Genomic DNA, 67,235 nt, shown 5'->3' on the forward strand with positions numbered 1-67,235 from the left:
TAAAATGAAAAGTGCTTGTCTGAAAGGACAAAATGTCCTTAACGACAAGAAAAGAAACGAAAACATGCGCCAATAATTAGAGCTGGAGGAGATTGAACATAAATTAGTCGGAACGTGTTTTGTGTAGCCCAAAACAGGTTCCGTCCTTGAGAGCAATGCAAATCTCAATAACACAAGTCAAAAGAGGGAGACGCCTATCAAACTTACATTGCTTGTTCTAGTTGCTTAAGATATTACAATAGATCTATTAATAAACCGAACAGGGTGGACAAAAAAAAATTCATATAGCCAACCTCAAATATAATGAAAACAATGTTTAATTTGCTGTGGATCAAGGTTGAAGGTCAAGTGTCTACCTAATTTTATGATGAGGAATTTTGTCCATTAAGAATATCTTCAAGAAACTCTTTAAACATTAGGCTCCATTAAATTTCATTTCATTTTTCTCTCTCCTATTTTCAACCACACAATCTTCCATAAAATAATATTATACGTAAATCGAAAATCTTCCCATCTTTTTCAATCACTCATTTTTAAAAAAAAAAAAAATACTATTTCACCAATTTTCATTTCAAAAAATAAGGACCAAACGAAAGCTAGATACTCTTTGTTTCAATGAGTCAACTCTTAAAATAATACTTTACGAAACTATTTAAATTAACATTTTAATTTAGAGAGTGAGTTTGGCTCACCAAAAGTCACTCTCTTTAATTAAATGATTTAAAGTTTTTCAATTTTTTATGTAGGAAAATAATAAAATAAACTAGAGAAAAGTTAGTTAAAACAAAAAATAATGGAAAGCAATAATCTTTTTTGGAAGTAGTAAAATTAAGTATTAAATATAAAGAGCTTGTTTGAGTACTTCAAAATTTTAACTCTAAATTTATATATATGCTTTTAAAAAATAAAGAGTCTCTTGAAAATATTTTAATAAATGGTATTCCTATTTCATCGTAAAGGACCAAGCGCAATAAATAAGAATGAACTTGGATATTGCATAAAACATGAATCATCAAACCCCACTGATTGGACACATAAGGATAAGAATTATAGAAACATCAGTGTGGGACCCCCTCAGTGAGGAGGTTGTACATTCAGAAAAATCCTTATAGAAAAACTAATGTACCCAAGAAAGGTCAGGAGACCAATCCTTTTTCCTTTTTCTTTTTTTCTTTTTTTCTTTTTTATTTTTTTGTGGCAAATATCAACGCAAAGGAATCATTGACTTACTTGAACTGTTGAGAGCCTTGATAATGCATAATTCCCAGAGCTTCCTCCTCCTTGGATATAGCAACCGGGGTAGTCCGCCAATTTCTAGCCGCATTCAGGAATACCAGACCGATTCTCACAAATGGGCTTCTTTTGTCACTTGGCATGCAGAATCGGTAAGTCCTCGTTCCGAGCAAAAAAATAATTAGAGCAAGGCACATGAGAATGCAGGGGATTCCGAAGCCAAGAGCCCAACTTAGGTTGTCTTGAATGTAGTTCAAAACAAAGAGAGACAAAATAATACTCAAATTCGTGGAAAAATACCACCAGTTGAAGAATGAGCTTTTATCTTTACATTCTTTTGGGTCCTTCTCGTCAAACTGGTCAGCTCCAAAAGCCTGAAGACAAGGTTTATGCCCTCCTTGTGCTAATGCAAACAAATACAAAGAGAAGAAGAAGAAAATACTTTGAAATTGCGACGGAGAGCACGTCTGGAGATTTGCAACGATTTGGCAGTCTGGAGATTTGTATGAATAGAGAGCAGCAAATAGGGACAAGAAGCCAAGTGCCTGGTTCCATAACAATTCAAATACAGAATTTAATCTTAGCATTTCCCAGAACAAAACAAAAACTATTTATCATTTTGGAGTGAGCTTTTAGGGCTGACCAGGATATAGATCCCAGAGGCAATGATTATAGTCCGGTATTGACCGAGGAAGGAGTCAGCCACAAAAGCACCTAATAGTGGCAGAAGTGACACCGTTCCAGACCAAGCATTCACGTTCTCCGCTGCTGTTGCAGTGGATTGGCCCAATGGACCCGTCAAATAGATAATCAAATTCGAAGATATTCCAAAGTAGGCAAATCTCTCAGCCATTTCAACCCCTGATTATTAGAAACAAAAAGTAAATAAGTACACCTTTTCTTGCCTAAATTGTATTGAATGGGAAATTGCCGAAAGTTGACACATGCACAGATGACCACAGGGGTATTAACATCTCATCTAAAACATTTAAGCAATTAGAGAGGGTGGCTGTATTAATTGAGGGTGTTTTTGAGACAGCTTTTACTTGGGCTTGGATTTTCAAAAACAGTTCATGCCAAACAGGCCCTTAAATCCTGTATTGAATGAAGAAAATTAGTACCTATTAGAAAGAAGGCCGATTTCCAACCACCGGAACCCCGTCGGGTGACAGGGCGGCCTTTGAAGTCCACGAAGCCATGGATGAAGTTGCCTAAGAGTGGAATTCCAGCAGCTGAAGAGATGGGCATAGCCATATCTATGGAGTTCACTTAACAACTATCTGTAAATTTCCTACTATAATTTATTTCTTCTTCTTTGAGTATACTGAGATATTTATCAGATGGATCAACCATCTTTCCACGCTCCAATAATTGCAAAGAGTCGGAATATTCTATCTCTCCTAAATTATTTGTGACCGCCATGAAAGATACACATTCAACCAACCAGAGAGGGGACAAGGACAGTTAACGTTCTTTATACAGAACAGAACAGAGTTGATGACACGATATTTTAGCATCCAAAAAAGAATTATTTTGAATAAAATATAAATTGGGTCACGAATTTCAATGATTTTATGTTGTGAATTCTATCCGCTTGATTTTATTAAAAATTGGATTTTTAGTAAATTTTAATAAAAATTGATGAAATATATGATAAAAAATTGATGAAAGTTGCAAATCATAAAATGGGTAATTAACACAAAAGGTAATTTGCACAAAACGTCCATACTTTTCATATCTATTGTGAAAGACGTCCCTACATTTCATTTTTGACATTTTTGCCCCTATTTCCACATTTCTTGGTGCTGAACGTCATTTTCACCAATTTTGGACAATTTTACCCTCCATTCAATTAAAACAAAAAAGAAAAGAAAGAAAACAATAAATAACTAATTGCAACTACAGCTCCCAATTTTTAAAAAATTACAAATCAATCACAAATATATAAAAAAAACTTTCAACATAGGTGCCAACAGCCATGGCACCCAATTTTCGGCACCAAGGCCATCGGATTTTAACACCACCACCATCTCATCATCAACCCTAACATCCTCACGCAAATTTCAGTCCCAAATTCCAGCAAAATCGAGCCAATTTTTGCTAAAAAATCACCTCTCGCGCACGGTATTATTGCAAATTTGACCAAATCCATGGATGCCCATGCTCCATACAACCCACAGGCTACTCATGCCCACCAAGACGCATTCATACATGTTCCAATTACATCAAACAACTTATAAAATCGAGATCTACAGCCAATTTTCAAGTCAACAAACTCGCGGCCGACAAAGCCATTTTCCAGCGACGGTGGTGGGACCGATGATCGTCGACCACCACCATAGGACACTCTCATCATGACGCATCTATTGAGCATGTGGGCTTTCCCAATTCGTCGTTGAAATGGCTATTCGTCCAGAAACAGTGAACACACATAGAAATCGGTCCTATCCCCTTCCAATTGCCATCCCTCTATGACTCCAATCTGCAATTTTCATCAATCAGCATGCAATTGAAGGTCAAACGACGTTAGATATGAATTTAATTACTTCAATTCATCAACCAAATGCAACAATTTTAGATTTGACCTCATTGAATGTGCTGCAGCGCGAAGAGGATAATTCTCCATCAATTCGTGAGTTTAATGTGTCCCAACATATGAATCAACCTGGGGAAACTCAAATTCCGGCCAAAAAACACTAGGTAATCGTTCAATTTTAGAAATTACAGTACTCGTTTGCCAAATTTTGGAGTCGGATGGTGTTCTTTACACACTTAAAAAAGAAGAAATAGAAACTGGATGCCATTTGTAATTTTTTTAAATTTGGGGGTTGTGGTTGCAATTAGTTATTTGTTGTTTCATTTCATTTCTTTTTCTTTTTCTTTTTATTTGAATGGAGGGCAAAATTGTCCAAAATTGGTGAAAATGACGTTCAACGCCAAGAAATGTGGAAATAGGGGCAAAAATGCCAAAAAATGAAAGGTATAGACGTTTTCCACAATAGACATGAAAAGTAGGGACATTTTGTACCAATTACCCTTAAAACAAAATGTTCTTACTTTTTAATGTTATTGTATAAAACGTCATTACCTTTCACTTTTTAGCATTTTCACATCCTATTTTCACCTTTAATTGCGGAAAATGTCATTTTCTCAATAAAAAAATGTAAAATATCAAATATACCCTTCTATTTAAATTTAAAAAAAATTTAAATTTACAATTATACTTCCAAACTTTTTAAAAAACTACAAATAAGTCCAAATAAATTATTAAAAATGTAATTAGCATAAAATGTCCCTTCTTTTCCATATTAGTGTGCAAAATATCCAAACCTTTCATTTTTTTTTGACACTTTCACCCTTATTTTTCATTACATTACGAAAATTATCATTTTCATCCATTTTTTCAATTGAAAGTTGTAAAATGACAAATATACCTTCTTATTTAAATAAAAAAAATAAAGAACAAATTGCAACTACACTCCCAAATTTTTCAAAAAATGTACAAATAAATTCCAAACAAATAATTAAAAAAAGAAAGTGATTTTTATTTCTTATTTATTTATTTAAAATTTATTTGTACTTTTTGAAAAATTTGTGAAAATAGTTTTAATTTGTTCTTTATTTTTGATTTCTTTATTTTTATTTTATTTAAATATGAGGGTATAATCATCATTTTCATCTTTTAATTGAGAAAATAGATGAAATGATGATTTTCGCAACAAAATGTGAAAATAATGGTGAAAATGTCAAAAAATGAAATGTACGGATCGTTTTGCACAATGATATTGAAAAGTGGGGATGTTTTGTGCTAATTACCCTTTTAATAATTTATTTAGACTTGTTTGCAGTTTTTTTAAAGTTTGGGAGTATAATTACAATTTGTTCTTTAATTTTTCATTTTTTTATTTAAATAGGATGGTATATTTGTCATTTTACATTTTTTTTAATTCAGAAAATGATCTTTCAACAATGAAATGTGAAAATATGGGTGAAAATGTCAATAATGAAATGTAAGGACATTTTGCAAAATATTATTGTAAGGTATGAACGTTTTGTGCTAATTACCCATATAAAAATGTACGATTAAAAATGAATTTAAAAGATAAAACTCAAAAGGCTTTAGTATTGACGACGGTAAAAGATGAAATGGTTAAACTTGAAGTAAAATAAACATGTTACAAGATCAACTTCATAAGAAGTTGTGTGATCGACATGAAATAAACTTGTATGGTGGCTGACCTTGAATGAAATTTCTCAGATAACTATGAAAAGTTATTCCAGTAGAGAATATCAGCGGGCATTTTAGGAGAAAATCTATTTTTATGAAAACTACAATTTTTCCAGATTTAAGTGTGTGTTGAGCCACATTATTTTAAAAATAGCCACGCTATATGTACACTGGAGTGTAAACTCTAGTGTACAGCCCCGTCACATGCGAGGGGGTCCACGAATTTTTTAATCAATGTGGGTCCCCTCTCATGTGAGAGGGGTGTACACTCTAGTGTACAAAAAGCATATTTCTTTTAAAAAATATATTTTTTGTAATGGTAGGTTGATGAAGAATGTGGGGTTAAAAAAATGAGGAAATATTTTGAATTTGCATGTAATATTATTTTATTTAAAAATATGTTATTGAAATGATGTCAAATTACTTTAAATATATATATATATATATATATATATATTTTTTTTTAAAGAATGCGGCTCAAACAGAATCTAAGCGTGAGAATTATTTTAGCAAAAATTGTTTATGAAAATACTTGAGAAAATTACTTTCGTCATAAATAATCTATACTCGACTATTTTTAAAAAGAATGAGGCCACTGCCCGAAACTTGGAGGGCCCTTTTGTGTTATTCTATACGACCACATGGAGTAATACCATGCGGTTGTATGTTAAGAAGGAAGTGACCGTTGGAGGCGGTTGCGGTTTAAAATTAGAGGCCTTTCACTTATATTTTGGCACCACTTCGCATAGCCTTGTTTCATGGCCATATATAGGTGACTTGTGGTCATTTCAAAGAAGCGAAAAACATTACAAATCATAAGAAAACCACTTGATAATATTGTGATCATAATCTTGATTCCACAAAGAATAAATCAAAATTTCTTCATACATATTCAATATTCCCTTTGTGTTCTTCAAATTTTGGAGAATTTATTCAAGTGCTTAAGTATTAATTCTCTACAAGACTTAATTATTCCTACAAGTCATTTGCCGCGAGACCCTTTATGTTATCGAGAGAGGGTAAATATCGTTTAAGGACAACGATATAATGTTGTATTTGAGCCTTTCATTTTTGGTTTGTTCTTTACGTTTATTTCATCTTCTTGATATCACTTCTATGTTGTTTCTTCTCCAATTTCCTCGATGACGATAATTTCCCAACACATGTTACATAAAAGCGAAATACGTAATAGAAAAATTAGAACAAGAACACACAAAATATATGTGAAAAACCCTAGATTAAAAAGAATCACGAAAAAAGGAGGAGATAATCTACTATATCAAAGATGAATACAAGAGGTAAGTGTTTTAGCGACTACTCCGAATAATATAAAGAAACCTTAAAACAAGTCAATAACGTAGGGACATCGATCCATCAGCTACCACAACAGATTCCAAAAAATTCTCATAATTTGGATTTCAATACATAAGTCACATTGTCAAACAGAATTCGGATGTCACCGAACTCTAACACAACCTAACCATGAAAAAAACATTTTTCCATACTCTTTCCTCTAGAGCAGGAAAAAAACATATGGCTCGTCGTCTGTTTTTCACCAAGTTGACACCTGTAAACAACAAATTTAATATAGTCGCCAAAGTTAAGTACAAACCTTTGACATAACCCTTAGCAAAGTCTGTAATACAGGGATCATGGAAAATTTGAATGTTTTCACCATTGCCAACTCCACGTCTGGAGACGTTCTGGATTAACCCACAGGAAACTTCTCAATAGGAAGATGAACCTGAATTATCTCTTGCCATAAAAAGATACTATTCGCGTGATATTTCTCAGCCAAAATTCTAGCCAACAAGGGTATTTTTGTTTATTAGTCGCCGAGCTTGTTTTGCCACTAGTTGCTGGTTAAAATTCAAGATATCTCGGAATCCCATTCTCCCTTCTGCTTTAGAAGTACACAAGTGGCACCAATTTTCCTAAGTATTTTCTCAGATCCATCAATCAAGTCAAACAAAAAATTCCGAATGTTGGCATGGATATCATAACATAAAGATTTTAGCATTCTAAGAGATTTTCTTAGCTTCTTGGTCCTGATAATTTCTCCGCAAGAACATAAAGAGATAGATATGGAGGAGAAATTAGGGCTGTACAAAACTCCGAACCGAGCTAATCAAACCGAACCCAAATCTAATCGAACCGAGCGATTCTTTTTAAGTTAAATACCCAAACGGGTATTTGAATTGAGAACCGACTGGTTCGGTTCGATTCTCGATTCTAGATCAAGAATCAAAGAATTGAATCTTCCTAATTTTTTTAATTAATTTTTTTTCTAAATAAATTTACTAACTAGTTAATTTAGCTAAAACCCAAAATATGATTTTCCTATTTCTAATTTTCAATTCGAAACCAACTTAATTAAATTAACATAAGTTTTATCCAAATATGTTACTCTACTATAATATCGTTTCTACCATTCGGGAGAAATCAAATTGAAACTCGACAACACTCCTCTAAATTATTTTGTAAGAGTTAAGATTGAACATATCATTAGTTGAATTAGTGTTACTCTATAAATATTAAAATAGATAATTATAATACGGAACCTGGGAATCAAATTCGAACGGTTCCATAATTAAATTTGAACCTGACGGTTCCACTTATTAAATACATGAAAATTTTGAGTCCGGTTCAGTACTCGTTAGAATGGAATCGAACCGGACTATATCTAGCTCTAAGAGAAACTGAAATTTTCATTAATTTTGGAATTCAAATTACAATTAGATAGATCTATGCAAGATGGTTGCTCGTTTGAGCATATTAATCTTGAAATTTGCATTCTCATTTTTTGAGTTTTAATAAGATCAAATTGCTCGTTCGAGTTTAATGTGTTCTGATAACATATTAAAACTTAGGGTGTGTTTGATTACATTTATTTTCCATGGAAAATATCAGTTTTCCACCCAAATTCTTATTTGAAGTGTTTGATTGCTATTTTTTTTTCTATGGAAAACATTTTTTAACTTTTGAAAATATGCCTAATTTTTCTTGTTTTAAGGAAAATATTTTCCTTGGGTAGAGGTGATTTTTATTTTCCACAAAAGATGGAAAATATTTTCTTTTCTAGGTGATATTTTTCATGTCAATCAAACACACTCTTAGAGTTTCATTTTAAAAAGTCAACTTCATTAAGAGGAGTAATCCAACTCTTATATATTGGTTTATATTTTAATATTTAATCGATATGAGCTTTATTAGTTAACAAATCTCAAGATAAGCAAAAAGAATTGGTAATCTTAGTATTGATCAATACGTAAAGAATTGGTATAAGAGAATGGTATTTATCCTTTGATATGCATTTACAGTAGTTACAAGAGTCCTATAATTTGTAAACAACTAGATTACAAGATATCAACTAAGTTGAATATAATGACAATATGAGATAATTAAAAGTCATCAACAAATGATCTTTCATATTATCTTGTTATTTGATTTATATCTAATGTCACTTCGAGATGGTGGTGGTTGTTGGGAATCTACTTATACATGCACAACGAAATTTAAAATAATTTTCGATTCCCACCAAGAATCGCCTTTGTGTTTAGATAGAATTGTGATAAGATTGTACCTTTTCCAGATCTGCAAACTTCTTTGCTATTCTTTTCGTTCTAGCAATCTTGATTCGCCACCACAGCTGTCCAATTGTCCAGCCTCCAACGGTGATCCACACAGAGAATAAGATTGCAGCTTCTAGGGTTTTCTCTTGTGTCAGCAAGAATAATGAAAATCATATGAATTGAAAACCCTAACCTTTTATTTATATAAGTCCAAACGGGCCTGACCCGGTCCGGTCCAATATTTAATTAAACCATTTAATTAAATCTGGTCCATGAATTAATTAATCCAATTAATTAATTCGGGCCTATAAATAACCAACCCAATTAATTAATTTATCCAACGATTGTTAAATTAATTAATTGATAAATTGCAATCTTTCAATTCTCTTTTGTGTGTGACCCATCAGGCTCCCGATCACGATATCTAACGACGTGAAATATTATTTTGATCTAATCAAAATTTGATAAATTAAAACTCCCTTTTAATTTATCGTCAATTCACACTCGTTGTCCCTGATTGACATCTAGCAATGTGTCAGGGCAATACATGTGACGGGAAATATCATGTGGTGTGACAAAACCAAACTCGTTCGTTTACCGTGAAACTATAATCCTTTCATCAATATGATCCGATCAACTACGAGATATGAAAGTGCGCCGATCTCAAATGTCGATCATATCTTTCACTCCACTATTAAGTCAATATAAGTCGAAAACTTCTTTTCGACTTATGAGTACACCTTGGCCAAGGATTTCATCATTGACTTAATTGAATGAAACACAGATCATAATCTCCTACTATCTAAGAGTGACGAATCCTTTATTGATCAATCACAACCTTCATACGATTCTTGACGTACCCGATCGATGTCGTATTAGCGGCCCTTTTCAGAGCAACATCCAATATCGCCAAAGTATGACCGTCCTCATATAAGGTACCATGACGACCTCAAGTCAAAGGACCAATTCCACTACCGAACATTAGAGATTAACCACTGACACTCAAATAGTTATCCATGTGAAATCTCTCGGCGGGTCTCCAATGTTTTGTTCTATAACAAAACATCCACGTGTTAATTTAAGTGTCACCACACTTTAACTTGTGAGATCAGCTACTTACTTCACAAATAAGAAATGCCACACGTGATGGTCTATCCGTAATAACGATATCCGTATCTCGTTATTACTTACGACCATGGATGATTTAAGATTTAATCAGATATAATTTGTATCTCACAATCACAACTCCTTGTGATTAATAAATTACGGATGTTTGAATTTTCGGACTCTATTATTTATTTAATTGTCTATTAATTAAATAATAGATCTGCCATTAAATTGCATTAATTATATATCAAAAGTATTTATGTCCAAAGTTGATTGGACCTAGGGCACAATACTTACAAACTCCCACTTGCACTAGTTCCAATCACTTATGTATCCAATATCATAAGTCTACATGACGATCATGTTTATGCTACGACAACTCTTTGTCTTTGGATCTGCAATATTGTTAAATGTGAAAATTTGTTTTTCTCTTTACGTCATTTCTATGTATTATCTCTCTGATGAGATTATACCGCCTTAATACATGTTTGGATCATTGATGAGACCTTAGTTCTTTTGCTTTCGCAATGGCTCTATTGTTATCACAATACTATGGTATGTGATCAACAATATCAGGAACTATTCCAAATTCATTTATGAACATCATGATCCATATTTCAACTCTTTGCTACTTCTGAAATAGCCATGTATTAGGTTTCTACTATTGAATCAATGGTTGCTTCATGTTTGGAACCTTTCCAACACACCGTTTAAGAGTAAACCAATTTCTCCATATAAAATCTTCTCAATATTTTATATAGATTGGGACGAGTTAAGCAACCTTCTAGATCTATCTCTATAGATCAAGTTGCTTCTTCAATATCGTTCAAGAATAAATCCTTTAACAACCATTATTTCAACGATTGAAATATAGGGATGTCGTTTTCTATAATATTAGGAATACGACAATGCTCCCACTATCTTCTTGTAAACACACAATTCGTCTTCAATTTGATAAAATCAAATGCTTTGACTTTTTCCATCGAAGATTTCAGCTCCATAGAGACTTATCTTAACCTTTAGTTACAATATGCAACTGTTTCAAATAAAACCCGAATGAATTTCAGCAAGGCCACAGGAGAAAAGGTTTCACCAAGGTCAACACTTAACCTTTGCTTCTAACCTTACTTTGTATATATTGATATTCACATCCACATTGACCTTTCCCTTGTAAACTATTTACAAAACCTTATAGGTTTTATTCCATCAAGAGACTCCACTAAGGCCCAAACCTTGTTCACATACGACGAGTTCATATCGAGTATCATGGTCTCTTGCTGTCTCTTTTAAGTCAACACTTGACTTTATTTTGTTGCATTTAGCAGGATCATTATCCTAGATCACTAATACCTGATTAATGATCATGGATTTGCACCTTCTTGAAGGTCGACTGATTCTACTAGATTCACATAGAGCTGTTATGTTCTTAGGAGTCTTTACTTCCTGATCCAAAGTATGTCCCATATCAGATATGGGATCAAACTCGGATTTATCTACTTGGTTAACTATATCTTGGACTCTTGAACTCTTTCAAATTCTATTTTACTCCCACTGTCCTCTTCTAGAGTAAATATTTTCTCTAAGAAGATGATATGTCGTGAGACGAAGACTTTCATCATGATAATAGAATTAATATTCAAATGTCTGCTTTGAATATCTCCACAAATACGTATTTATCAGATTTAGCGTCAAACTTATCCGATTCAAGGTGTTTCAAATAAGCGTCATGGCCCCAAGCTTTCACATAAGATAAATTGGGACTATTGTCTTTACATAACTCTTATGGAGTCCGTTAACCAATTTAGATGAGACATGATTTAGTGTGTTGCACATTGCAATCAATGCATGACTCCAAAACAATTTTGCGAGATTTGTATGGCTTGTTATTAATCGTATTATATGTAATAATTAACGATTCCTCCTTTTAGATACACCACCTTGTTGCAGTGTATATGAAGGAGTCCATTGCACGAGAATCTCATTCTTTCTTAGATAATCTAGATTTTATCTTTAAGATACTCTCACTTGATCGAATCTTAATGTGAGGGTATTTTTACCTATTTGTTTCTCTAATTCTAGTGTGAATCCCTTGAACTTTTCAAAAATTTCATGTTTGAGCTTTCATCAAGTATACATGATCATTGATGAAATAAGAGAAACATTACCTGACATTAATTGACATGAGTCCATGTGCAGCACCATGCATTAGACCAGTAATTATGCTTACCTTTCTTCTTTTCAAGTAAAAGAAGATTTGGTCACATGCATAATTTGTATTTGTCAAAATCAATTAATCCCAAGTGTACATCTTTATGTAACTTTGGAATTATATTTCATCTAAATGACAAAGTCTGTCATGCCAGATTTTTGGTAATAATTAGATTATCGCATTTATGTCTTTTAATTTCTATACTCATTATAGAATCCTTAGTATTAAAGAATATAAACGTCGTTTTGTAATTTATCATAGCCATTAGGATCTTTAACAAGATAAACAAGAACAATAATTGTCCTTAACATTAAAATAGTTCATGTCCGAACATGAAATTCATTTTAATGTTCCAGCTATGGTTGGCATAAAACGACATTTCTCTAATTCTAATACTAAACCAAAAAGCAATGGCAAGAAGTATATTCATTCAGGTAATGTAGCAACCTTTGCTCATCTGCAACGTGTATGTCAACTTCTCCCTTTCGCAGTGGTCTACTCCTTTTTAGTTTCTCCATATTTGTATAAATATGGTATTTACACCTGGTATCATATACCTAAGAAACTCGTGAAGTAGACAAAAGCCACACAATATTCCTTCGAATGACCTTTCATTCTATAATGGAACCAAGGGTCATTAAATTTAGTATTGTCCTTCGCTTAGACTGTCTTAACCATATTGGACGCTTTCACAAAGCCCCTTTAGACTTTCTCTTAATATCTTTAGAGGAATCAATGGCTTGCTCACTACTAACTTTGATGTTGGGCTTAACAGTATTAAGCATGTTAAGCAACTCAATAATTGTGCATTCGAGTTTATTCACGTTAAATTCACAATTAGTTGTGAATAGCTTTCTCTGACAGGGATTGCAGAACCAAGTCACTACTTAGTTCATGGTTTATAATTGAACTCAATTGAGACATTTCTCAACATCAATCATTTTATGTGTCTAAGCATCGATTGAAGATTACTATGTCATTTTGCACCGGTATAGTTGTTTGGAAGTCTCATATCCTTCCACACATGATTATTATCATACAACTCTTTCTAATGAAGAATTATGAGTTAACATCTATACTCTCAAGTTGTTTTTATAACTCAGTGACATAGTTGCAAGCAGCACATGCGTGCAATACTGTCTCATCACTGTGTTTATTACAGTAGCCACATTTTCCTTAGTTGAGTCATCATCAGGTGTTTTTGAAAAATGGCTACTTAAGGACACCCAACTTTCTTATACTTGAGAACAATTCTCAAATTGCAGTGTCAATCATAAGATTTAATTTGGTTGTTGGCATCCAGTATGCCATTCAAAACATATGGTTACTCAGATTCAATAACTATAAATGACAAAAAAGAAAGAATAATATATAAAATGCATCAATTAATTTAATATGGTCTTTTATTAAATTAATTATGCTCCAACTGTTTAAATAAAATTTATGACCCTCTTATATAAATTTATGGAGTCCATACTTGACTCCCAGTGGGCTGGGATCCCATCTATTATATTAAGACCTTGAGTGTACTCAACAAACCTTAATATAACATTTGGGTAGATACTATTATCAATTGTATCTCCATACAACTCCCAGATCATTAAGCTAACAATTCTTTGTTTTCACACATCTTATGTATTAGCTTAACATGCCTCTAAAATTTATTTCCTTGAGTGTACTCAACAAAAAATAAATTTTAGTTAAGTCAAACCCATCATTCAGAAATATCTAATATTTCATAGTGTCAAACATATTCCTAATGGATCAGCCTTGAGTGTACTTAACAAGTTGAGACAATTTGAGACTCTAATTTTTCACTATAATGATGGAAGGCAATTGTAAATGTGACTTAATATTTCATGGAGGGATTTTGCATTGAAATGTCTCATCGTAACAATAATATATACATTATTATATATCTACCATGCAAATAAATATATATAACATATAATATAATAGCGTGGACAATTATGGACTTTACTATCTAGTCTTCCCGAGCCATAAGGAAGACTAGTTGGTCAATTCTTATGGGGTATTACACTGATCAGTATCAATGTACCATCTCCATGGTCTCCTCCTCTTCTTGTTTCTTCAATTACTCCAGCTGTAACATATATCCTATACTAGTTGGCATGCAGACCTAGATGAAATTGGACTCGCAGGTCCATAGTAATAATAGCAATAACGGACTCGCAGGTCCAAAATGACTAAGAGCTCGCAGGCCCAGAATAATAACAATAATAACGGGCTCGCAGGCCAAAAACAATTAAGAGCTCGCAGGCCCATAAAACGACAAGAATAAAAATTAACCATTCAATACATCCATATGGTCGAGTCCATAATCGTCCACTAATAATACATTCATCACATAAATGTATACCTATATAATATCTAATATTATATGCAAATTAATTTCAAATTTCTAGCAATTAAGTCGTCTAAACTCTTTTAGACAAATGGATCGGAACGATTAAATAATTAATTAATCATATTAATCGATTATTTAATTAGCGGGAATATTTAATTAAAATCAAATTTTAATTAAATAAAAAATTAGAGTCCAACTCTAATTCAACAATTATATGGCGGAATTATTTAATTAAAATCAAATTTTAATTAAATAAAAAATTAGAGTCCAACTCTAATTCAACAATTATATGGCGGAATTATTTAATTAAAATCAAATTTTAATTAAAAATCAAATTAGAGTCAAACTCTAATTTCACAATTTAAGGCGGTTGAATTTAATTGAAATCAAAGTTTAATTAAATAGCAAAATTAGAGTCTAACTCTAATTCCAATATTTAGGGCGAATTAATTTAATTAAAATCAAAATTTTAATTAAATACCAAATTAGAGTCCAACTCTAATTCCAAGAAGAAATTTAGGGCGGGATAATTTAATTAAAATCAAATTTTAATTAAATGTCAAATTAGAATCGAATTCTAATTTCTAGAATATATTCGGGGTGAATAATTAATTAAAATCAAATTTTAATTAAGTATTAAATTAGAGTCAAAGTCTAATTTCAATTGAATCAATATTTTAATTAAGGGTAACACTCCTAAATAAAATAAAATTCAATTGGGGTCAAAGTTTAATATTTAAGTTAAAATCATATTTTAACGAGAATATAAAAATCGTCAATTTTAAATAACATTTTAATTTGGGTCAAAATTAAAACATGGGTCAAACCTAATTAAAAACATAATTTTAAAACCCATTTAAAATTTAAATTCAAAACCCATTTTGAAGTTGAAATTTGACCCAAGTTAAAATTTATAGTCAAAGCCTCACAATTTCGAAATTTTCAGAACGGGCCCTTCCAAATTCACAAATTAGAGAAACAGGTCTTTATTTGAAAATTACAACTTAACCCTAAAATTAAATTGCAGGCAGGCCCTTCAATTTAAAATTATAAATAAGGCCTCACAATTTCAGAAATTACAAGCAGACCCGTTACAATCAAAATTGCAATATTGCCCCGAATTGAAATTACATTCAGGGGCCTGAAATTTCTAAAATTTCAACCCAAGCCCCTGCCTCCAGCAATTCTAAAAACCCTAGAACCAAATTTTTTTTTCTTTGTGCGCCGTCGGAACTTATCAACAAGGGGCAGCGTCTGCGGCGGAGGTCGTCGCTGTCCAACAGCGGCGACTTCAGTTGCTCGCTGCGGCTGATCTGCTCACTGCTGCTGGAAAAATCAGTAGCAGCAAGCAGCTGCTCGAAGACCACCAGCAGCGGCGCTTGCCGCTGCCACGCCATAGTCCTGCCGGCGGCAACGATTGTCGCCGGATCCTCCAAAATTTTTTTTATTTTCATATTCCAACCCAAAAAATAATTTCTATTCAAAATCTAATTCTGAATATGAAAAATTATTTATTTCGTTAATTGCTAAAGCAAGCAAAACAATTAACATTTAATTGCTCCAACATATAAAACAATTTCTAACAAACACAAAGTAGGCTCTGATTCCACTGTTGGGAATCTACTTATACATGCACAGCGGAATTTAAAATAATTTTCGATTCCCACCAAGAATCGCCTTTGTATTTAGATAGAAATTGTGATAAGATTGTACCTTTTCTAGATCTGCAAACTTCTTTGCTATTCTTTTCGTTCCAACAATCTTGATTCGCCACCACAGCTGTCCAATTGTCCAGCCTCCAACAGTGATCCACACAGAGAATAAGATTGCAGCTTCTAGGTTTTTCTCTTGTTCCAGCAAAAATAATGAAAACCATATGAATTGAAAACCCTAACCTTTTATTTATATAAGCCCAAATGGGTCTGGCCTAAACCATTTAATTAAATCAGATCCATGAATTAATTAATCCAATTAATTAATTCGGGCCTATAAATAACCAACCCAATTAATTAATCTATCCAACGATTGTTAAATTAATTAATTGATAAATTGCAATCTTTCAATTCTCTTTTGTGTGTGACCCATCAGGCTCTCAATCAACACGTCTAACGACGTGAAATATTATTTTGATCTAATCAAAATTTGATAAATTAAAACTCCCTTTTAATTTATCGTCAATTCACACTCGTTGTCCCTGATTGACATCTAGCAATGTGTCAGGGCAATACATGTGACGGGAAATATCATGTGGTGTGACAAAACCAAACTCGTTCATTTACCGTGAAATTATAATCCCTTCATTAATATGATCCGATCAACTACGATGTATGAAAGTGTGTCAATCTCGAATGTCGATCATATCTTTCACTCCACTATTAAGTCATTATAAGTCGAAAACTTCTTTTCGACTTATGAGTACACCTTGACCAAGGATTTCATCATTGACTTAATTGAATGAAACGCAGATCATAATCTCCTACTATCTAAGAGTGACGAATCCTTTATTGATCAATTACAACCTTCATATGATTCTTGACGTACTCGAACGATGTCGTATTAACGGCCATTTTCAGAGCAACATCCAACATCGCCAAAGTATGACCGTCCTCATATAAGGTACCATGACGACCTCAAGTCAAAGGACCAATTCCACTACCGAACATTAGAGATTAACCACTGACACTCAGATAGTTATCCATGTGGAATCTCTCGACGGGTTTCCAATGTTTTGTTCTATAGCAAAACATCCACGTGTTAATTTAAGTGTCACCACACTTTAACTTGTGAGATCAGCTACTTACTTCACAAGTAAGAAATGTCACACGTGATGATCTATCCGTAATAACGATATCCGTATCTCGTTATTATTTATGACCGTGGATGATTTAAGATTCAATCAGATGTAATTTGTATCTCACAATCACAACTCCTTGTGATTAATAAATTACGGAGGTTTGAATCTTCGGACTCTATTATTTATTTAATTGTATATTAATTAAATAATAGATCTGCCATTAAATTGCATTAATTATATATCAAAGGTATTTATATCCAAAGTTGATTGGACTTAGGGCATAATACTTACAGTGGTACCACCAGAAACACCAATATTTGATCGAAGTTGAAGTCGAGCGCAAGATAGTAGTTTGGTTAGAGCTTCAGTGGTTGATATGAAGTGGAGACGTGGGAAACACGGAGGGTGCCACTGCGCCAGATCGGACATGGATGGAAATGAAGTGGATGCCGACCTCTCTGTGTTTCATTTTTTAGTGAAAAACAGGATTTCTTTTTTGAGTGGAAGCACATAAGTAGTTGGCTCCAACACTATCACAATAAAAAAAAACTCAAGTGAATTAAGAACAATGGCAAGTTCACTAAGCACAAATTTGATCCAAATAATTTTCAAGGTGCTGCTGGCAACAAATCGATATTCGACTTCAGTGGATGAGTGGGTGGGTTACTGTCTTTTGCTTACAGGAACTCCAAGCAACCGAGTTGTGCCTTGATGTTACTTGCCCAGTCAACATCAGAGATGGTATAAATTAACCCAAACAGAACCAAACAAAAACAGTTCTGATTTCATATGGTTAGTTCAGGTTCTTTTGTCCACCCTTAACCAGAGTACAAGATATCGACTGAATACAAAATATCAAGTACAAATTAATGAAAATGTAAGATAATTACAAACTAGTTATAAATGTTCTTCATATTGGTTTGTTATTTGATTAATCTCTAATACTATACACGTGGCAAGGAGGTAACAACTTACAACAATAGAATTTACCAAGAGGTAGCGCTAATTACTGCTATCCTGACCTACGAGTGGCTTTCTCCACCCAAGTTGCAAATTCAAAGACTATTTCTTCTGTTATAGATACAAGATTTTGCAAAGTACAAGTAGGCAGTGAATGCAACAGCGCTAATCCCATCCAGTAGACAATAGAAGTAGTCAATATGAGCCTGATTAAGATTGTTCGAAAACCGTCTCGAGCAGGGCCACTGGTAGCTTTTTCCACCACAAAGATAAGAAAACTGCTCAAGAAATTCCCTATGCCAAATATAGTGAGGTATGGAGCAAGGCCGATACGTTTCAGATCACTAGGAACCTGATCATAGTAGAATTCTAGGAGTCTGAACCATCAGGTGCAACCAATGGTTTATTAAGAAGTCTGTTACAACAAAAATTGTAATAACGAAAGGAAACGAAGTGAGATTGATTCCATTAAATCAATCATTTATATATTAACAAAATTTTTGAGTAAAAGGATATAAACGTGTTTCAATCATATAAAGCAAAGTCAAGAGGTATTTTTTTCCCTTCCAAATGACAAGATACGCACTATTACACCAGAATCAGAAAAAATACACTAAGTATAATTCAGTATTAATTTCTGTCAAAACATCACAGACTCCATTCGACTTCAGGACTCAAGGTATCATCGATTTTGGGCTCAGAGAGACATTGTACCATTCTTACAACAGGAAACCCCAAATATCCCAAGCCAACACAGACTCGACTTGGCTACTTCAACGGACCGATTGAAAATCCCCAAAACCAGAATCAACTCCTTTCCTTTCTCTAGAATCACATAGACTCTTTAGATCACAAAGAATACCGCCCAAGATCACAGAAGATTCAAGGGAAAACCACAAAGTAGACAAAGAGAGATCGAAGGAAGAAGAGACCACTCAGAAAAACCCTAGTCTAGAGAGTTCTAAAACTGTTAGAGAGAAAACGCGTAAAATGAGATTAGAGTTAGGAAAAAATATCAGACGATATATATATAAGGGCTCATCACGGTAGATCTAGGTTAGGGGGATCCAACGGTCCGGAGTATCACATGTGGCAGTGTATATGGGCTCAGCTTTTGGGCCTCCTCATTGTGTTATTGGGCAATGTGTGTAGTATCCAATCAATTGGGCCTCAACCCGGTTTCATCATAGCCCAAGAGTTTGAGATGTAATTCCAAAATTGGCATCATAATTCAAACAATCTCCATCTTGATGCCAATGACTCAAACTGAACCAGAAATCAACAAATAATAAAAACAGCAATTCCATCCACTTGTTTTATTTGATTTCATAGTCTACATCATCAAGATGGATACACAGGTACCTGCAAATCACAAAGAATTACCCAGCATCAATTTTCAGCATTTTTAAGCAAGACTTAAACTTATTAAGGGGAAGAACCTTGGTTCCCATATCTGCTGGATTAAATTCAGTAGGTATTTTTTCAAGTACTATTGAATTCTTAAGGATAATGTCACGAATAAAATGCATCCTAACATCTATATGCTTCGTTCTTTCATGAAAGACATGATTCTTGCATAAATGAATAGCACTCTGACTATCTGAGTATACTACTACTAGATGAGACAAAACATTTAATTCACATAATAATCCTTTAAGCCATACTGCCTCTTTTATGGCTTCAGTAGCAACCACATATTCTGCTTCAGTAGTAGACAATGCAACAATAGACTGTAATTGTGATTTCCAACTTACACAAGTGTCACACAAAGTAAAAATATAAGATGTGGTTGATTTTCTATTGTCCCTGTCCCCCACATAATCAGAATCAACAAAACCCTTTAACACAATACCTTCTTTACATGGATTAAAACATAAACCCAAGTTAGAGGACCCTTTTAACTATCTAAGTAACCATTTCAAAGCAGTCCAATGTTCAGGGCCAGGATTGGCCATGAATCTACTTAAGGTACTGATTGCATGAGCAACATCAGGTCTAGTACATACCATAGTATACATAACAGACCCCACAACATTAGAATAAGGGACTTTTTGCATATATTTCACATCAGATTCATCAACGGGAGACTGATCTTTACTTAATTGAAAATAACTTGCAAGTAGTAAAGTAACAGACTTAGATTCATGCATAGCAAATTTAGATAACACATTTTCCACATAGGAAGATTGTGTGAGAAAGAGAGTCTGTTTAGACCTATTTCTCTTAATATCCATACCTAGGATTCTTCTAGCATGGCCCAAGTCTTTCATTTCAAATTCAGAAGATAAAGATCTTTTAATGTCATTAATATCACTCATATGTTGACCTATTAACAACATATCATCCACATACAGAAGCAGGTAAACAGTTACAGAATCATTTTTATCCTTTTTAAAGTATAAACAATGATCAAATGAGCTCCTAAGGAAACCAACTGATGACACAAAGTTATCAAAACGTTTATACCATTGTCTTGGTGATTGTTTAAGCCCATACAAAGATCTTTTTAATAAGCACACAAAATCAGAATTCTTAGACTCAATGAAACCTGGTGGCTGACACATATAAATGGTTTCATCCAAATCCCCATGCAAAAAGGTAATTTTTACATCCATTTGTTCAAGTTCTAAGTCAAAATGAAAGCAAGCATGACCCTAATGGTTGTATACTTAACCACAGGTGAGAAGATCTCATTATAATCAATCCCAGGTTTTTGTGTAAAACCCTTTGCCACTAAACTGGCTTTAAACCTAATGGGCTGTTTCAAATTATTACCTTCTTTTATGTTATAATTCCACTTACAGTCAACTATGGATTTGTCTTTTGGCTTGGGGACTAAAGTCCAGGTGTTATTCTTTAACAAAGAGTTCATCTCTTCTTCCATAGCTAGCTGCCACTCTTTTGACAGCTCACAGCTCACAGCCTCCTCATATGATTTAGGTTCTTTAAAAGTAAGATCTTGAAATGACAATAAGGCAAGAGATAGATAGTCTCTCAATCTAAGAGGTTTCCTAATTTCTCTCCTATCTCTATCCCTAGCTAACTGATAGTCTTCTAAGGGATTTTCTTCTCCACCTTCTTCTTGAACAGTTATATTCTCTTCCATTTCAGCTTCTGAAACTTCTTCATTTTCAGTCTCAATTTCATCAGTGTGTTTTGTAGGTGTTTTAAGCTCCACCTGCAGCCTGGTTTCCTCATTTTTATCAGTCATAGATTCAGGTTTTTGATGTTTTTCAGACATGCAGGGCATATCCAACTCATTAAATGTCACATTTCTACTTGTGATCATCCTAAACCCCTTAACACTCTTATCCCACAGTCTATATCCTTTCACACCCTCAGGATATCCCATAAAAACACATTTTATGGATCTTGGTTCAAGTTTACCAATACTTTGATGGGAGAATGCAGCACAACCAAAAATTTTAAGGTGACTGTAATCTGGAGTTTTTCCAGACCACACCTCCTCAGGGGTTTTACCATCTAAGGCACTAGAAGGAGTTCTATTAATGATATACACAGCTGTCATTGCTGCCTCACCCCATAGTATTTTAGGGACAGCAGAACTGATCATCATACATCTAACCTTGTCTAGAATGGTCCTATTCATCCTCTCAGCAACTCCATTTTATTGAGGGGTATAGGGTACAGTTTTATGCCTAAGGACCCCACTAACTTTGCATAATTGATCAAAATTAGCATTACAAAATTCTAGACCGTTATCAGTTCTTAAGATTTTCATTTTCTTCCCAGTCTGATTTTCAATCAAGGTTTTCCAAGCTTTAAATTTTTCAAATGTATCTGACTTCTGTTTTAACAGAAAAATCCAAACCTTTCTTGAAAAATCATCAATTAAAGACAGAAAATATTTATTTCCTCCTGGGGTAACTGTAGAAGAAGGCTCCCATAAATCAGCATGTACATACTCCAGAATTGAAGTAGTCTTATGCCTTCCAGTATTAAAATGAAGTCTATGTTGTTTACCAAGTGTGCAGTGCTGACAAAATAGAATTTTTGAAATATTATCTTTTCCAAAGACACCCTTTTTATTCAGAATATGTAGCCCTCTTTCACTTACATGGGCTAACCTATTGTGCCATTTTAAAGTGGCATCAACTTTAGCAGTTGAGGATTCAGCAATGAGACTTGAAATAACTTCAGCTCTAGTGACATATATTCCATTTCTTTTGGCACCCTTGAAAATTACAAGTGAGCCTTTAATTATTTTTAACAATCCATTACCTAGTTTGGCTTGCAGGCCAATGTCATCTAGATTTCCTATTGAAATTAAATTTCTGTTTAAATCAGGAACATATCTTACTCTTTCTAGAGTAAAGATATATCCATTTTCAAATTTCAAAGTCATACTACCAGTTCCTAAAACTCTACATGCTGCATTATTACCCATTACCACCTCACCACCATTTATTTCTTTAAAATCTTCTAACCATGACCTTTGAGAGGTCATAAAAAAGGTGCAACCAGAGTCAAGTATCCACTCTTGACTCTGGTCATTATTACCAGAAAAATTAACAGTATTCAAGTCAGTTATGGGTTCTGTAACAACATAGACATCCACAGTTTTATGTCCTTGGGGCTCAACTACATTACCCGCATCCACTCTCTTTTCTCTCTGTTCATTCTTTTTCTTGTAACAATCTTTAATAAAATGACCAGTTTTTCCACATCCATAACACTTTCTATTTCCAGTCCTAGACTTAGACCTAGGTCTTCCTTTCCATTTCTTCTTGTTATTGTTATTTCCTTGATGTCTCTGATTTTCATGAATACTACCTTGCCTAGTAAGTGATCTACCTCTAACAAATAAACTTTCAAATTCCCTTCCCTACCTTTCAGATTTAATTTCTAATTCTTTACTTCTTAAGGAATTAATAACAACTTCAGGGGTTAACTCATCCCTACCATACTTAATAACAGTTTTAACATCTTTATAGGCTTTAGGTAATGAGTTTAGAAGAATAACAGCTTTGTATTCTTCAGAAACTTTATCACCCGCATTAGTTATATCTTGAACAAGTTTATTAAAGATGTCAAGATTGTCTTCTAAATCTTTGGAAGGGTCTATTTTAAAACTGAAAAAACTTTCCAAAAGAAATATTTTATTTGGTAAAGACTTGTTAAATACAGTTTTTCAAGTTTATCCCATAAAACTTTAGCCTTATCAAGTTTTCCAACCTTTCTTAACACTTGGTCAGATAAATGCAGTATGATAGAGGTATAGGCAAGTTCATCAGATTCTATTTTTTGTTCTTCAGTCATAGTCTCAGGAAAATCAGCAGTTATAGCTTTTACAACTTTCTGTTGAACAAGGATCCCTCTCATTTTTTGTTGCCAAATGGGGAAGTCCCCTTTTTCCATTAAAAACCCCAAGTTCAAACTTAGCAGTTGACATTTGGAGTTCTTAATCAATCAAAAGAAAGAATTATTTGAGGTTCAGTGTTCAACAGAATAGATAGATACAGAATAAAATTTGAAAGGTAACAAGAATCAAATCAAATTATTCAGTATCTAGAAGACTTGAGAATCAAAGGAAAAATAACAACACATAGGGAATTCACAATATCCAGGAATGATAGAATGAATGATGCAATACACTTCAGACCCCAAATGCCCAAATTCACTAGGATTCCGTGAAGATCAAGTCCTCAGGTCAAGGCTCAATTTGGGACATCAGAATCCAAAGCAAGGATATTATGAATGTATCACAATGAAACAATAAACTAATGCAGTTTACCAAAATTTTAACTACAAACGTATATCACAGTTCACAAGAAGATCTATTTCAACTGTATAACAATTTACTTCATAATCAGCATGCATATAACATATTATTTTGGCATTGCAGATTGAGTAAAATGTTAAGTAGAGGATGCAAACCACAGTAGTAGTCAAGTTAAGACTACTAATCGACCAAGAAAGCCACAAGTACGCTACTGGTCACTCAAGAATCATACACGAACCAAGAGTTCGTCTTAAGATACGCCTGCAGGGGTCTAATGTGTCACACACAGTAACAATCGTCAATCCAATATACACTTAGAAATATTAATCAAGAATATATGAGATCATTTAACAAAAACAGATCTAGGGTTTTCAGAAAAAAATCGAAACCCTAGATAACCCCTTAAGATCTCACTGTAAGAATTGACTTCTTACAACTAGATCTTCTTCGAACGGAGATTAAACACCACACTAAGCTCTGATACCACTATTACACCAGAATCAGAAAAAATACACTAAGTATAATTCAGTAATAATTTCTGTCAAAACATCACAGACTCCATTCGACTACAGGACTTAAGGTATCATTGATTTTGGGCTCAGAGAGACATTGTACCCTTCTGTACAACAGGAAACCCCAAATATCCCAAGCCAACACAGACTCGACTTGGCTACTTCAACGGACGACTGAAAACCCCCAAAACCAGAATCAACTACTTTCCTTCTCTAGAATCACATAGACTCTTTAGATCACAAAGAATAACACCCGAGATCACAGAAGATTCAAGGGAAAACCACAAAGTAGACAAAGAGAGATCGAAGGAAGAAGAGATCACTCAGAAAAACCCTAGTCTAGAGAGTTCTAAAACTGATAGAGAGAAAACGCATAAAATGAGATTAGAGTTAGGAAAAAATATCAGACGATATATATATAAGGGTTCGTCACGGTAGATTTAGGTTAGGGAGATCCAACGGTCCGGAGTATCACATGTGGCAGTGTATATGGGCTCGGGTTTTGGGCCTCCTCATTGTGTTATTGGGCAATGTGTGTAGTATCCAATCAATTGGGCCTCAACCCGGTTTCATCTTAGCCCAAGAGTTTGAGTTGTAATTCCAAAATTGGCATCGCAATTCAAACACGCACAAAGGATAGTTGACTTACTTGAATTGTTGAGAGCCTACATTAGGCAGAATACACCAAGCGTCCTCTTCCTCAGATATCGTGACCGAGGTAGTCCGCCAGTTTCTAGCCGCATTCAGGAACACCTGACCAATTCTCATAGATGGGCTTTCTTTCATCACACTGTATGCTAAATCGGTAAGTCATAGTTCCAAGCAAAAATATTATTAGTGCAAGGCACATGACAATGCAGGGAATTCCAAAGCCAAGACCCCAACTTAGGTTGTCTTGAATGTAGTTCAAAACAAAGAGAGACAAAATAATACTCAAATTCTGTATGCTGTTTGCATCATGAACTCTTCATAAAAATTAGAGGTGCCTAATGAACAGAAAGGCAGAGTAATATTTTTCAGCTTGTTAATAAGTTGTCAAAAATGTTTAAACGTTGAGATCACTCTTCATCAAATGTGTAAAACTAATGCATACAGCCGTAAACAAGTCTTGTAATGCTTCAACGCATTTTAAATACTGATATGTAATGTATTCAAATATTGACACAAGCATCTAAATCACGGGCCTCTAAATATTTTCAGTCATGTACACCGCAGATAGCAATAATGCTGCAGAAATAGTCGGGATCCCACTTCGTCTTTGTATGATTATCATAAGTCATAACCATTATGTGAGCACAAGTTAATCTTCCCCTCCCCAACCCATTCTACATTAAAGCAACCCCAGAAAAATCCAAAATTCTTCTAACATACAGAAAACTCCAGTAGCTGAGGTTATCTCCAACCCTGCACCAAATTTTGCACCATTTTACACCAAATGTTGCACCAAACTAAAATTCATCTCCAACCATTACACTAAAAATTACACCAAATGAACAGTATTTAACCATTTTCTTCCCTTTTTTTATTCTTTATAATTTACTTATTTGAAATATTATTTATTTAATTATTTCATAAATACATAAATGACTAAATAAATAATTATGTTAAATTACGGAAAAGATTAAATTCATTAATAAATATAAAAAACATAGAACAATTAATAAAAATACTACAACAACGAAAATATGAAATCATGTCGTCAGAAAATAGTACAATGCATTTCGAATTTGAATAGATGATATTACGAAATCGCTAAATTTTTGCAATTTAATTCTCATAATTCATATGTTCATCCCACAAATGATCGATTAATGCATTTTGAAGTGCAATGTGAGTTTCTTTATCCTTAATTTATTTATGATGAGCAAGGGTATGTATGTATCCTTATGTATCCTTTTTTTAAAAATAAAATTAGATTATCGTATGTATGTCGCTATTTAATATATTTCGTGTTAACTTTAATAAATAATCCTGTTTGATGTATTTTAAATTGCTTTCGTCTTTTAATTAATTTATTAATTATTATATTTTACATTTAAAATTTATTTTAAATACAAATAATATTAATATTAATATTAATATTAATAAAAATAAAAATAATAATTTATTGTATTAAAAAATATATAGCACAAATGACATAAATACCATCAACAAATTTATTTGGAAAATGTTAAATAAGGGCAAAAGGGACATTTTACACTTGCACCATTTTGGTGAAAAATGGTGCAAAGTGAATAGTGTTGCACCATATTTGGTGCAACACTATTCATTTTGCACCATTTTGCACCAAAATGGTACAAAGTTTGGTGTTGGGTTGAAGCAACTTTGCACCAAAAAATGGTGCAATGGTGTCATGGTTGGAGATGCCCTGATAGACCCATTTACTGTTTGAACATATTTTAAAGTTTTAAACTTTCACAATAAATATTAATTTTCATTTTGATTTCAATGTTAACTTTTAATACAAAATTAAATCTCATAATTTAGGTTGTAACTTAAGAATAAAAGTTTCAACATTTCAAATTAAAGCCTTTTAATTTTAAATTTTAACATAAAATTAAAATACCATAATACATATTATAACTTATATTTTAATGATATAAATGTGGGGGGTTGAATTTTCTACTATAAAAGGGATGGGTCACACACCCCCTTAGCGGACTCACCTATGTAAGAGTTGCCATGAGGTTGTGGTTATGAGATTGTGCTATTCCCTAGAGACTCTTACAAGAATCAAGATTAGAGCGCATGGCCATTAATAGCTCTACCTGCTATGAACTGAGCCTAAATCGATACTGTGTGTGGAACAATTGAAGTTTGACTAAAAGGATCTAATTCAAGGCTTAGTCCATTATGGTTCCCTCAAATGAAAATTGTTATCACTAAGTGAGGTTCAAATCCAAAAGACACCTATACTTATTACATAGTATAACGTTGCCACTATTATATCTATTTATCTATTTTGAAAGTTTAAAACTTGTGGGGGATTGTTGGAACATATTTTAAAGTTTTAAACTTTCACAATAAATGTTAATTTTCATTTTGATTTCAATATTAACTTTTAATACAAAATTAAATCTCATAATTTACGTTGTAACTTAAGAATAAAAGTTTCAACATTTCAAATTAAAACCTTTTAATTTTAAGTTTTAACATAAAATTAAAATACGATAGTACTTATTATAACTTAGGTTTTAATGATATAAATGTAGGGAGTTGAATTTTCTACTGTAAAAAGTGGTGGATTTCACATTCTTTGATACAAAAACAAGTCAAACACAAAAAATACTCTCTATTGTTTTCATACTACTCTCTAATTATTTTATACTATATTTCTATGGTTTGTGGCAACTTGATGAAAGGCTCGTTTAATTATCTCCCTACGGTCGTGCCCATAGAAGGAGAGCCACTTGAGTTTTATCTTGGAGTGGTGTAGTGTCGAAAGAACCCGCATGAAGGGAAGGCGACACGACTTCAGTACAACGTTATCGACGTGACTCCCAAGACTTGCCATTTTTAACTCTCCTCTTATGTTTGTATTCTTATTGAATTATATTATTTATATGTTTATGTTTAAAATAGTTGTGTTAAATATTATTATATCTACACACAAATAATCAATTTTCCCTGCATTTACATTGTAGAAAACATGCTCAATTCAATCATTTGGAAAGTTTCTAAATATAGAAGTTTCAAAAGATCGATGAGCTTTTGTACTGACCAGGATATATAGCCCAGAGGCAACAATAATGGTCCAGTAGCGACCGAGAAACGAGCCGACCACAAAAGCACCCAAAAGCGACCCGTTCACATTCTTCACCGCAGTTGCAGTGGATTGGCCCAATGGTCCCGTCAAATAGCTTATGAAGTTCAAACTTATTCCATAGTATGCAAATCTCTCCACGACTTCAACACCTAATAAATTGAAGAAAATAAATAAGCAAGCTATTTTTCCATTACAACACACATTTTGATAAACGAGTTAGCGGCAAGAGCCGTTGTTTGAAACAGTTGAATGCAATGTTATCAACTATGAGTTGTTACCCAAAATTCTAAAATTAAATTGCACGTGTAACATGATTCTTGGCGTAACTTTACGGCAAAAAGATACATTTTTTATCACAAACTAGTCTATGCTACACGTGATGCATGAGCTTTGCATGAATTATGGTTTGGTTAGCGTATGTATTGAATATGTTTGAAAATATGTGGGAAGATGGAATTATTGACAAGGAACTAACCAGCAAATAATTGAGATAATAGTATACATATTGATGTGTTTGATTGTGATTTGTAAATTCATCGTAGTTAATTATGTGTTTGGATTACAGTCAATGATAGATAAGAGAGAATAAAAATTAATTTCATTATCATTGTTAATTATAAAGTATATCCAAGATAAACTAAATAATGACTGATTTTTGGCATGGACGATGTAGGGATTACATTTAATATACATCATTTGTCATTATTTTTTTGTTTGGCAGCTTCTGATTAGGAAACTACACGTACTTAACAAAATAGAATTCCAAGGCCAAATTTACAAAAAAGACAAATTTCACAAAATGAAACAGCATACTCTTGTCAAAAGGTTGGTTTCACAAAAAAGATTACAACCACCATTTATTCCAGTTTTTCTTTTTGAGCAAATAGATTTGTGTCTGAACTTATATTTTCATGACAAGCCACTTTCGAACTAGAACTATCATTGGAAGATTTGAAAAGGTTTTTTTTGCTAGATGTGACTAATCTTCTTGATAGTCTGTATTAATATTTTTTCCAACTGCTGTAACCACAACTTGACTGTCAACCTTTGTTTGGATTTTTGGTTCAAGACTTGTATGGTCAATATTTGTTTGGATTGCATGGTATAAGTCTGTTACAGAAATGATATTAAATCTGTAACTTGATGAATTAGGTTCATTTTGCGATGCTTTTAAGTAGAAAGCTTGTTCAGTATCCTGCATTTTTTTAATGATTGCTTTGAAGTTTGTCTTTGAACCCTGTGTGTTAATTTTAAATTGTATAAATATTATTCGAGTAAAATATGTATTGAATGGAAAAATGTTTGAGCTAGGTTGGATTTCTTACAAATTTGGTTTTCTCCATCAGAGACTGAAGTTGTAAATAATAGTTTCTCAGTTGGTTCACCAATTGCATTTGCACTGAGTGATCCTTTGACATATGAAAGCTGCACATATGCTCTAGCCCTAAAGTGAATAAGAAATCAGTATTAGTAGATGCAAGAGTAATAAAGGAAAGTAGAAAGGTCATGCATGAGTAAATATTTTATCTGCATCAAATGAAGTAAAAAGTAATTAATTGTTAGTATCCTTTACCGATGAATAGCTTTGGAATTGGGATTCTTACAAAAAATATAAATATATGTTTCTTCAAAATCAACATTCGACCATCTAAAACAGTTGTTGCAAGCCACGTACCAAGATTTGCTATCAATTTTATCTATCGTTGTTGTGTCGTTTACCCAATAAAACTTTCATTGTTACCAGTATGGATATACTTAGAGAAATTACGAGGAAAAATAAATAATATGATTGAGTATATCTTGTAATATATATCTCTATATTAGGAAATAAATATACGCCGGTTGAATAGCACACGTAACCTTAACATTACCGCTAGAAGGCGTCTTTGAAGATTTTGAATAGGAGTGATCCGAGTGAATTTACTTCGCACATGTGGAGAAAGATTCGTAGGGCTTTTGTCCATGTATAATTTTTTCAATACAAAATCGTCTATTTTAATGGAATTTGTTCTTACCCTAATCAAAAGATATGAAGATAATTAGTAAATCCAATAGTAATGTATGGAAAAATGACCGAGAGGAAAGAAAAAAAGAATGATAAAATATAGCACTTTGTACATACCATTCTGTCATTTGTTTTAGTGTGTTGAAAGGTGTATTTATGAAGAAAGTGGAACGGACTTTCGTGGATAATTTTAAACCTATATAATATCAATATGGAGAATGTGTAAAGAATGTAACATATGCCTTAAGAGGAGTTTAAATAATACAATAGAACATACCAAAGAATGATGTAACATTTAGACGGGTTGCAAAGATGACTGACTTTTTGTCAATAATGTCTTCTATGAGTAAGCATTATCTGTCAACAAATGAATCCCAAAGTGTAAGCATCATTTTTTTTGAAATTCATATCTAGAAGTATGATATCTTACAACCAAGTTTGGCTGCCATCTTTGTATTGAATCAATCGTTTGGGCGTCATATCAACTGCAACTACAAGTATATTTGAAAATTTGAAATGAGACATCAAATTTTCATTTTTCTGAACACAAGTAGTACAAATTTGAAAGAAACTATATTTCTGTAGAATCAGTAAATGATTATTTAAAGTCTATAAAATTTCATCTTACTTAAATCAGTATCTGTATCCATGTATTGTTTGATTTCATGAAACTGCGTCAGTTGATATATTGAGAATACAAACTCTAGATTATCTTCATTCAATTCTTCAATACGAGTTTCTTCAGATATTGTCTATTGTAGAGAGCCAGTCGAATATCTATAGTTTGTCGTATTGTTCTTCACATAAGCTTTCGAAATAGTATAAGTTTTTCCCAGAACAAGTTGATCCTCAAAAACAGTGATATTGGAATCATATAAGCAAGTCTGAATAGTATTATCCTGAAAAATGATGAGGAACCTTATAATTAACTGTAATATACGTGATCTTAGATTAAGAAAATAAACAAAACAAAAAGAAATGAAGAAAAAATGTATGAAGAAGAGTTACCTGAGTATCCATTAACATCAAATGCTGGTACCTTCCATTGCCTTGTCTCGAAGGCTTTGATGATTTTTTTCAACTACAATCATCTTAGCTTTCCACTTTTGATTGTTGGAAATAATTTCTGGTAGAAGCTGGTACTGTTCTTCTATTGTGACAATTTTGCAACAGAATAATAGAGGTAAAATACACACAAAAGGAAGATATCTATTGCAAACAATTTTGAGATATCCAATTGACAAATAAAAGAAGATATATATAGATATGTAAAATTATATCATATTCGGTTTCCCGTACTTTATCTTCTTTTCTTAATTTTATTTTATTTTTATAAAAAGTAGAACAACTATGTCCTGCTTAAAATCTTATCATTAGCCATATACTGTCATACCTTGTTGTCTGCATGAGATATGGGAATTACTTGTAATATTCATTTACTGATAGTACAGAAATGGGAATTACTTGTAATATTCATTTACTGATAGTACAGAAATAGCTTGAGTTCAAGGATTTATACTCAGAACAAAATATGTAAAACTATATTTTATTCGTTCTCCCTATTATAAATTTAATAAAATGACGTCAAATTTTAAAAAAGAAAAAAGATCAGGATGTACACGATAAAATCTTATCATACTCATACTCTATTGATTCATAATGACTGAACATGGATATGGGTTGACAAAGGTTTAAACATAGTACAAGAATGACTCTGAATTAAATGAAGTTGTATTCACCGGGGGGCTACAAACCTTCATTGTAATGGAAGGAAAATTTGATTTAGTTATTTATTTAACTTAAATAAATTGAATTGTAAATATCTAAATATACTTGAATATGTTGATGTATGATTTTGTGTATGATATTGAAGAATTCAAACAAAGATGTAGATTTGAGATTGTATAAAACGTGTGAATAGTTTATATTTCATAACACAACAAAATTACTTCATTGATTATTGACCAAATGCATAAAACAACAAAAATATACAACTCACGTGTAATACCTTTTTATCTTGTGGTTGGTCTATAACTCATTTATTATTTGTCTAAAAATTGAGTTCCAGAAGTCTATACATTTAGCAAGAGAAACTACCCATAGATTTAAACAGGAGAAGCTGTGAAAATGGCTAAAAAATGTAACAATTTTACCCAAAAATTTACAATGAAAGAAATATGCACAGATCTATGTGTATGGGTAACAATTTTACCCATAAGGCTTCCGTGATTATGGAAGCCATATGGAGGCTTGGGCCTCCGTAGCATGGAAGCCTTAGCTTCCCAAGCCTCCGTATTATGAATATAGTGGTTTCTATGCCTAATTTCATGTCACGAATTGTCTGGACTGTCTAGACACAGAAATAAGATATTTTATTATCAATTTTACAATATTTATGCATGTATAGACTATGAAGATATAATGTTTATTTAGAACTCTTAATAAAAGTTTCTCTATTTTTAATTCTTAGATTCATTCATATATACGTTATGATTTTTTGAATAATTTATGCAGATATCTCTAGAATATATAATTTCTTCAGACCAATGGTTTTCCGCTACAATTATCCAGTATCCAAATTTCGAATATCTTAAAGACTTTGTAGAATTTATAGATTCCAATAAACAATTTTCGTTGATGTGCAGTAATTTTTATGGGTTTCTTTATGGAGTTTTCTACAAAGGAAAAAATGTACAATTTAGTAGTAGGTTGGTGCATGAATTTATATTGAGGCTTGTGAATTGTGGGAAAATGATGAAATTTGGGTAAGGTTAGGCGACCGTGTAGCCAGGTTTGGTATGCAAGGATTTTGTCTTATTACTAGATTACCTTGCCATGAACCATCCATGGATATTGATGATACAAATGATCGTCTTAGAAATCAATACTTTAATGGCAAAAAATGAATCAGTATGAGAATGCTTTTTTAAGCATTCCATGCGTGCGAACATGAAGAAGATAAATTGAAGCTTGGTTTAGTCATGTTGGTCGAATGTGTGTTGACACCCACTGCAAGACAAATTGATTATAGAACTCTTGGCATGGTTGAGCATCTGGATGAGTTTCTTGCATATTCATGGGGTCACAAAGAAGCATCACAATCTGAAAGAATGCAAAGGATGCAATGGAATGAACAAACAGAATGCAAGTATACGTTACATGGGTATCCACTTGCATTCCAGGTAATTAGTCACTATTCTTGTATTGAATTATTATGTACAATTATTTTTAATTATCTTGCAATATTAGATATATAAAGCATTTCCAAAGATCGGAAAGAAATTTGGACGTCATAGGCATAAAACACCACAGAGTCCAAGAATGTACAAGTGGAAATCCAACCAATTTGTAATTGAAAAAGAGATAAAGGATATTTTTGTCTACTCGTAAAGTATGTTTTTATGAATGTACAATTACTCTCACATTCAATTATCTTAAAATTAAATTAAATTCAAAATAAACGATTTTGGTATTTCATTTTGATTACAGATCCAAGTGATTGCCAGAACTCTTTCATTGCCAGTAGATAATGGACACAGTAGATTAGATGTGATTTTAAATGGAGTATTGGATAATGCAATACAACAAATCCCAAACAATATATATGTGCAAGAAACGACGATTCCCGGTACTTCTACATCTTTACCTGTATTTGGGTTTAGCTCTGTTCCTAGTGGCTCCAACTCCCTAAGTAAAGATAAAATGGAAGAATTGTTGGGTATCTACAGGAAACACATAGCATCAGACATGTCTGGTGTATACAGCAACTTGAAGGCAAAATTTGCTGAATAATCAAGAGCTCACTACCATGTGGTTCTTGAAAACCAAAAACAGTTATTTGAGAAGCAAGAAAATGGCAAGAAGATTACATGCAACGTCATTATCAAATGATTCTTGACAACCAAAGGTAATTTTTTCAACAGCAACAGAAGTGGCAGGAAGATGTATACCAGGGTATGCAATCTTATATTGGCACCAGTTTAAGTTCAATGAGATCCTATGTCAATGAACAAAAACAGGAAACACTGAACTTCCATGCAACAAGATGTCCCTCTCGATACAACTGTTGTTTTTTGCGATAAACCAAAGGAGATATCAACAGCTGAACAAATTGAAAGCTCTGAAAGGTCGATAAAAGAGAAGAAAAACAAGGGGAAACAAATACAGTCATCATCATCATCAGGTCGTCCTTTGGAAGACTATCCTATGGAAATATACATAAAAATTAGAAATTTTATATTGGAGAATCAATCTGGGTAACAAATTTAATTGTACTTGTATTAGCTCAAATGTTCAAGTTCTCTTTTGATTTATTTGAAATTAATTAAAATTATGTCATACAGTGTATACTTGGACGATGACAGTAACAATGTCTTCGAAAGAGACATGTTGAAAACTCTAATGGATCAAACACATGACATAAATATGTTGTAAATAAAGTCTATGAATTACAATAGATTTTATTTCATATTCGATATATATAATCTAGTTTATATCTATTTATTTCATCAGAACATTAAGCTAGAGTTAAAACTATTGAGGCGGCTCATGAATGATAGTTGTCCACTTGTTTGAAAAGAATATGCAATTATGGATTTCAAATTTGAAATGCAATGTGCTCGTCACATGACGTGGCATATTGACACAGGAATGGGAACCACCAGAGGTGAACCTGATGGAACTCTTTTGCAAAGTTATGTGAATGGCAAAGCACCTATATTTGGTCCTCCTTGGATAAGATACAAGTATATATTAATTTCGTGCTCATATCCGGGCAATAATTGGAATATTTTCCTTGTCAATATTCCTGAATAAAAATTTCAAATATATGATTGCAGTAATAACGTCCATACACCGGATCAAGTAAAAGCACATGCAAAAGCTTCATTGACTATGGTACAAGCATTATTGAAGACTGCAGCTTTTTCTTCTAGACGAGATATAAGGAAACATAGAAATAAACAAATGGATCAGGAGATTATACCCTACCTAAATTATGAAAACAATGGGTAAACATTTAAGCGACTTGTTTTTTAGTAGAATATTTAATTTCCTGAACTTAGCCATTTAATCTAACACTAAACTATTTCTTCCATAGGCCTAATTGTGGAATTTTCGTGCTCAAATATATAGAATGATTTGTTTTGGGATATGCAATTGAATCAGTTTCGTCGGATATGATGAGCATATATAAACGAAAGATTGCAGTAGACATTTGTAATAATGAATACTTTCTTCATCCTCATAAGTCATAATTGTAGTAGATAACAAGAATATACTGATTGGAATATTATGTAATATGCTTGTGTTTTTTTATCATTCTTTTGGTATCTTGTCACGTCAGTTTGTGTGTATATAAAATAAGACTACTTAGACCTAAATAAATAAAGATATGTTGAACATGGAATATTATGAAGGGCATGTTTAAAGATAATGATTTGACCATTTTGTATGTACCATGTTGAAGAATAAATCGTACTAACAAGTATAATTGAAACGCATAAAATAACTTATAAGAATAGCTAACCTTGTATAGCTCAATGTTATTCTTCTTGACAAAAGATGAATTAGCAGAGAAAATATCCTCTTTTAAGCTAACAATAGATTGGCAGTCCAATTAAGCAAAACTTGTAATTATAGACTTGTTAAGTAGTATGTATCAAATTCAAAATTTCAAGGTAGGCTACATTTTTTGTGCAACAATTGTGTGATTTTTTTTATCAATAGACTTTATTATAACTTTTATGTTTTCTCTTGTTCTTGCTCTAGATAAAGCGACATATAACTGACCATGTGAGAAGACAGGTTCAGGCAAATATAGTCCAACGAAATCTAAAGTTTGACCTTGAACTTTGTTAATGGTCATTGCAAAATAAGGACGAATGGAAAATTGAGTTTTCTTAAATAGTACTAAATGCTTACTTCCTTCAAGTGGAATAAATGGAATTTTAGGTAAAAATACTTGCTTTCCACGATATTCACATATTCCAGTTTCGATTAAAATAACATTTCGTTTAAATTCTCGATAAATAAATCTGGTCCCATTACACAAACCTTCTGAAAGATTAATGTTTCTAAGCAACATAATAGGACGATTTCTTTTTAGTACAAGTTCATGTGAAGGGATGCCATTTGGAGTTAGACTTTTCAAAAAGTCATCATGAATAAATCCTTCTATTTTATCAATTACTTCGTCAAAACTAAAATACGTAAATATCTCTCTTGAAATTTCTTTAACTAACATATTGTTTATTACATCTACATGTACATTTTTTGGAGTCAAAATAATTCTATTTATCATAGTATTCAAATTGTCACCATATGTGTGAAAATTAGGAAACACAATAGCAATTAGTTTTTTCAATGATTCAAATTCACTCTCAAAATCTATTATTATATATGAAGGAAGCTTAATTATGTGACATGTATGTTTTCTTTCAATACTATTTCCAATTCTAAGTAAATATTTACAGAACAAAGGATCTAATTTAGCTCTCATATTCTCGGTCAACGGTAGTTGTGTAAAATATTGCCATAAATCTAAAAAAAACTAAACTGACCTTCATGATATCATCTTTTGTTCCTCTTTGTACTGCTAGCAACACTTATTGAAAATCTCCTCCGAACACAACAACCTTTCCGCCAAATGGCAATTCACATTCAGTAATATCTTTTAACATTTTATCAAAAGTTTCAAAAACACATCTATTAATCATTGATGCTTATCCTACACAATTAGCTTTGTCATTTGTAAAAGTTGACCAAGTAATGATTGTTTACTTACTGAATATCGCATATCAGAACTTGTTTGAAGTGAGATTTTAAAACGTGAATGACCAGTTCGCCCAGTCGGTAAAAAATAAGCAACCACTCCCGATGATGCTGTTGCTAATGCAATAAGTTGTCGAGATCTACTGTAGCAAGTAATGCCTTGTACAGAAAAGTTTTTCCAGTACCTCCTGGACCATCAATAAAAAAAACTTCATTTTTATTATTTACAACACAGTCTAAAATAACATTATAGGCAGATTATTGTTCTTTATTTAAATTCTCTGTAAAATACATGTCACACTGAACATTAATATTTGTAGTCTCTTTTAAAATCATGTTTGCTAACACATCCGCATCGTACAATAATGTCAAAATCTACCAGACCAAAATCATTTATGTTTGTACCAAAAACTTCCAAGAATGAATTTATGCATCTCAAAGCCCTAACCTCGACATCACATACTGTCATGCTTGCATGTAAAAATTCTTCTATCATGTACACTTTAAATTTAACCCATAAATTTCTAGGATTTTTAGGGCTACAAAAAATTAATATATTAGCAAATAGGTGACATAATGATGTAGGCATTTGATAGGTGATCGCCTCATTTAAACACATTTCACAATAATTATTCCCACCTATTAGACCATGTAAAAATGCAGTTTCGCGATACGTTGGCACAACAATGTTATTAAATGTTCTTAAATCTTGAAAAGACTTAGGCCCTTTAACCTGATTCAATAAAACTCTTAGAAAGTATCTCTCGCCCTCAGATGGATTAACAGCAATTATTCTACCAATAACATTTTACTTTTTTCTAGGACTCCAAACTCGAAAATATGTATTGCTTACAAAGTATGTAGGAAAATCCTTATAAAACAAAGTTCTTGCCTTTTCATTTAAAATATTCATTCTAAAAAATTCAGTTAACATTGTTCGTTGGATGAAGTATTTATTTATAAATTCTGATAAATCATCTGTTTCATTATATGTAACCAACTGATCATTTTCAATATGTAACTGCGAAGAAACTACAGAAGGAGATATGTCGAATAAATCAAAACTAAAAATCCTCCATATAGCTTCCGGTGCAGATATCCATCTAACGGTTTGATAATTCGAAATCTCATCAATATAATGCTCCTTGGAATCTTTATTCATAGTAAAATTAACACGATTATGTCCTTTGTATACATATTTGTATAAGTATTTGACTACTTTAACTGAAGAACATATTTCAACATTAATGTGACAGTCATATTTAGCCATAATATAAGGATTATATGGTACAACTCATCTACTGTCTAGTACAGACCCTCTGACCCTAACAGTAACACCATCATTACGATGCCTATAAAGTGGATATAAATCACTATCTAATGAAGTATGCAAAATGAATTTTCTTGAATACTTATTTTTATAAGTATGGTTATTTTTCATGCACATATTTGTAGGATTTAATTGTCCACAAGGACCATGCATCATATGTTTGACCACAGTAGCATGCAAGTGAGGATTTCTCTTTGGATATGGTATTTCACAAGAAACAATTTCGTCAACTTGCGTAGAATTAGTAATCATAAAACTCGTTTTAAATATCAGGAGAAAATGAATATGAAGTAGACCTCTTTTTTGGAATTCAATTACATACACATAGGCAGCTATATGCCCTAGAATTTCTCTCTTTATTAAATTTGTTTTTAGTTCTTCAAGTTTTGCTCGAAATATTCGAGCTAACAAATCTGGCTTATTCTGTATTTTATCATTGTACCTCAATTCTTGTTTAATTTCAGACCAATTTGAATTGCATGTCATTGTTAAAAATACATCAGGTTTTCCATATCTTTGAACTAAACACATTACATCCATATACCTTTTAGTTAAATTTCTAGGACCCCCAATAAACCCTGTAGGCAACACAATTGATTTACGAATTTTATAGTCTCTATTCTCACCATTTTATATACTATCTACAATTCCTTGTTAAAGTTCACATCGTATAGTCTTTTGATTATTATGAAAATAATACAATCTCGCAGTTTCAATGTTAACATACATATCTACTATATATTGTTGTAGAAGTCTGTCTGTATAAAGGAGTACAGACTTATTTGAAAGTTTGATTTGAAGTTTGTAGCAAAAATATTCACGGCACGATACAATAAATCGTTTCTTACTTCTCTTCTTAACTGAAAGGAAAAAAAAATTAAAGTCACAAAGATAGATATAGAAATGACAATACATTTATGTGCTCTAAAAATATTAAAGAACTTCAATGGTAATAAAGCTTACCACGATCTTCCATCTCTATAAGTTGTTCGGTCGAATCAATGTGGTTGATTTGTATGAAATCTTCATGGACTATTGAAGTATTCAAATTTAGTTTTTCAATACTTTCATGCCATTCAGGTTCTCCATAGGTAAATATTAATAGATATTGAAGTGGATCATAACAGTCATAGTAGTAATTTACTCTATGTGCAGTATTGAAATGTCCATAAATTAATATATCACGAGTCTTTATGTTTGCAGATGGATCCTCATCAACCCACACTGCAGCCACTTGTTCATATGATCGCATGTTATATACTCTCTGGTCGAGACCAGGATCAGACCTCAGCACGATACAACATGAATTAAAATCAGAAACTTTACTTAATGATCGAAAGAAACGACAATATGGATTCATCTTTAAGATATCTATTAACTTTTTCAAAGTTGATTCACTTAACCTATCTGAAATTTGTAGTCTATTACTAATTTCATTATCAGTATCGTAAAAGCATAACTGCAAATACGCAGTCATCAGTTGGTAGAAGTTGATTTATAAAATGGTATACCTGTTCCTGAACTTTGAACGTATACACACATCTATTATTGTTGCACAAAATTTTATCATATTTAACACCAAATGAAGTTAATGCAAAATGGTTGTTATAAGTACGAGCAACTTTTTTAAAAGCAATCGTCTTACATGAAATAGAAGTAAATATCTCATACAATTCAGGGGGAACACTGTTCATCTGTAATTTAACATTTCTATCACAACAACAAAAACTCTTACTTTCTTTTTAAAACTTTTTTGCACCACAATGTTTACAAATTGTACAAGATGGAAGAATATAAGGTTCAACTTGAATATTTCGTATATCAATTCTCTTAGAACGATCTAAAATGAGAGGAACATATGAACCACTTTGAGATTGTATATTGTCATTTTCAAATTGCTTTTCCACGCCAATGATTTCATCAATATGAAGATCCTTCTGTAATTCCACAGACTGATCAATAGAATCTAGAATCATAAAATTAGTATAAGATCGCTGAAAGACAACGGAAGTGCAAAAATTGGATTAAAAATAATTTTACAAAATAAGATGAAAGAAAGTGCACTACAACATGACCAAATAAATAGCCAGATGCAAAAAAAATTATAAAAAAATATTCAATCTACGAAGCCTGCTGTGAACTCAGGACAGTATTTTATCCTTATTCCTAGCATATGTATAGAATTTGTAGATACTTCTGTAATACCAAATATTTATGTTAAAATGACGTAAAAAAGAAAGTAAAAAATATTAAATCAACAAGAAATCACATTTAAACAACAAATCATACCTATATGTCTTTTACGCAATTTGTCTTTTTGTACCATTGGCTGAATTACAAGTTCAAAATCGTGTGCTTGTGTGGATAAGTCTAGCCTTCTTAAACGAGCACGTCTACTCTTAAACCAATTATAAATATTCATATCAGAGATTTGCCCATGCAACGATAGTTCGGAGACTATCTGCGTGATCCTTTACTTGTTTGGGGTTGTATTCTCTTGATTAAATATAGATTCGAGAACTTGAAGTTGTGTAGATGTAGGCGTCCAATATTGCTTACCCATTATATTGCTGAAACAAAGAAACCACAAAAATCAACTTAATAAAATTTGAAACATAACTAAGAGTATGCACATTGAAAACAATATCCTCGAACAAAAGAAGTCAAAAAAATACATACACTTCCAAGACCCGAACAATAGGAAATATATTGAAAAACAAAATAAAAGTAAAAATGAAACTCACCAACAACAACAGGTCTATCGCTGAACAAAATATACACGCAACTTGAAAACAGGGAGAAAACAGAAGGATGGGAGGGATGGGAAAGGACGACGAAAATAAGGATAATGATAAAAATAAGGACAAAAACAAGGTGCTTGTACGAATGAAAGGAAAACAACGTCGTTTTTCCCGTTCAAAAGGTAAAATAAAAATGACACAGACAGAGAAATGAATAAATTATACTCACCTAAGTACTATAGTTGGAAGAATAAAAAAAAAAACTAAGTATACTTATTCATTTTTTCTATATTATATATTATAATTTTTTATCATCACATAAATAGAAATTGCAAAATTTTTAAAATATTGTTAAGAAAGTTCGACTACCACACACACAAACGTTGATTAAATTTCATACAACAGAAGAAACTCATGTTGAAACGAAAATATAACTTCATATAAAATTATGTCCGCAAATAAAAAAATATTGAACTGTTGTAATAAGCGCTAAGAAAAAAAGAATACAGAGGCACAAAAGGCGCGACGCCTCTATAATTACGGAGGCACAACTTTCATTTTTTTTCTTTCTCTTTCCTTCACCGGCTCTCAGTACAACAACTTAATTTCATTTAATCAACTTAGTTTTTTTAATAGACGTGATTTCTAAGATAAATACATAAAATATAGATCAATTATATATATATATATATATATATATATATCCTTCAAATGAGCAGAAATGTAGATAAATGATAGACATATTAATCATATTTCAAATCGTAACCTTTTGAGTGCAATCAAATAATGTGTGAAATATGTTAGATCAAATAGTCACTCACGTCAATAGTTCAATAATTTTTTTCTTCTCACTTTTGTTTTTGGAAAGAGTAAGATCGGGCTTTTTCGGTAACATATTGTCTATTTCTACAACCCGTGAACCTCGTGTCAAATCTAAAGAAAAAGAAAAAAGAGGGGAAGTACATATCCTCTAACTTAAATAGCTTTTCGTGTTTTCAAAATTTACCTTAAATCACTCCTCACATAAAAGATTTAAAAAACTTTGCTTGCAGGTGCTTAAGAAAAAGAAAATCAGGTGTCTATCTACTCTTTCTTGATTACCCTAGCTATTTTCTCAAGACTAAATTTTGTAGTTTTAACTTACATTTTTTTTTTATTGAAGATAGATAGACTAAATTTCAATCTTCAATTCTATTAAAAATCAAACACAAATCATGAATTTCTTACCAAACTTCATGATATTCTTCTACAATGACATACATGATATTTTATTTTTTAAATCATATACAAAGTTTATCTTACACACATGAAACTTCCATTAACAAACTTTCTATCTCGCCTATACTGCAAAATCTACCTTAAAAAAATCTATATCAGGGCATTCACAACGTAAAAATAGAATTTTTCTAACAAAATTTTCATTGTAGTATACCGAGACAGAATGGATGTGCCACATCATTTCTTCAGAATCATTACTCCTTCACTAAACCATAATACCCGTCTGGTTAGTCACACAATAGTTTCTCCTCTCACATTTGAATAGATGCATTCTTAATATCTCTCTTATACTTTTTAATGTATATGTATGGACGCTTTCCAAATCCTTTGTCAACGATTGAAGACACTAACTTGGTGGCACAGTACAAGTAACTGCATATGATAATATAATTGTCATAATACGATTGGAAAGAGATGAAGGAAGAATATATTTTGCCGATGGATGGGAACAAATTTTTTACCATCATAACTTATAGGATGCTCATGTTTTGGTATTTGAATATAACGCAAACTCGACATTCAATATGACCATATTTGACCATTCTGGATTAGATGTCACATATGACTCTGATATTACTGAAGAATACAACGTTTCACATACAGATAACCCTGTATTTGAAATAAGACTAACACCTCATCACAACAGCTATCGAAAAATTGTAGTTGTCATCTTTAATATCTCATTCGACTTCATCTTTTCCACATAAATTTGATTCCAAGATCAATAATTTATTCATCCATGGTTTTCCAGTGTATAGCAGGACAGTTCTTTAGATACCACCTACCAAAAGGTGTGCGAAGTGTTCAAATCCATGATTCTTTATATAACAACTGGGAGCTCGCCACAAATTTACGACCAAACAGTCTAATAAGATGTATGACTATAGGCTGAGTAGATTTTTTTTATAGAAAAAGAACTACAAATGGGCGATACATGTATTTTCGAACTTTTGAACAGTGAATCCCCAATGTTTATCGTCTACAAAAAAAACCATGTTGATGAAAATTTGACACGTCTATGAGATCTCTTTACTTTCTTCTAAATGAATTTGTATACACCGAAAATGTTTTTTTTTTCATGTTAATCCATGTTAATCTATTCTGCTATTTTTACATCTAATTCTATTTACTCTCTTGTTTACCAATATATTCCATCCACATTTCAATGATTCCCAAATATCTAAAATTGAACAATACAGTTCCATTCTTTCATTGAAACTCCTTAATTGAAATATAATGTTCATAAGAAATTTGCACACACATTACGCAAATAGATATTAGATACATTGTTCAACCAAAACATTTATTTTATATTCACTTATATAGAAACCACCATAGACGTATATTTCATTTTATTTTTTTATATTTTGATATGGATCCATTGCATATCAAAAAAAAAAAAAGAAAAAAAAAAGAAAACATTAATAGCAAAAATTCGAAATGAAATCAATTCACACAAAACGCAAGAAAAAAATCAATCAACTCCGTTAAATAAAATTGAGTTGCAGAGGTCCACAAATTTCAATAAAAACAAGAATAAGAACTAAAATTCAGAACAATCAGACCTCAATCAATTCATACAAAATATACAATAAACAATCCTAGTTCACTCCAGAGTTTGTGTACAACAAATCAACATCAACAATGAAAATTCAACACTATACAAGAAAAATGAAAAATCAAATCCCATGAAAGTAGATTTCCCCCTCAGAACCCATTGCGGGAAAAATCTCTAGATATTACTGCTATCACGAACTAAAAAGAAGCCCAACTCGTAATAAAAATATTCTCCACCACTACCTGCAAACTACAATAAAGCCAGCAGAAATAACGTTATTCTATCTAGTAAGAGCCAAAAAAACATATGTGTCAATGATCGAACAATCAGAGAGAACAAATACAATAGGCGCAACGATTGGAGCACGGTATACGACAATCCCAAAAAAAATAAAATAAAATAAAATATCACACATTCGAACTCTCATTTATCATCTCATAAACTAACAAAAAACAAATTTCACAGAGCACAAACTTTGCTCAGACACAACGGACGGAAAAGAGTTATATAGAAATCGCAAAAGAATTTTCGAACCTTAAGATGCCTTAGGATCACGAAAGAAAAGAACATTCAAATCCAAAATATAAAATCAACCAACCAAAGAACACAAACACAAAAGTTTACAACAGATTGAAAGCCCCACAGAAATCAACTTGAAAAAATAATACGAACTATAAGTGAGAAAAAAGAATGAACTAACTTGTTAGAAAAAACAGCCCGAAAACACCGAAATCCTAGCACTGAATACCAAGCAAACAGCTGAAAAATAAGTATAAAACAGATTAGTCCATACGTCTAAAAAATAGAATAGAAATAGAAATAGTATACAGACATGGAGAAAAGAAAGGACCCAATGAAACTCAGAGAGAAGGAGTTAGGGCTAATTTGAGTGATAAAATGGAGAGAAGAGACAGTAGCAAGTGAAAATGGAGAAGAAGAAAGAAAGATCCACATAAATTGAGGATAAGTGGGTGCATCACTGTAACTTGCATGTTTTTTTTTTTTTAATTGCAGACGGCGTCGTTTTTGCTCGAGAGATGAAAAAATAAAATTGTTACAGTGTGTGAAAATGGAAGAATCTACTATTCTTTCTACAGTAACTAACATTGCCTTTTTCATATAGTAGTGATAAGTGGCTAAACAGTTACTGTTTCAACTTTTTCCAGTTGATTGGACGTATTTAGTTTGCTATACACTCTTTTCAATTTTTTAAAATATCAAAAACTTGTCCCTGATATTTTTAAAAAATGGACCTAGTAAAAATGATAATTATATTGTCACCATAATTTTTATTCGATATTTCACATTTTAACAGCAGTAAAATTTCTCTATCTTAATTCATTGTAATAATTATTTCCTTAAATAAGTTGTTTTAAACTAATTCAACGGACTTTTGAATATAAAATTATCATCAAATACAAAATATGTTAATTAATGAAAAAGTTTGAGAATAAGAATGACATGAGAAAATCGTTAATGACATAAGTTTTATAATGAGCAAATATTAAGAATATTAGGCGAGATTAAAATGTGATCCAGGAAATAAAAATTATTGTATAAATATAATTACCTTCCGAAAATACATTTTTGAAAATAAGGTTAAATTTATAATATAAAACTTAAACTCAAGGATTATTTGGCTATGATCGCAAGGGCAATATATTGAAAAATAGGGACTAAATTGAGTACCCTTCGGGGAATTTTTGTAAATTTTGCTTGTTCTCTAATTTGACTCAAATCTACAGTGATAACATATATCAACTCGTTTTTTAGATAGAATTTCGACTCTTATATATAATTGACATTATTCTATAGTTAGGGATACGCATTTTTAGAGAGAAAAACACGTAACAATGTCAATATTATATAGCAGAAAGCTAGGATATGTAAGATTTTAAGATTGGAGAAGATTCTTTTTGCAAGATCTAACTATTCACTCCAACAAGATATTAAAACCCGATGATGAACTCTATTCATTTTTATTTATTTATTCTTACATTATTATGAGTAACTAAATCATTAGTCAGTACAAACAATGTAATTTACGTGTGGCCTTTTATTTTAATTTTCAAGATTCTATTAATTTAATTTTCTGTGTTGATTTTATTTATGTAGTTTAATGTTTTGAAAATTAATTGACTAAAAGTAAGTTATAGATTTAGGCCACATAACAAAATTCGATAATTTCGATAAAGGTGTGGAGATAAGTTTTACGGTTATCGTGATCGTTATTTGAATTTTTAGAAATTGAACGTATTTAATTAAGGTTTGTTTGGATTCACATAAATCTATGACGAATTGACTTAGTTGAACGTGCCAATTTGAACTCGGAGAGGAAAATTGATTAATTGATATTTATGAATTTTGATTTGCAAATTAAAGGTGACATTAGATGAAATTATAAGTCCTAACATCGACGTTCATACGATCAAACCCTAAGTTGATTTGATTGTATGCATTTAGGTAAAATTGATATAGTCCCCGTTTGGTTCCCATTTTTTCATTAAAATGAAAAATATGACCATTATCCATCACATCAAGTCACTATATTTGACTTTCTATCTCTTGTGTGAGGTCCGTAACGATTATATTTTCATTCTCATTTTTAAATTAATGTGTACCAAGCGGGGCCATAACTAGATAATTTAGATCATCAATCACAAAATATATTGTTTTCGTCAATTATAGAATGAATAATAGACTATGTGAAAGCGATCATACAGATTTATAGGTCCATATATTATTTATTACAATATCGTATACTTACTATAGGAAAAACTTAACATCGAACCAAGCCCAAGCTGCTCAAGTACAAAGTCGACCAATTCAATTAAATGGTCAAGCTATATTTGATAATCACTAACGTTTATTCGACAGCTAAAATAATTTTTTTTTTTTTTTAAAGGTAGGTTTAAAGTAAAATAAAGTATTACAAAAGCTGCTTTTGTGTTGCACCTAACATCTTAGGTGTATCTAACTTATTACGTGGTGTATTGAAAATGATTCCTATGTTTAAAAGAAATAAAAGCTCGATCTTCTTAACTACTTTTGCACGTATAGGTAAGTGTGTGTTTTGCAAAATTTATAATTGTTTATAATTTGATTATTATAATTATTATTTTTTTAATTTTTTTTTACATATTTTTTGTATGATAAACAATTTTTATCTATTTTATTAATCACACATGTATTAGAATCCACGACTTATAAATATTTAAAAGCTTAAACCAAAATTTCAAAGTTAGAGAGAAAAAAAGAATGCTTTGCCTTTATAAGACTTGAACTCGAGTCCTTTATCTACTCAAGGTAATATGCATGCATTCACATTTATAGTCCACTCAACCAAATTTTAATAAGACGTATATCAAGTTTCATCAATTAAAAAATTTATAAAATTTTAAGCACTAAATTTTATCCCACTTCGTTCGTTCGGTTCAATCCCATCCACTCCACTCCCAAGCCCCTCCCCATTTAACAAAACCCAACACAGAAATGTGAATCAAGCGCGAAAACAGTCTTGTATTCCAACCACTCAATTTCAATAACTATTTCATTCATCGCAATGCTCTTCACATCTTCGATTAATCATGGCAGAATATAGTTCTTTTTAATTCTCTGCAGCCCTTTTCTCCTCCCTTTGCTCTGTGCAGCGGGCCCATTTATTTGCTGTTTGGAAATATGTTTCCGCATTCGCCGCCTCCGGAGTCGGCGGAGGCTGCAGAAGGAGGAAGTTTGCTGTGGAGATGCAGGAACTAAGGTGGGATTGTTGCATAGGTATTTCTAAGATCAGTTGTTGCTTGTGGTAGGATCTGTATGTAATTGTGGAGACGAGGGTGAAAATGAAAATGAAGGAGAGGAAGGTGGGGTTGATGTTGAATATTTCGAAAATATTGGTCCTCTTTTTCAATGAGAATTTTTTTTTTTTTGGTATACTAATTGAAGTCAACTGTAAGGACGATGAAATGTTTGACTTTTTTTTTTTTTTTTTTTTTTTTTTTTTTTAAAACGAAAAGAACCTCGAAAACTTTTTTTTTTTGGTTTACTAATTGAAGTCAACTGTAAGGACGGTGAAATGTTTGACTTTTTTTTACTACTATAGTTATATTGACTTGAACTTTTTTAACCTTCGAGAATAATTTGTCCTTTTATTTTCTAAATTAATTTTGGATGAATTTATATTCCATACTTCCGTTTTCTTTAAAATTTATATTTTGCAACTTATGAAGACCTAATATTCAGTATCGAGGATTCAAGCACAATTTGCGAAGAAAATACAGATAGAATTATAGAAAAAACAAGCTATGCCCCCATAGCTCGAGTTTCGACACCAACCATAAATATATAAAACGATGACTTCATAAAACTCGTGTGTCAACATTGATGCCTTGAGTGTCGGCAGTTGACCAACGAGATTTGTACTTGTTGACTATTGAATAATTGGTGTTGACATCAGGAATTCCGATCGTTCAACACCCAAACAATTATTTTAATTAAAGTTATTTTTAACAGATGATTGTCTAATAAAACCCAATGATAATAATTAAAATTAATATAAAATGTTATTATTTGAGTACGCTATGAAGCTTTTCTTTTCGTGTTCGAATCCACAAAAATAAATAGACAAAGGAAAAGAAAAGAAAAAGGAGAAAAAGGATTATATCTCCATAAATTTTCGAATCTATTTTCCAAATTCAAGTGCTAACAGCACCAAACATTAGGGAGTGTTGTTATAATTTTTGCAAAATTTAATGTCGCTGGACCAAAATAAATAATTGACTCATTAAATAAGAATTCATGCTACATTTAAATAGAGTTATAATAAATTTCAACCCTTTAAATTGTTTATTTGCACCAAAAATTTCACACAATATAGAAATCTTTTCCTACATGTGGTCCCAAAGCATGCACACAATAAAAAGTGGCATGAAAATGTGAAGTCCTATGTGATTTGTGGCACACTTTTCATAAACAAGTAATGCTATTTAATGCAATAGCTGTTAAAATATTGACATTAAAGGGGTGTATTCAATCGGGACTTTTGAAAACTTTGATAGACTTTTTTTAAGTGATGACTTTTGTGGATTTCGTGGATCTTTTAAAAATTTGTATGGAATTAGTGGAAGTCTTTCGTAAATTTCTATGGATTTTCATTTTAAAATTTTTGTAGACTTTTGTGGATTTCAAAAGACTTTTGAAAACTTTCATTTGAAATAGAATTCACATGAATTTATTATGAAATTCTCATATACGAGGTGTTCATTCTCATAATTCTCATTTTGATTCACTTCGTCTTCTTCCCATATAATAAAAAAAATTGAAAAAATAAAAATTTAAGATATTAATTAAATAATTAATAATCAAAACTATACGTATATATAGTTTTTTCATATAAAATTTTATAATTTAACAAAAAAATAATATTTTTCACAAAAAAATGAATGAAAAAAGAAAAAAAAATGTTATAAGAATCCAATTTAATTTTTTCATAGAAAATAGAAATAAATAACAAGAGAGAGATAGAAAAAAACTAAATGAAATATAATAAATAGAAAAAAATAAATTTTAACATGCCCATAGAAGGTTAAATGAAAGAAAAATTGGAAAAAAAAGTTTTTTTTTTTTTTTTTTTTGTGAAAATCTTCCAAAATCTCGTGATTAATGAGAGACAAATTTTATGATATAATATGATCATTTTCTGCTTAAAATTTAGTACTCCAGAGACTTGTAAAAGTCTCTAGAAGTCATTAAAATTTGAATATCTCAAAACTTATAGAGACTTTTAAAAAGTTTTAATTGAATACACCGTGACTTTTAGAGAGTCTTAAAAAATCTCAATTGAATATCCTTAAACTTTTTAAATTTCAAGAAATCATTAAATGTCTCAATTGAATACACCCTTCTAAATGATAGTGTACGATGAAATCTCGTGTGTTAAAATACAGAAATCGTTAAAAATTGTATTTTGATAATTACAATTGATGTTGACATTCTTGTAATTGCAAAATTGTAAAATTCTCTGATTAATGATTTGAATATTTGAAAACGAGGAGCCACGTGACTTGAATCCTGATCTTCAAGAATTTGTTGAAAATTTGGTTTGTCGAGACTTGACTTGTTAGGAACTTGAACTTCGGGGCTTAGATTTGAACTTGAATTTGATTTGATTTGAAGAAGACTTTGATCTCCTTGGACTTGGCGTGAACCTGTTTGATTCGAAAAAGATTTTAAACTTCTTGAGGTTCACTGGATTTGGATTTGAGAGGAATTCTTCCCTTCTTCTAGTCTTGAAATTTTTTCAACACTTCGTGGCGTTCTCTGCTTTTTTTTTCTTGCTTGCTTTCTATCCTTCTGCCTTATGGACCATTGATCTTATTTATAGGGGAGGAATCGGGCTAATTTTGGTAATTACTCAAGTATATTTAATTAAAAGAGATAATTGAGTAATTATAGTTTTATTTATCTGTTTGTTTATTTTATGTGTTAGTTTATTTATTTAAAATGTGGTATGGTTTTTGGGTTTTTATGAACTTTAGTAGACTTAATATTTAATTGGGCTAATGATTTAAATCGACTCAATCCATTTTATTTTATTTATTTATTATTTTTTTTATGTTTACAAATGCCCCCTCAAAATTTATTTATTTATTATAAAATAAATAAATTAATAAATCTTGATTTTTTGAATTTTTTGATTTTGTTTTATTTTATTTTATTATTATTTTTTTAATTTAGAATTTGATTTGAACTCAAATTTCTCGTTAGTAAATTAATACAGACTGAAATTTTGAGAATAAGATATGAATTTTGATAAAAAATTTATCCTTCAAATTTGAGAATAAGAATTTTTTTTTGTCAAATTTTGATTATTTATTTATTTTATAGATCCTTATCAAATTTGATTTAAACAGGTTATTTTTTTTATTTTTTTTAATTTTTACATTTCATGGTAAATTGGGCTTAAGTAAAGTCCGTTTTTCGCCTACTTATACGAACGAATTATAAGATTTTGACACAAGTGAATTAACTTTGTTTAAGGTAAATATTTTTATTTTTATTTTTTTCCCCGCCTCTTTCACCTCTCTCTCTCTATTTTTATATATTTTTTAATTCTTCTTGGTTACCGCCGCAACCACTGTGGTTTTCCTCGGTTTCTGTGAATGGCAGAAACGTTTGTGCTCTTTTTTTTTTTAATTAATAGTTTTGCGGCAATCCGTTTGGTTTCTGCCATTTAGCCCCCGTTTGAGCCATATTATTTCTCATTAAATTAAATTAAAATTTTTCCTCTCCTACTTTTAACCACAATGTTCAATAAAATAATATTACACATAAATTAAAGACTTTTCAATTACTCATTTTTTAAAAAAATATTATTCATCTCATTATAATCTACAAATGATGGGGCTCAAACGGCGCTAAGTCTAGCTTTGGTGGTTTCTGTAATTGCAGAATCAAAGTTTGACTTTGGAATTCTCACTTTCTGCAACAGCATAAACCAAAAAAATTGGTTTCCTCTTTTCATATATATATATATATATATATATATATATATATATATATTAATGATTTCCTATGGAAACCAAAATAATCCCAATTGTTAGAATTGGCCAATTCCAACAATTGAAACACGGCAGTACGTCGTTTTCCTCCTTTTTTTTTTTAAACTCTCGCCTCTTTTTTTTTGGTTGATTATCGCTATTATTATTATTATTATATTTTTTTTTTGTATTTTTGTTTTAACAAAGTTGAAACTAACATTTATTTTATTATTATTATTATTATTTTTTAATGTAGGGTTTCAATTCTTTGGAGGAAATTCAAGATTTTGAGATTCAAGATTTTCTTCGTGTAGAGGTTAAATTTTTTTTCTTTTTTTTTGTTGCAATTATTTCATGAGTTCCGAAAATATATGCTTATGAACAAAATTGCAAACCTTCATACACATTGAGGACCAAGGGCTGCCACTTTTCACCATCCAATGCACTTTTTGTTGAGAACCAAGGACCTGTTCCTTCCATCGTCCAAGGCACTTTGTATTAAGGACCAATGACTGACTCTTTTGACCGTCCAAGGCACTTTGTATTAAGGACCAAGGACTGACTCCTTTAACTGTTCAAGACACTTTGTGTTGAGGACCAAGGACTGACTCCTTCAACTGTTCAAGACACTTTGTGTTGAGGACTTGGTCCTTCCATCATCCAAGACACTTTGTGTTGAGAACCAAGGAATGGTTCTTTCAACTGTCCAAGACACTTTGTGTTGAGGACCAAAGATCTGTTCCTTCCATCGTCCAAAACACTTTGTGTTGAGAACCAAGGACTGGTTCCTTCCATCGTCCAAGGCACTTTATGTTAAGGACTAAGGACTGGTTCCTTCTATCGTCCAAGGCACTTTGTGCTAAGGATCAAGGACTGACTCCTTCAACTGTTCAAGACACTTTGTGTTGAGGACCAAGGACCTGTTCCTTCCATCGTCCAAGATACTTTATGTTAAGAACCAAGGACTGGTTTCTCCCACCGTCCAAGGCACTTTGTGTTAAGGATCAGGAACTGGCTCCTTCAACTGTCCAAGACACTTTGTGTTGAGGACCAAGGACCTGTTCCTTCCATCGTCCAAGACACTTAATGTTAAGGACCAAGGACCGGTTCCTTCTATCATTGAAGGTATTTTTTATAAAAGCTACTTACATATTTGGGAGACTTGGGATTTTAGACAATAAACTAATTTGAGAGGTTTACTGCCCCCCATTTTTTTTGGCTAACTTTTTTTTTTGTTGCAGGCATGACTGGAACAAGTTCTGATGATAAAGTGTGCTCTGACATGCACGAAATTGTTGAACTTAAAAATCAAGGCAAAAGTTATCTGCGTTTCAAAGATACTGATGTGAAGTACCATGCCCAGATCGGCGTATGAGGTGAACTTAAATTTAGTGTCCATAAGCTAACGACAGATCCTTCCCCCGACCTTCTGGAGCCATTGTCGGAGTTGCATATGTCCACCATTAGTGAATGTCATGAGAGTTTGGATACTAGCAAGTTCAATCGCTCTAGCAGTCATCTTTCCTTTTTGTGTCTTCCGCCTCATCATTCCCAGAGCATGAAGTACATCCCAAGGGCTGTGATTTCTGAGAGAATTGATAATAGAGAAATACGATGGGGAAGCGCACTGGTCAGTCGAGGAGAGATTTCTTTTTTCCCAAAATTTTGGGAGTGGTTTTTGTGGGTCCAGAAACTTCTGCTCAACAGGAATCTCCGCGAGTTAGCTTTTGCAGTCGGTTCTACTGCAAAAGATTACCATCGCCCAAACTCCATTTACAGCGCTCTTTATGAGGTTTAGTGTTCAGAGATCAACACCTTTGTGACTGCCAATAGTAAAATTGGCATTTCTCTTTGGGACATCAGCGAGATAAGTTGACTTTTGATCATGGGTCATTATTATGAGGAAGTAGTCCCAAGCCTTTCAAAGTTGACGGATCATCTTCCCAAGTCTTGTTTGTATCTCTTTAATGTTTTTGCATTGATTGCCCATGCGAATGAATCTGACAGAGTTACTCACGAACAGTGGATTAATTTTTGGTTTCATGAGAATGGTTGTGTCCCGAACCCTCGACAACAAAAAAATTATAAGAATGCTATGAATTTAAATCCATTCAAGAGGCGTCATCAAAGAACATCGAAGGAAATACGGAGGCCCAAACAAGCCGAGAGACATTAATCGTAGGGATTGACGTCATTGGGGTAATTTTTCAGTATCTCTGTCTATGGAAGAAGAGGAGGAATTAGAGATAGCAGTCTATCTCTCCCTATGGCTTTGTCACTTCATTCTTCCATCTGGGGACGAAAGTCTAAGAGTCAGGACTTTTAAAGCATATTCTAAAATGGCAGGCAGATACACTTATAGTCTGGTTCCACCCATATTGGCGAGCATTTATAGTGAACTTACACAAACATCTAACTATCAGGCAAATCCAAACATTGGCTCAATTTCACATTCATTTCCTGGACATTTTCTTTATGCTTGGGTAGCAACTTATTTTGTTCGAGGTGTTTATGCTCATGTAGACAAAAGTTATTCTCGCCCTATAATTCGAAGATATGTCGGAACTCTGAATGCTTTTCAATCTTGGGAGAAAGATGTTGTTGATTGTTGGGAATTTATCCGTGGAGTAATGAACACTGGTAACTTTTGTTGGAATTCATTACCCTCATCGTCTCATCCTGATGCACGTGTGGATGACCAACCGAGGTCTGCAGATACTTCAGAATTCATGATGAGTATTCGATCTGGATTTGTTTCTTATCGTCGAGGAAATTTATCTTTCATTCTTGAGGCATATAATCCTCACAGATTTGCGAGACAGTTTGACTTTAGACGGAAACTTCCCAATTCACCAAGAAAGTTGAATATTGTCCCCAATGTAGGCGAAATGTATCGAGTTTGGTTGTCCTTAACTCGAACAAAAAGTGGGTCTGTATTTCATATTCCAGAGTATGTGAGGGACATACATCGAAACATTGATGTTGAATACCAGGCTTGGTGGAATAGCAAAGTGTTACCACTGTTGACTAAGATCCAGGTGCAAGTCTTATTTTCTAATGAGAGCCATGACTTTGTTTTTGGCTCAACTCCGAACAGGTTTTTAGCTAGAGGGTTAAACCCTCCAAATGCTGCTCCTGAAGAGGTTTCTCGAAAGAGGGATCCAACCCAGCAAAATGAAAGAGGTATTAAGAGAATCAAAATTATAGTTCTCTCGGCACAGATTGCTGCCACCTCTGAGCCCGCTGATAAGGTGCCGAAAGCAATTTTGATTCCAGATCACAGTAGTCCTGGAGATCGAGCATCACAAGCACCAGGAAAGACTTTGACTTCAGAAGATGAAAGTTCTAGAGATCAGGTATAGTTCTCCCCCTTTTTATGTATTGTTTGTATCTGATTTTCTGTCACAATCTTCAATTTCAAACTCCTCTTTCTTGAATATACAAAACCAAACGACCAATAGAACCAAGGCCGTTTCAAAATATTCCGAGTCTTTCAAAAGGTGAAGTTGGAGCTTCTCACATTAACATCAACCTCTCGAACACACCATCAGAAGATTGATTTTTAGACATGTCGCCTAGGACACGAAGTGCAGGTATGTGCCCTGTTGTTGTTTGCTGCACTCTCCCCCCATTTTTTGAAATCATGCTCCATTTTTTGTAGGTTTTTCGAGCATCTCTGAAGAACTAAATTTCTCCATGAATCCAAACTTTTTGCAAGATCAGACTGGCGAGAATGACGAGCGAATCAATGCACTTCAAGGAATAGATGGTATTCATGATTCTCATGACCATCCTTGTAAATATCCGAGCACCATCAATGGAGGTACTTTGGTGTATATCATGGACAATTTTAATGTTGAAGATGAAGTAAATTCAGGGCCTGTAAGAGTTAACATTTCAGAGATCAATCAAGGAGTTCCTGTCGTTTCATCTTCGTTGGCTTTAGCCAGTATTTCGCCTTCACAAACAAATAATCATCGGGCTGCACCAATCTGTTCTTTCATGTCTGGTTCTCCGCCTGGAATTACCAAAGAGTCTCTTTATCTGAAGGCTGCTCTGAAAAAAGCCATGACTAATTACCTTCAAAAGTGTTTTAAGGATGTCTTGAAGCATGGATTCTCCAATATTCAATCTTAGTGGGATGAAAATAACTTAATTCTTCAAAACGTGATTACCAACTCATTCCACACAGACCCAGCGCCTTTGATGAAGCGCATGGACGTGTTTTTGAAAAAAGTTGACTCTTACTTATCTAGAAAGAAAGCAACGCTTGAATTGTCCAACCGTTGAAGAAAAGGCTAAGGAGTTGAAACTTTTGAACATTCAGTTGGAAGTAAAGGATTCCACGTGTTCTTTGTTGAGAGACAAAATTAGTGAGCTAACCTTTGAGTTAGATAAACACCATGATGAACTTCAAGCCCAAGAGGAAGAGAAAGTATGATTGAAACCAAGAAGGTAGCATTGAAAGAAACATTGACAAGAGATGTCGCTAACTTAGCATCCATTGACCAGAAAAGGAAGACCCTTGAAGATAGTTTCCTGCGAGTGATCTTGATGAAGTCATAAATTTCTAATCCTTTTTTTAGACCATATTGTATGAATTTTGACTTGTTATTTTTTATTTGGACGATCTTTTCTTTTTAATGTTTCTTGTGTTTTTCTTATTACAGTAATTGGTAAACAAATTGAATGAATTTATTAGTTGTGACTAAACTTGAATTTATAATTTATTTAAGCTGCCTACGTACCCAAATAGGATCAAGTCGAATGTAGTTCATTACAAGAACACAATTTTTTTTGTACAATGAAAAATTTAAAAATAGAGAACTTCAAGCGTAAAAATGTTTTAAAAATTTTCCATTGATAGGTCCGATTTACAATCCATCTTTGTTGACGATCTTGTACGCTCCATTAGTGAATGCATGAGTAACAAGAAATGGACCATCCCATTTAGATTGGAACTTGCTCCCTATTTTTCTTGTGATTATGATTGGCATGTGCACGAACCAGATTTCCAACTTGAAATGATCTTGGCCGCACCTTTTTGTTGAAAGACTTGGCCATTCGAGCTTGATAGACTCTAGATGCATTTGTGTTTCTAACCTCTTCTCATCCAAAGCTTCTAGCTCTTCCAATCAAAGGCAGGCATTTTCTTCAGTTGTCAAACCTTCCTGGATGGCAATTCGAAGTGAGGGGATTTGACACTCTAGAGGAAGTATAGCTTCTACTCCATATACTAAGGCATAAGGAGTGGCTTGTGTTGAAATCCGATAAGTAGTTCGATAAGCCCATAAGACTTCACCGATTTTCTCATGTCAATCTCTTTTTGATTTGGAGACAACATTTTTTAGCAGACTGCATAGTATTTTGTTGAACGCCTCTGCTAATCCGTTAGCTGCCGTGTTGTACATCGACGAGTTATACTGTTTGAACTCAAACTTAACACATAAATTGTTTATGTGGCTATTGCAGAATGATTTTCCATTATCGGTTATGATATGCCGGGGAACACTATATCGATAAATAATTTGGATACAAATGAAATCTGCAACATTTTCTTTCTTTACTTCCTTCAATGGTACGACTTCGGCCCACTTGGAGAAGTCATTGGTCCCGGCGAGGATGTATGCGTGCTGTTCGCGAAATATTTCTTTCAATTTAAATTACCGCAAATGTATGGGTCGTGACAAGTAATAAAGTGGACTTTAGAAGTTCGAATATCGTCCCACAGAGAAAGAGTAGTTCAATTTTATTTATTTTAGCCTTAACCAAAACTAATTGATTCAAGATGAATTTTAGAATTAAAAGCCCTAATTATGGGGGAAATCCCCAAATTGAAAAACCCTAATTTCAAATCAAATCCTAATTTTTGGGAGAAATCCCCAAATTGAAAAATCCTAATTTCAAATCAAACCCTAATTACTTAAATTCGCTTAATGAATGACTCAATTACGAAATGTTATGAAAATAAATGAAATGTATTGTCAATTTATGAAAATCTATGTAAAATGAATGCACTAGGATCACGAATCCTCAAAAAATTACTAATTAAACCCTAATTTCACAATTTTGATAATCCAATGAGAATTTGACAAATCAATGCTCCTAAATCTATTCAATACTCTCTCTCGAGACATATTGAACCTATTCTCATAAATCAACAGTCTATATTTCTATGACGGATGCAATTATACAAGAATGCATGTAGTTTTATTTTGTGAACAATTAAAGATTTACATAGGGCATAGGGGTATATTTCTATCCCCTATCGGACCCTATGATGAATCATATATATCGAGAATAATCCAATTTTCTCAAATTCAGAATTAAACCACCAAATTCACACAAATTAAGTGCACATTAATTGTGGAAATAAATAAATCAATATAATTCATTCAAATATCCCATCAAACTATGAATTCAAAATCATGAAATAACAAGTTTAATAATAATTACATGGTTCATCGATCACCTAGTTGCACAAATCTAGCCTATCATGATAAAAATAACGAAATCTAACAAGTTTTGAATAAAATACATCACCGGGTTATCAAAACTTGAAGAAATCTTGTAAATCTTCGCATCAATCCTTATTCTTGCCTTCAAATCCTCTCCAAGATGAATGTTTTTGCCTCCCAATTCGTTTCTCATGCTTCTGGATGTTAATTTGCTATCTAAACCCGTAGAAATTAGGTTACCAAAGGAGTTGCAATCATATAAGAAAACTGCAAAAATCGGGGACAGGTTATACCTATGCGACCGCCAATAAAGTGATATTAAGATTAAAATTCAACAATTATTTCAATCATTCGATAGAAAGAGCATGGCTAGATCTATGAAGGATTTGAAAAAAGTTAAAATAATCTCAACAATAAGTAATTTAAATTGAAACTCAACAAATAGTTTAATTTAACAATGGAAAAAGCATGACTGAATCCATGAGAAATTTATTAAGATTTAAACAAATTTCAATACTAATTCATAACGAAAAAATCCAAATCTAGAAATTATTAAGTAAAGAGAGTTCGAATTACATGAAATTATGACGTGAAATCTCCAAATCCAATGAGTTCCTTCGTTGCTTTACAGAATTCCTTAGTTTTCCATGGAGTTTTTTGAGCACCAAGATGAAAGAAATAGGTCTGGGGGCGTGTCCCTTCGTTCTGGGTGGTTTTGGGCATTTATATCCCGTGAAAATTAGGTTACCATAAGAGATTCAATCGTATAAGGAAACTGAGATTCGGCCGCCAAAAAAACACTATGCGACCGCATGGTTATTGTCATTGCGGTCGCATGGTTATGCACTTTAAGCCTCTTCAATTCTCGATATAGGTGTGTGCGACCGCATAGTAGAAAGGCATGCGGCCGCATGGTTCCGCCAGACAGCTTTCAATATTTTAATTATAACTTTCTTTCCTGATATCCAATTGAGGTGATTCAAGTTGCATTAGATAGCTAACTCAAAGGGACACAATTTTTATTCAGAAGTCATCTCCCAATTCGATCATCTTCCATGTCAAAAATGGGTCCCAACATGAGACTAAAAACTGGTGTGTTGGTTTTCGATTGGAAATTGATGTATTGATCAAACTTTGATGTTATTTCATCCCTTTGACTTCGTTCCTCATCCACTTGACCTCTAACACTTTCGAATCTTCATCATAATCTTGGACATAAGTTTGGATCATTTGCACTTTAGTCCTCGAACTTTCGTTCTCTTCTACTTTGGTCATTTTTCACTTGTTTCTTCCGAATTTCATCTTTTTCACCAAAATGCAACCTAAACCAAAATATAAGAGTAATGAGTGCGTTTTGGCATAATATAATCACATAAATGCAATAGTTAAGAGGGGAAAATATGGTATTTTACACTCTTATCACCGTGTAGTAAAAATGTTTCTTGTACTGCCTTGTCAATAATGTCAACTTGATAACAGCTGTCAGATTCTGCTGGTAATTTCATTGCCTTGAATACATTGAATGATATCTGCTCCTCTCCCAATCTTAAAATCAACTGACCTCTTTGAACATCAATTAATGCTCTCCCTGTTGCCAGAAATAGTCTGCCAAGTATCAATGGAACGTCCTTGTCCTCTTCCATGTCCAGGATAAGAAAGTCCGCTGGGAATATGAACTTCTCAACCTTCATAAGCACATCTTCAATTATTCCTCTGGGATGTGTCAGTGACCTATCAGCCAGCTGAAGTGTCACAGTGGTTGCTTTAGCTTCTCCTAATCCTAGTTTCCTGACAACAGACAAAGGCATTAAATTAATACTTGCACCGAGGTCACATAATGCTCTATCAAAATATACTTCACCGATTGTGCAAGGAAAAGTAAAACTCCCTGGATCTTTTAGTTTTGGTGGAAGCTTATTCTGAATTCTGGCACTACATTCCTCAGTGAGCATGACTATCTCATGATCTTCCAGCTTGCGTTTATTTGATATGATATCCTTCAGAAATTTCGCATAGCTAGGCATCTGAAACAGTGCATCAGCTAGTGGGATGTTGATATGAAGCTTTTTGAAGATTTCTAGAAATTTTTTGTATTGTTGCTCCACTTTCTGCTTCTTCAAGCGCTGTGGAAAGGGAATCGGAGGTTCGTAGGGGTTGACTGTGACTTTGGCCTTATCTTGTGATTCTTCTGAATTTTCCTTCAAACTTGATTCCTTTACAACAGTCTCTTCTTCAGCGGAAGAAGATGTTTATCCAATCACCCCCGGTCTCTTGACATGGATTTCAGGTAATTGCACTCCACTTCGAGTTGTAATGGCCTTGCTTGCTCTTTAGGATTGATTTCTGTATTACTTGGTAGGTTACCTGGTGTTCTGCCAGTCAATGCGATGGTTAGCTGTCCCATCTGAGTTTCCAAATTGATTTTGAAGTGCAGCTTCGGCCTTCTCCATGAATTTTCCTATCATATCTTCCAATTGAGGCCTCTTCTCCTGTTGTTGAAATTGTCCCTGTGGCTTATTCTGATTTTGGTTGCTCCAAGAGAAGTTGGGATGTTTCTTCCAGCTGGGATTGAAAGTCTCACCATATTGATTATGCTGCTGGCGTTGTCCCCAATGTGCGTAATCTGCTTGCTCAATTCCTTGCATGAGTATTGGGCAATCTGATGTTTTGTGCTCGGCTCCACATTCCTCACAATTGCTCTTTTTAGCTTGTGATGCTTGTGATATGCTTTCCACCTTGTGACACAGAGAATCAATTTTTGTAGAGATTGCTGAATAAGCGTCCACCTCGTAGACACCTGGAGTTTTCTTTGGAATCGCCCTCTCAGAAGACCACATGGCTGATGTGGTAGCCATTCGCTCAAATAATTCCAATGCTCCGTCAACTGTTCTTGTGGATATTGAGCCATCTGATGTTGAATCTACCATGCTCTTATGGTATGGAAGTAATCCTGTGTAGAAGAATCGAATCTGGGTCTTTTTATCGAACCCACGCTGAGGGTATTTTCGGAGCACATTTTTAAATCTGTTCCAGGCTTCATTAAATGATTCAGTCTCTCCTTGGTTGAATACTGATATATCATGTCTCAGCTTTGCTATCTTAGCTGGGGAGAAGAACTTTGTGTAGAACTTGTGTGCCAGCTCATTCCATGTAGTGATACTTGCAACCGGGAGTGAATCCAACCATTCAAGTGCTCTGTCTCGTAATGTATGTAGAAAGAGCCTCAACCTAATAGCGTCATCCGAAATCCCTTGGTATCTGAAATGTTGACACATATCCAGAAATCGAGATACGTGTGTGTGTGGGTTCTCCTCAGTCTTGCCATAAAATTGGTGTCCATTTTGAAACAGCTGTATCACATTGGTCTTTAACTGAAAATTAGGTTGCCCAAACGGTGGATACACTATGCTGGACTGACTTTGAATCACTTGAGAAGTCAAGAAATCCCCCAGAATCTCATTCCCTTCGTCCATTGCCTCTCCTTCGTTAGTATGAATCATGGGATTGTTTAATTCGTTGGCCATTTGTACTTGTGCTTCGCGGTGATTTCTTTGTCGTCGGTGAAAGGTGCGCTCAATTTCAGGATCAGCTGGAATCAATTCTCCTCCAGGCAATCGTGACATGCAAATCTGAGAATTAAAACCAGTACGAGCACTAAGATTCAAACAATTTAATTAACTAAAACACAAATAAAGGATAATAACCTAAAATAAAAACAAAATTGTGCTAGTAAAATAAATAAAAAATTGAGTTCGAATTAGTGCCTCAAGAAATAAAATTAAACTAAAATCAATCCCCGACAACGGCGCCAAAAACTTGTTCGCGAAATATTTCTTTCGATTTAAATTACCGCAAGTATACGGGTCGTGACAAGTAATAAAGTGGACTTTAGAAGTCCGAGAATCGTCCCACAGATAAAGAGTAGTTCAATTTTATTTATTTTACCCTTAACCGAAACTAATTGATTCAAAATGAATTTTAGAATTAAAAGCCCTAATTATGGGGAAAATCCCCAAATTGAAAAACACTAATTTCAAATCAAACCCTAATTTTTGGGAGAAATCCAAAAAACCCTAATTTCAAATCAAACTCTAATTACTTAAATTCGCTTAATGAATGACTCAATTACGAAATGTTATGAAAATAAATGAAATGTATTGTCAATTTATGAAAATCTATGTAAAACGAATGCACTAGGATCACGAATCCCCAAGTAATTACTAATTAAACCATAATTTCACAATTTTGATAATCCAATGAGAATTGACAAATCAATGCTCTTAAATCTATTCAATACTCTCTCTCGTGACATATTGAACCTGTTCTCATAAATCACCAGTCTATATTTCTATGACGGATGCAATTATACAAGAATGCATGTAGTTTTATTTTGTGAACAATTAAAGATTTACATAGGGCATAGGGGTATATTTCTATCCCCTATCGGACCCTATGATGAATCATATATATCGAGAATAATCCAATTTTCTCAAATTCAGAATTAAACCACCAAATTCACACAAATTAAGTGCACATTAATTGTGGAAATAAATAAATCAATATAATTCATTCAAATATCCCATCAAACTATGAATTCAAAATCATGAAATAACAAGTTTAATAATAATTACATGGTTCATCGATCACCTAGTTGCACAAATCTAGCCTATCATGATAAAAATAACGAAATCTAACAAGTTTTGAATAAAATACATCACCGGGTTATCAAAACTTGAAGAAATCTTGTAAATCTTCGCATCAATCCTTATTCTTGCCTTCAAATCCTCTCCAAGATGAATGTTTTTGCCTCCCAATTCATTCCTCCGGCTTCTGGATGTTAATTTGCTATTTAAACCTGTCAAAATTAGGTTACAAAAGGAGTTGCAATCATATAAGGAAACTGCAAAAATTGGGGACAGGTTATACCTATGCGACCGCATAGGCATAACCTATGCGACCGCATAGGTATATGAAAAATGGCGTTTTTAATTCCTGGAGGGTCACTCGCGACCGCATAGGTTTTCTACTATGCGACCGCATAGTAGAGCGAACTTCTAATTTGAGTCATTTTGATCCTCAAGTTTCATTCCTTCACGCCTTGACCTCCTCTCTTGTTTCTAGTTGCTCTAATGTTCCATTATAACTTCCAATTGGTGCTTAGCTTGATCAATTGCTTGATGTGTTCATCGGGTCAACTTTCAGATAATTGCAATTTGGTCCCTGAATTTTCATTTTGCTCCAATTTGGTCCTTTTTCGGCTCTTTTCTCCTGAATTCCACTATTTCCATAGAATTACCTACATTGCATGAATTTGACAAAGTTAAGTAACAATTCAATCATTTTACTTGTATTTAAGTCATGTTTATGATGTAAATAAGTGTGCAAAAACACACTTATCACGTGCCCTGCTGAAGACTTTGGAGTTATAGGTCCAATTACATCAAGACCCCATGCATTAAACAGCCATGAAGCTACTGTCAGATATAATGGTTCCAGAGGTTGATGGATGAAATTGGCATGGACTTGGAAAGCTTCATATTTTCTTGCATAATCCATGGAGTCTTGTACCATAGTTGGCCAGTAATAGCCCATCCTTTTTATTCGAAAATGGAGTTTAGGTCCAGACTGATGGGCACCACAAATTCCAGAGTAGGCTTCTTCCATGACCTGTGTTTCTTCGTCATGACTTAGGCATCGAAGGAAAACTCCATCAAATGATCGTCGATAAAGTGTTCCCTTATAAAAGATAAAGTGAGAGGCACATCTCTTGATTTCAGTTTTTCTCCGTAGATTATCTGGTAGCTTTTGATGTTGAAGAAAATCGATTATCGATTGTCTCCAATCTTCTCTTTCCTCATTTTTGAGTACTTTGACACTATTGTTTTCTTCCAAATTACTGGGTAGCAATGACGGAAGCACCCATCTTTGAGCAATTGATATAGAGTGTGAGAAATCTTCATTTGACCTAGCTAAAACAGCAGCCAAATTAGTTAAGGCATCAACTTCCCTGTTTTCACTTCTCGGGACGAATTTAATTTTTACTGAATCAAATCATCTCATAAGCATTGATGTATATTCATAATATGGTTTCAGGTCTGAATTTCAGATTTCATACTCAGCTAAAAGTTGGTTGATTATCAATTTAGAATCTCCAAAGACTTCCAGCTGGTGGATATCCATATCTAACGCTACTTCTAAACCAAGGATAAGGGCTTGATATTCCATCACGTTATTTGAACATTTCTTTGTTAAGGCAAAAGAGCTGGGCATGACAAGATCATGGAGAGTGACTAAAACCACTCCTGCTCCGACACCATAACTTCGGGCTGCCCCGTCGAAGTATAGCCTCCATGATGGTATGGCTTCAGTGAATAGAACTTCTTCATCGGGAAGGTCTTCTCGAAGTTCCCATTCTGCTGGAATTGGGTGGTCAGTTAGGAAATCTGCCAAAACTTGTCCTTTAATGACCTTTTGTGGAATGAATTTGATATCAACTCAAACAATAGTAGTGCCCATTTTCCAATCCTGCCAGAGAAAATTGACCTAGACATTATGTACTTCAATGGATTAGTCTTCGAAATTAGATTGATCGTGTGCGATAGCATATAATGTCTCAACTTTTTAGCAACAAAGATTAATGCAAGGCATATTTTTTCAATAGGTGAATACTTCATTTCAGCGCCTACCAGTGTCCGGCTTAAGTAATAGAGTGCATTCTCTTTTCCTTCATCGTTGAATTGGACAAGAAGTGCTTCTAGAGAATATTCTTGTGCTGCAACATAAAGAGTCGGTGGCTTTTCTGAGACTGGAGTTGTGAGTACTGGTGGACGTGACAAATATTGCTTAATGCTTTGGAAAGCATGTTGACAAGCGTCGTCCCATTCAAATGGTACATCTTTCTTCATCAATTTGTTAAATGGATGACATCGTCCGGCCAGGTTAGAGATAAATCTTTGAATGTATGCAAGTTTTTCTTAAAGACTTTTCAACTCACGTATATTTCTTGGCTCTGACATGTTGATTATGGTATCAATTTTTGATTGATCTATTTCAATACCCCAGTTTCGAACGACGAAGTTGAGAAAGTTTCCAGAAGTGACGCCAAATGCACATTTCAACGGATTCATTTTCAGTTGATGTCTTCGAAGTCTTTTGAAAACATCTCATAAATCTTGTAAATGATTGTCACGTCTTTTGGTTTTGACAACAAGATCATCTACATAACATTCCACGTTCTTATGCAACATGTCATCGAAAATCTTCTGCATTGCCCTCTGGTAGGTTGCTCCCGCATTTTTAATCCAAAAGGCATAACTTTGTAACAATATATGCTTTTAGGGATACAAAATGATGTGAGCTCCTCGTCTTTCGGGTTCATTTGTATCTGGTTGTATCCGGAGAATCCATCCATGAAAGATAAGACTTCATATTCGATAGTTGCATCCACCATCAACTCTGTTATCGGAAGTGAAAAATCAACATGCTTGATTCAAATCTCTAAAGTCAATGCAAATTCTTAATTGCCCGTTCTTCTTTTTAACAGGGATAATATTCGCGATCCGTATTGGGTATTTTACTTCGCGTATGAATCTAGCTTCAATAAGTTTGTTGACTTCCACTTCAATTTGAGGGATCAGTTCTGGTCGAAATCTTCTTTGAGATTGTTTGACTGGTCGAACTTCATGTCTTACTGCGAGATGATGTACTACAACCTTAGGGTCTAACCCCGGCATTTCCTTGTAAGACCACGCAAACATGTCTTTGTATTCCTGAAGCAAACTAATGTACTCGAATTCCTCTTTTTGACTGAGGAGGGCACTTACAAATATTAGTCTCGAGTCTTCTTTGATCCCCAAGTTTAATTGTTTTAAGGCATTCACAGTAGCTTGCCCACCTTCTTCAAATGTAGGTGGGGCTGATTCAGGTTCATATGTTGTGACAGAACTTTCGGACTCGAAGTCTGAATCGGGAGCTTTTTCAAAGGCTATGTGATTGGCAAAAACTTCTTCCTCATCTTCATTACCCTATAGGGATGAGTGGAATTTTTGATGTCGTCGTCTTCTTCTTGACCGTTGTGGTTTCGGACTCAGATTGGAAGTTTTGATTCCAAGTCGAGAAAAATGTAGATTGTCTTTGGGATGATATTTGGTGAGCTTGTACATTCCTATCAATCTGGGTAGAAGAAGAAGAATCTTCATTTAATCTTTGAAAGACATAAACTTTACCTTTTACATCGACCACTGGAGAGGGTTCTCCTTTTAACCTTGTAAACACCAAAACTCTAGCATTCTCATTTTCAATTCGATCGAACACTAAAGGTCTCAGTTGTTCTGGTTTCTCTTCTGCAACTTCATAAATTTAAACCATGATGGGGTTTGAGAAAACCTTCTTGACCTTAATCTTCCTTGGTAGATTAGGATCATATCCCAAACTATACCTGGGTTGAGACATCAGGGATCCATCAGAATTAGAAGGGACACGCTCACCTGAAAGGACAATGTCAAGATCACCTAATTTACGAGACTCTCCTTTTCCAAACTCGACATTTTCAAACAACTTTTTGACTTGAGGATTGTAACATCTTTTGAAAGTCTGTTTTGATTTAGGAGCTCCTTCTTGTTTGGATGAGCTAGAAATATAAAGCTTTGATATGTCTGGAACGAATGTCGAAGCTTCTGATGTAGGTTTATGTTCCTCTCGGACCGCCATGAGTTGATGGGGTAGAAGCAAATTTGGAATACTAGGTATTGGAAGAGTTAACTCTTTTTTCAATACCTCAAAATCGGTTGATTCTATTTGAGGTTTTTTACCTTTTGAGAATCCTTTGGATGTAAATTTTGACTTGCCTTTGATAAATTGATGAGATTGAACAGCATTAGACGTATCATGATCATTTGCATCTTCTTTGATTTTGAATCCAGACATTGTCAACCCTGCAGAATTGCACTCTTCATCTTCCATGTAGAATTTGGCGTCAGCAAAATGGGATTCTTCTTCAATGAATGATTTAGACTCAGCTACCACACATTTAACTTCTCCATCTCGGCTATATTTGAAGCATTGGTGC

General features: G+C 33.1%; 2 protein-coding genes and 2 pseudogenes across 2 annotated transcripts in view; 1 reads left to right on the forward strand and 3 right to left on the reverse strand.

The window, feature by feature from the left end:
• Nucleotides 1–2,650, reverse strand: part of LOC111373895 (protein NRT1/ PTR FAMILY 5.10-like) — a 3,898-nt gene extending 1,248 nt beyond the window's left edge. The window contains exons 1-3 of the mRNA XM_022996488.1: nt 2,355–2,650; nt 1,877–2,094; nt 1,231–1,778 (exon numbers count right to left, since the gene is read on the reverse strand). Of these exons, the coding sequence (XP_022852256.1) occupies nt 1,231–1,778; nt 1,877–2,094; nt 2,355–2,487 (899 nt within the window). The 5' untranslated portion in view covers nt 2,488–2,650. The remainder of the gene's footprint in view (nt 1–1,230; nt 1,779–1,876; nt 2,095–2,354) is intronic.
• A 15,916-nt stretch (nt 2,651–18,566) lies between these two features.
• LOC111373889 lies at nt 18,567–30,946 on the reverse strand (annotated as a pseudogene).
• A 4,921-nt stretch (nt 30,947–35,867) lies between these two features.
• Nucleotides 35,868–36,741, reverse strand: LOC111373891 (ATP-dependent DNA helicase PIF1-like). Its single transcript, XM_022996481.1, has 3 exons — nt 36,227–36,741; nt 36,025–36,091; nt 35,868–35,873 (listed from the first exon to the last, which is right to left on the reverse strand). Exons 1-3 carry the CDS (start codon nt 36,739–36,741, stop codon nt 35,868–35,870), a joined length of 588 nt encoding a protein of 195 aa, XP_022852249.1.
• An 8,503-nt stretch (nt 36,742–45,244) lies between these two features.
• On the forward strand, nt 45,245–48,095 carry LOC111373892 (annotated as a pseudogene).
• The last annotated feature ends 19,140 nt before the right edge of the window (nt 48,096–67,235 follow it).

The sequence above is a fragment of the Olea europaea genome, unplaced genomic scaffold, assembly GCF_002742605.1.
Source record: "Olea europaea var. sylvestris unplaced genomic scaffold, O_europaea_v1 scaffold1175, whole genome shotgun sequence".
NCBI lineage: Eukaryota > Viridiplantae > Streptophyta > Magnoliopsida > Lamiales > Oleaceae > Olea > Olea europaea.

Coding starts and splice junctions, on each gene's coding strand:
- LOC111373891 (XM_022996481.1), bottom strand. CDS start 36,741: ATGTTAGTTAAAGAAATTTCAAGAGAGATATTTACGTATTTTAGTTTT. Junction 36,092..36,226: donor AACATAAAAGTTATAATAAA/GTCTATTGATAA, acceptor ATCTATTGTTAG/CTTAAAAGAGGATATTTTCT.